Raw genomic sequence first — 72089 nt, 5'->3', positions numbered from 1 at the left:
AAAACAGGCAATATTCAAAACCATGAAATGATACAAAGAACAGTTGTAAGATGAATATCTTGCTAATCTAATCTCTAACTATAGTGCCCTGTGCATACCTCGTACACTTAAGTCACAGAACATAGAACAATACAGGAACAGGCCTTTCGGCCCATCATGTCTATGGCGGTCATGATACCAATCTAACTACTCCCTGCATCCTGTCTATGATATGTTCATGTTCCTGCCCTTTAAACAGTACTAATATATCTGCTCCTACCACCTCCCCTGGCACAATGTTCCAGGCACCCACCACTCTCTGTGGAAAAACTCTTTGTCTCACACAGCCCATCACATCCATGTCAATGTTTTTGCCCTTCTCCATTAACCCATCTGCCCGGATGAAACCTGTACGTTGTACAGAATGAGGAGACCAAAACAGTACTCGGTATTCCAGGTCTCATCCTGTATAACAAGCTCATCGGGAAGGCTGCCTATGTCCTGGGGGTGGAGTTGGATTCACTGGAGGTTGTCTTGGAGGGGAGGATGCTCCTCAAACTGCGGAGCATCCTGGACAATACAGCTCACCCCCTCTGTGACACACTTGTCAACCTGAGGACTAACTTCAGCAACCGACTGCTTCCACCAAGATGCAGCACAGAACCACACAGGAGATCCTTCTTCCCTGAGGCTATCAAACTGTACAACTCCCCCCTTCTGTCATGGGGTAGACTGACTCCCCCCCCCCCCCCCACCCCCCCCCCCCCCCCCCCCCCCCCCAAATCTTTGCACATCCCCAATCCTTTCCACTCATCACCTTAATTTAATGTATCTTGTGTTTTATGACTGTTGGCAGATCAATTTCCCTCCTGGGGTAAATTAATTTCTATCGTATCGTATTGAATCCTTCCTTGTGCCTTGCCAACTCAAATGCTTGTCTAAATGCCTCTTAAACTGAGTGATTGGATCTGATTCCATCTCCTCCAGCATTCGGCACCACGGATTAGTTAGTGAATCTGTGGAATTCTTTGCCACGGAAGGCTGTAGAGGCCATCAGTGGATTTTTTTTTTAAAGCAGAGATAGATAGACTCTTGAGAAGGCAGGAGAATGGGGTTAGGAGGGAGAGCTAGATCAGACATGATAGAATGGCAGAGTAGACTTGATGGCCCGAATGGCCTAATTCTCCTCCCATCACTTATGATCTTAGGCAGCAAGTTCCAGATATCTCAATGTAGGCACTCTCTGTATTAAGCAAAAAACTATCTCTAAGATTCCCATTCAATCTCATACTTCTTACCTTAAAACTATGTCTTCTTGTTTTTGAGACCATGGGGGAATAAAATGTGACTATCTTATCTTTGCCTTTCATAATCTTATATACGTCTATCAGGTCACCTCTCCTTCACACCACAGAAAACAAACTGAGCCTGTCCAATCTCTCCTCATAACTAAAGTCACCCAATCCAGGCAAAGTCTGCCTGAATTTACACAGATTCCCTTCTAAATAAATCTCCTTACTGAACTTCTGTGTGGAGTTAGACCCAAAATGCTGAAGCAACTCAGCGGGACAGGCAGCATCTCTACGGAGAAGGAATGGCTGATGCATCAGTCGAAGCAGAATCAGTCTGATGAAGGATCTCGACCCGAAACGTCACCCATTCCTTCTCCCTAGAGATGCTGCCTGTCCCGCTGAGTTTCTCCAGCATTTTGTTTCTATCTTTGGTTTTTGTTTTTGTTTTTTCAATTTATTTATTTTTAAACCAGCATCTGCAGTTCCTTCCCACACATTCTGTCTAGAGTTACATTAATTCCCTTTCTTGGCTTCAAACACACACGCTGATAATATGTATCATTTGTGTCGAACAAACTAAAATATTTTGTCAGTGTAAAATCAATATATGTGCAGTGGGTGGTTTGCATTACAATTCATGCCAGTGTCTCCCACTTACTTCAGATTGTGGTTTAGAACAGTAGCTCTCACTATTAATGCAATGAACAGTTGTCATATTTGTTCCTTGTATTGGAATTTTGTTTTAGTATTCCTGGCTGCCAATTTCACAGATATTGGAGTTTTCCATTTTAGGTTAGTTTAGCTTAGAGAAACAGCGCGGAAACAGGCCCTTCGGCCCACCGGGTCCGCGCGGACCAGCGATCCCCGCACATTAACGCTACCCTGGGGACGATTTGTACATTTATACCAAGCCAATCAAGCTATGAACCTGTACTTTTTTGGAATGTGGGAGGAAACCCACGCAGGTCACGGGGAAAACGTACAAACAAGCAGGCGTAGCCAGGATTGAACCCGGGTCTCTGGTGTTGTAAGCGCTGTAAGGCAGCAACTCTACCGCTGTGCCATCGGCGTGCTCTATTAAACAATGTAACGTACAGCCTTTTTTAATTTATTGCAGTCACTAAAATTCATTTTTAGTTGCTAAAAAGAACTTTGTATTTGAAAACAACTCGCGTTTTATGGAGTGACCGCCAGGTGGATGGAGCAAAGTCCTTACTCCGTTATAGCGGACATCTGGTAATAACAGACACCATCGCCTTCCCATGCCCATCCCCACCCCCCCATCCCCCCCCCCCCCCCCGGGTCAGTAATTGCTTTGGGGAGGGTAGGGTGTTTCTGGGCCATTATTCCAGACTTGCTCGAGTTACAGAATTTAAATTCACCATCTATCTACGTATAACATGATATGAAATCCTGTCCCTACATCATTAGATTAAACTTCCCCGCAATATTAGATTATGTTTCTGGATTACTAGTTCGATGTTTTAATCACCGCGGCAACAGGCCACTGGCAGGGAAACCATCCCGACGTTTTTTTTGCCGGGGTTCGTAATTCCTGTTAAAGAGATGTTTTGAAAGTTCACCCCAAGATTCTGCGCCCTTTCTCTTCCCGCTAGCTGGGGAGGCTCCTGTAGCAAGGGTCACGGACACTGCAAATAGACGGGAAGATCCCAGACGCACCTGGTCAGTCATCACCAACAAAGTAGTCAGTCACAAGAAACTGTATTGTATTGTATTGTAATTGTAATTGTAAATCTTTATTGTCATTTCCTGAGTATTCGCATACTCAGAGGAAACAAAAAAACGTTTCTCAACCAGTGTCCATTCAGTTTTCGTTACAAAATAAATAGCAATTAAAATTAAAATACATGTCATGAACAATTTAACCCTCTAATAACATTCAATAACATTCAACAGCCGTTCCGACCGGCAGCGGCACAACAGTGGCTCTGCTGCAGTGTGGGGGGTTTGTGCGCGATACTTGGCAGGGGGGAAAGTTCATTTAACAGTCTTATAGCCTGTGGGAAGAAGCTGAGGAGCATCCTGCTGGTTTTGCAGCTGATGCTCCTGTACCTCTTCCCAGATGGGAGGATGGTGAAAAAGTCATGCGATGGGTGGTAAGGGTCTTTGATGATGGAGATGGCTCTGTTGATGCATCTCTTCTTGTATATGTCCATTGTATAGTATTGTATATCTTTATTGTCATTTCCTGAGTATTCGCATACCCAGAGGAAACAAAAAAACGTTGCTCAACCAGTGTCCATTCAGTGTGCATGAAAAAAATAAATAGAAATAAAAAATACATGTCATGAACAAATTTAACACTCTACTAAACATTCAACAGCCGTTCCGACCAGCAGCGGCACAACAGTGGCTCTGCTGCAGTGTGGGGGTTTGTGCGCGATATTTGGCAGGGGGCAAAGTCCATTTAACAGTCTTATAGCCTGTGGGAAGAAGCTGAGGAGCATCCTGCTGGTTTTACAGCTAATGTCCCTGTACCTCTTCCCAGATGGGAGGATGGAGAAAATGTCATGCGATGGGTGGTAAGGGTCTTTGATGATGGAGATGGCTCTGTTGATACATCTCTTCCTGTATATGTCCAGCAGGAAGGGGAGTGGAGCACCAATAATCCTGCTTGCGGTCTTCACTATCCTGTCCAGTTGGTGCCGTTCGTACGCCTTGCAGCTCCCGAACCAGGAAGTGATGCCGTATGTCAGTGTGCTCTCGACAGTCCCCCTATAAAAAGTCCGTAGGTGTGTAGTGGGGAGGCCTGCTTTACGTAGTCTTCGGAGAGGGTGTAGTCGCTGCTGGGCTCTCTTGACCAGAGCTGTGGTGTTGGCCGTGGACGTCAGGTCATCAGACAGATGTAGTCCTAAGAACTTCATGCTGCTGACCCTTTCCACATCAGCTCCGTCGATGTGCAGAGGTGTATGGTGTTGTTTCCCCGCCCTCCTGAAGTCAACCACCATCTCCTTAGTTTTTCCCACGTTAAGAATGAGGTTGTGGGATTTACACCATCCTGTGAGCAGCTCCACCTCCATCCTGTACGCCGATTCATCATTGTCACTGATGAGACCCACCACTGTTGTGTCATCAGCGAACTTGTTGATGAAGTTGTTATTGAGTCTGGCAGTACAGTCGTGTGTCAGCAGACTAAACAGAAGGGGGCTTAGGACACAGCCTTGGGGTGAGCCAGTCCTCACGGCTATGGTTTTTGATGTCCTACTGCCCACCCTGACTGTCTGCTGCCGTTGTGATAGAAAGTTCAGGACCCAGTTGCATGTGCCAGCATCAACCCCCAATAGCTCCAACTTCTCCACCAGCTGCTGCGGAATGATTGTATTGAAAGCAGAGCTGAAGTCTATGAAGAGGATCCTGGCATAGGTATTTTTCCGATCGAGATGTGACAATACGAGGTTCAGTGTTGTTGAGACTGCGTCCTCTGTGGATCGGTTGGCTCTGTAGGCGAACTGTAGTGGGTCTAGGTCGGCAGGTAGACTGTTTTTGATGTGCTGCATAACTAGTCGCTCAAAACACTTCATTACAATGGGTGTTAGGGCCACTGGTCGAAAGTCATTATGGCAGGCTGGGTTTGGTTTCTTCAGGACAGGGACGATGGTGGCACTCTTAAGACAGTTGGGCACTACTGCCTGGCTGAGTGAGATGTTAAAACTGTCTGTGAAGACATCTTTCAGTTGCTCGGCACAGTCTCTTAGAACGCATCCAGGAATGTTGTCCGGCCCTGCAGCTTTGCGTGGATTGACGCTGGCAAAGGCCTTTTTAACTCTGGCTGCGGACAGCCTGAGCGACTGGTCACTGCTGAGATCGTGGTCATATTAAGTGAGAGGAGTCTAAAGAGAAGTTATTATAGAGTCAGAGAGAATCGCAGAGTGATACAGTGTGGGAACAGGCCCTTTGCCCAACTTGCCCACACCGGCCAACATGTTCCAGCTACACTAGCCCCACCTGCCCGTGTTTTGTCCTATTGAGGGTGAAGACAAGTTCCGCCAGGCAGAGAGAGTGTTAGTAGAGGGGTCTTGCTGCAGGGGACGAGCGTTGTCAATTGTTGCACACAGTATCCAATTGAGATAGTTATTGGTTGGAAATAGACACAAAATGCTGGAGTAACTTAGCGGGTCAGGAAGCAACTCTGGAAGGAAGGAATGGGCGACGTACAGTATATGGTATATGGTATAATGGTATATGGACACACCGATCTGTTTTGTAGTAAATGCCTACTACGTTCTGTGTGCTGAAGCAAAGCAAGAATTTCATTATCCTATCAGGGACACATGACAATAAACTCACTTGAACTTGAACTTTTCAGGTCGAGACGCTTCTTCGGACTGAGAGTCAGGGGAGAGGGAGACACAGAGATATGGAAGGATTGGGATTCGCTCTTATTACTCCAGACCCCACAATCTAACAATTTATAATCCAAACGTTTTCCTATGATTGACAATGATAGTGGCAGCCTGATGTACATATTCTTCCAAGCATCAATGTGTGGCTAGACTCATTAATTAAAAAGGTGATAAAAGTCACCTTCTATCAATATGTTTAGAAGACATAACACTATGTGTAGAAGACAAGTAAATTTAGGTTCAGGAGAAATTTACTTGGCAAAAGCCAGATTGAAGCCTGACAGTTGAATGGCATAATTCTGTGCTAAATCACGCCACAAACATACATACACGCCACATGATATAGTTACTCACTGAAGAAGGGTCCCGACCCGAAACGTCACCTATCCATGTTCTCCAGAGATGCTGCCTTACCCACGGAGTTATTCCAGCACATTGTGTTGTATTTATTTATGCCTACAATATTCTGTTGTGCTGAAGCAAAGCAAGACCCGGAGCGTGGCCTTGCATCGCCCGGCGCGGCGTTAATGGCCGCGGGACAATTACCATCACCCGCCGGGGGCTTTGACTTTGACTCTGACATCGGGAGGGGAATGGGAAGTGCAGGGGAGAGATAAGTCTTTGCCCTCCATCACAGCGAGGAGGAGATACGCTGTGATGGATGTTTGTGTAAATTGTGTTGTGTCTTGGTTCTTTTTTGTGTGTATGACTGCAGAAACAACATTTTGTTTGAACCTCAATGGGGTTCAAATGACAAATAAATTGTATTGTATTGTAAAAAAAGCAAGAATTTCATTGTCCGATCTGGGACACATGACAATAAGCTCTCTTGAATCTTGAATCTTGATTTCGTTACTCACAATTAGCTATTTGTCTCCATCTTGTGGCGACATCTTTATATCACACGCAGCCGTTAAAGAGACACTAAGAGAAGAATGCAGGAAATAACCAGGTGATCAAGCAGTGTTAGACACCTGATGCTGGAGTAAGTCAGCGGGACAGGCAGCATCTCTGGAGAGAAGGGATCGGTGACGTTTTGGGTCGAGACCCTTCTTCAGTTCCGGCAGTGTTCCCAGGCGGGGTGGGAGATTGCAACCTTCAAGTGGTCCGCCCTGTTTTGACTAATGCAATCAACCCAGCGTGAACAATCAAATCAGATCAAATAGAACAAGTTGTCCTGCAACTTTAGGCTGTGCATGCCATATGCAAGAAGAGGTTAAACAACACCACGTGGAGGGAGGATATTGGCTCCAACTTGGCTCCCATCAATCTCTAGCTTCTTCCCACATCCCAAGGTCATGTGGGTTTGTAGGTTAATTGGCTTCCGTAGATAGCCCCTAGTGTGTAGGGAGTGGATGTGGAAGTGGGATAACATAGAACAACGTTTAAGAAGCAACTTCATGGATAGGACAGGTTTGGAGGGATATGGGCCAAACGCAGGTACGTAGGACTAGTATGGATGGGACATGTTGGTCAGTGTGGGTAAGTGGAGACTAAGGGCCTGTTTCTTCACTGCATGACTATGCTTCTATAACTTGGTGCAACTTGGGATACAGGCAGCAGAATTAGACTGACTGTAATATTCACAAGGATCCCAAGCTCTTTATTCAGAACCAATGGGTTATCTTAAAATACACACAAGTACTATAGATGTCAATTATGATTTTCTTTTTTTAATACAATCCAACAAAGGCAGTATCCGAAGAAGGGTCCCGATCCAAACTGTTGCCTGTCCATTCCCTCCACTGATGCTACCTGACCCACAGAGTTCCTCCAGTACTGTGTGTTTTGCTCAAGATTCAGACATCTGCAGTTCCTTGTGCTTCCTTAGAAAGTTCACCATGGGACAGAGTAAGGCCGGTACTTCAAACCTGAGCCTCCAGAGGGCGCATAGGCTCCAGACACCAAACAGGGCTTGGCTGCTCTTAGTTTAGCTCTTCTGTTGCCACCTGCTGTTTAAAATCGATATTGTCCTGATTTGTGATGAGGAAGAGCTGATAATGTGGACAATTATTCCAGTCTTGTGTCCGGGACACTCCAGACACACTTGGGCATTGGAATTCACGTTCACAAGTTATAGGAGTAGAATGAGGCCATTCGGCCCATCGAGTCTACTCTGCCATTCAATCGTGGCTGATCTTTGCCACCTAATCCCATTTTCCTGCCTTTTCCCCATAACCCTTGACCACGGCTGGAATTACGTACAGGCTTCTTAGGCTTAAGCCAAGGGCCTCGAGATCTAGGGGGGCCTGCCTTGACAGCTGTTCTAATCAAGAAGGGATCGCTGGTAAGTGTGGACTCTTGGGGCCGAAGAGCCTAACTAAAGAGGAATTTTGGATGTTGCATTGAGGATATACAAGCTTTGTATCAATGAAGGCTAATTCCAGAATTCAACTGAGAACCAGAGGACATAGGGTTAAGGTGAGGGGCGAAAGATTTAATGGGAACCTGAGGAGTTTTTCACACAAAGGTGATGGGTGTATGGAACGAGCTGCCGGAGGAGGTAGTTGAGGCAGGTACTATCGCAACGTTTAAGAAACATGTAGACAGGTACATGGGTAGGACAGGTTTAGAGGGATCTGAGCCACACTCAGGCAGGTGGGACTAGTGTAGATGGGGCATGTTGGCTGGTGTGAGCAAGTTGGGCCGAAGGGCCTGTTTCCACGCTGTACGACTCTTAAGACATGCCACAAAAGGTGACATACCGTTGACTGCTGCTGAAATGCGTAGAGTTTACCCGTACCCTAAATATCAGTCAACTATAACCCTTCACTTCCTATCATGAGCCAAATTCTCTTAAATCTTCCCCTCTCCTAGGGTTTTGTCAAAGCAAAATCAGCTGATCAATCAATCAATATCAATCAGTCAATATTTATTACATGTCATTTGAACCTCAATGAGGCTCAAACGAAACTCCGTTTCCAAAGCCATACAAACAAAGACAATTTCCTACAGACATACACACAATTCAATTTACAAAAACATCCATCACAGTGAACCCACTGTGATGGAAGGCAAAGTCTTTTCTCTCCCCTGTTCTCCATTTCTCTCCCAATGTCGAAGCCCCAGGCGGGCGATGGTGAGTCCCACGGCCATTTTTAGGCCGCGCCAGACGATGTACGGCCCCGCTCCCGGTCTAAATGTCACAATGTTGGAGCCACCGGCAGGCGCTGGAATGTCCCACCTCTAACTTTCAAAGGGGATTTGGATCACTACCTCTGTTGGTGTGGAGCATTCTGATTAATTTTCATAACCACACTATTATGCTCAATCCTATCCAGTTGAACTTGACTCTAGAGCTTATAGAACTGGTCTGGGCTTGCAATAAATCAGCTTTGCATGCCATCCGATGAAAATATACATATTTTACCTCAGTATGTCAGTGTGACCATAACTGAGCTTTCCAAAATATGTCAAGGTGTTACTTTGAAGTGACAATGCCGAAAACATTCTTACAACTTGCTTGAGTTGTCTCAACTAGTTATCCATTAGAGTTGGCCTGTCTTCATAAGTAATTGGTACCTGTCAATTGAAATGTCCTGAATCTTTTCATTTGCCCTAATGTCTGCAAGACTGCTTCAGAATATGTTCTCAGTACAACTGTGCCGTTCTCTTCTTTGAAGCTCTCCTTTGAACCAAACGTTCAGCAACTGTATCGATTTACATGCAATGTTCAGTTTAGTTTAGAGATACAGCGCAGAAACAGGCCCCTCGGCCCACCGAGACCGCGCCAACCAGCGATCCCCGTACACGAGCACTCTCCTACACACTAGGGACAATTTACAATTTTTACCGAAGCCAATTAACCTACAAACCTGTACGTCTTTGCAGTGTGGAAGGAAACCGGAGCACCTGGAGAAAACCCACATGGTCATGGGGAGAACATACAAACTCCGTACAGACAGCACGACAACATCTCGAATGCAGGTTTCTGGCGCTGTAAGGCAGCAACTTGACCGCAACGCCAAGTTTGATGCTCAGATTTTTACTGAAAAGTCTATTTATTGCTGTTCTTTCCTGTGCCACAGATGAAATCCCAATTCCTCCCTTTAGATTGGAATTTCATTCTGAGAATGTCCTCATTTCTATTCTTCTGAATTGTCATTGACATTGAATATGTTGCTTAAAATGACATTGGATTTCTCGTTTGACAACTGAAAGATTTTGATTTCTAAACTGACAAGACTGAGGTGAACTGAGAAAGCCAGCGACCGAACGGCCTCATAAAACATAGAACAGTGCTGCACAGGAACAAGCCCTTCAGCCCACAATGTCCATGCCCTACATAAACTAATCTCCTCTGCTTGCATTTGATTCACATCCCTCAATTCTCTGCAAATCTAAGGTAGACAAAAATGCTTGAGAAACTCAGCGGGTGCAGCAGCATCTATGGAGCGAAGGAAATAGGCAACGTTTCGTCTTGAAATGTTGCCTATTTCCTACGCTCCATAGATGCTGCTGCACCCGCTGAGTTTCTCCGGCATTTTTGTCTACCTTCGATTTTCCAGCATCTGCAGTTCCTTCTTAAAGTCTCTGCAAATCTAGGTGCATATCTAAAAGCCTTTTAAGCGGCATTACCGTTCCTTCAGACTTGCTTTTGTTAAAGCCCTGTCCCACTGTACGAGTTCATTCCAAGAGCTCTCCTGAGTTTGAAAAAAAATCAAACTCGTGATAAGTACGGAGAATGAACGTAGCGGGTACGTCGGAGCTCGGGGAACGTTTCTCAGCGCTAACGGCAGGTACCCGGGAAGACTCTCTAACGGCAGGTAAGCACGGGAAGACTCGTGAAGATTTTTCAACATGTTGAAAAATTTCCACGAGAGCCCCGAGTACCGACGAGTGGCCATTACCGTAAATCTCCAAGTTCGAATCAGGGCAAACTCGGGAGAGCTCTTGGAATGAACTCGTACCGTGGGACAGGGCTTTAACCTTGTGTTTACTTTGTACTAAGTTACAGCTGGGTGAAGGTGAACTGTTGCATAATAGTTTCTTGTACTTCACAAAGTTTTCCACAGAATTCTTGGATGCCATTTGATGTGCGTGTTGGAGTGTTCATTCTGCTTGCTTCTCAGCTTCGACTAACCTTGTTCATCTATCCTTCTGTGTACAAACCCACAGTTGTCAGGTATGATCCAGAAGGGCCATAAATAAAATAATATCTTCATTAATTATTCATCCTGCTCTTCCCCCTTGACCCAAAAGCGATAGCATTCAGGGAAAAATGCAAAACACTGGAGTGACCTATGGGTCGGTGTCCTTCTTCAGATTATAGTTTTTCAGCTTTTTCCCCCAATCCAAACGATTTTCCCAATTCTTCACAAGATTTTAATCAAGATAGCTTTGGCGTTATATGGCTCAATAAGGTTTCTCAATATTTCACATACTTTTGCCATTATCTCCCATAACAGAACAATATTGAACTACTTAATATCTTACCTCTTTGGTGACCCTCGGACCAGCCTTGATCAGACTTTGCTGGCTTTACCTTGCACTCAGTGTTATTCTCTTATTATGTATCCATACACAATAAATGGGTCGAATGTAAACATGTATTGTCTGTCTGCCGACTGGTTAGCATTCCACAAAAGCTTTTCACCATACCTCGGTACACATGACAATAAACTGAACTGGTTTTCTTTTACATAGAAAATAGGTGCAGGAGTAGGCCATTCGGCCCTTCGAGCCTGCACCGCCATTCAATATGATCATCCAACTCAGTATCCCGTACCTGCCTTCTCTCCGTACCCCCTGATCCCTTTAGCCACAAGGGCCACATCTAACTACCTCTTAAATATAGTCAATGAACTGGCCTCAACTACCTTCTGTGGCAGAGAATTCCACAGATTCACCACTCTCTGTGTGAAAAACATAACACTACTAAGACTACAAATACAAAACAGAAACATGAATACAGAGTGAACCGTAGGCTCAACGAACCAAAGTATTGCAATTTGATCATTCCATTTGCGTGCACAATTTAGTTGTTGTGTTCTCTCTCACGGAGATTCCACTTTGAAAGCACTGGAAAGTGTTGAACTTATCTAAAAATATGAAAGGCACTGAAAATAGACACAATATGCTGGCGTAACTCTCCAGACTGAAGAAAGTCTGGAGAAGGGTCTCGACCCGAAACATCACCCATTCCTTCTCTCCAGAGTTACTCCAGCAATGTGCGTCTATCTTCGGTTTAAACCAGCATGTGTAGTTCCTTCCTACACATGTGAAGGGCACTGTTGGATGCAAGGCTTAGAAATTCTAGTGGAGCCATTCGTAAAGATGTGTTGCAAATGGATAAAGGATCTCAGGTAATTTCTATTTGCTTTGAACATCACATCATCTGGAATCTTAAATTTCTCTATTTCCATCAACCTCCTACGTTTATGAGTTGGATAAATGGTGGTTTCCAAAGGATATGGTTTCAGGCTCCTTTTATCTCGGTTGCTTAGTAATCATTTATGATTAGTAGTTTCACATCTCATGATCTTGCATTTGATGATAACATCCTGAGGGCGAGTGTACCAACAGTAATGACAAGCTGTAGATAGATCTAGGTAGGCATCAATTGTCTTGATGTAAAAGTCCATTAGGAACTGCCACAGAAAGCTGTAGAGGCCAAGTCAGCGGATATTTTTAAGACAGAGATGGATAGATTTTTGATTAGTACAGTTGTCAGAGGTTATGGGGAGAAGGCAGGAGAATGGGGTTAGGAGGGAGAAATACATCAGGCACGATTTGAATGGCAGAGTAGACTTGATGGGCCAAATGGCCTAATTCTACTCCTATCATTTATGACCTTTGGGGTGGAAGATTGCAACCTTCACGTGGTCCGCCCTGTTTTGAATAATGCAATCAACCCGGCGTGCACAATCAAATAGAACAAGTTGTCCTACAACTTTAGGCTGTGCACGCCATACACAAGAAGAAGAAGATTTATGACCTGATGAAGCAACAGTTTAAAGTAATGGAAAGCATGGTTGAGATGGTTGGCTGTGAAGACAAGGAATAGCTATTATTGGCCTGCTTATGCTACATAATGGAAGTAAATAATTTGGGTGATGTGCAGAGTGATGTTTGGAGAGAGTGTAGCCTTTGGCGTGCAGCCATAGTAACTGGAGGAATCACTTCTTCACATGTAGGGAGAGATTACAGCATTGTGGTTGAGGGTGATAAGAAATTGTGTGCGTATGGAGCAGAAAATAATGATCACTGGGTGTGTTTTTTTTTTAAATTGCCGTGCATTCCCTGGATATGGGTGTTGATGCCAAGCTTCTCCCTGGTGCTGCAAACCTGCTCCACTTCAGGATACATCAGAACAAAGCCATGGGTCTCCCAGCTGGCCAAGTCAGGCGAGAGTTGCCATGGTTTTGATTTCCATTCCAAACTTCGTTCCACTTTTCTGTGATAATTGCTCCTTCACACCGTTGCGTTTCAAGCAACAGTTTCATTAACAGTGTATAGGGAAAGTATGTGCGGAGCAGGTGGTACTGACGTCACTAAGGGCCGAGGGAACAATGTAGAGGGAGATGAGGAAGCTGGAGGGGGCACAGGGAATCCTGCAATAAATGCCCAGGGAGTGAAGATGGCAATCAAGAAGAAACAAAAGTGAGAGGTTTCAGCTAGATCAGGGGTGGGGAACCTTTTCATAGAAACATAGAAATTAGGTGCAGGAGTAGGCCATTCGGCCCTTCGAGCCTGCACCGCCATTCAATATGATCATGGCTGATCATCCAACTCAGTATCCCATACCTGCCTTCTCTCCATACCCCCTGATCCCCTTAGCCACAAGGGCCACATCTAACTCCCTCTTAAATATAGCTAATGAACTGGCCTCAACTACCCTCTGTGGCAGAGAGTTCCAGAGATTCACCACTCTCTGTGTGAAAAAAGTTCTTCTCATCTCGGTTTTAAAGGATTTCCCCCTTTATCCTTAAGCTGTGACCCCTTGTCCTGGACTTCCCTAACATCGGGAACAATCTTCCTGCATCTAGCCTGTCCAACCCCTTAAGAATTTTGTAAGTTTCTATAAGATCCCCTCTCAATCTCCTAAATTTTCATGTTGGAAGGCCGCATTAAGCTAGCTGTAATCTAATAAGGCCACATCCAAGAAACTTCAAATAGATATAGTTCAAAATGTTCATTATTTTGTTAAAAATAGCCCTAATGACTTACTAATGTTTTAATTGGGGCCGTCACTCAGGGAGGATTATTTATTTGAATCTTCTTTTACTCTTTGGTATTTTTAATATGTTCATTTTAAGATTAAAATAAAAATAATAAAAGACGAACAAAAACATATTAATAAAAATAAAATAATTTGTTCTACACAATTTGAATTCATTCAAAAGGCCGCACTCAATGGTCTAGAAGGCGGCACTTAATGGCCTTAAGGCTGCAGGTTCCCCACCCTGAGCTAGATGAAGAACTGCCTCGAATAACAGCAACAGTGGCTAATTATGCAAGACATTTTCATTTTGGGTGGAGACAATTTTTGAAAATATATTACAGTTCCTAAGGCCAAAGGTGTGAAGGAGTAATTATCACGGAAAAGTGGAACGAGGTTTTGAATGGAAATCCTGACTCTCGCCTGACTTGGCCATCTGGGAGATCCATGGCTTTGTTCAGATGTATCCTGAAGTGGAGCAGGTTTGCAGCACCAGGGAGAAGCTTGGCAGCAACACCCATATCCAGGGAATGCACGGCAATTAAAAAAACACATCCACAGTTACCATGGCTACACACCAAAGGTTGCACTCTCTCCAATCATCATTCTACACTTCACCCAAATTATTTACTTCCATCATCTAACACAAGCAGGACACTAATAGCTATTCCTTATCCTCACAGCCAACTGTCTCCCGAGGCAGATGCTTTCCATTACTATTTGGAAATATATTACAGTCCATCAGGCCAAATGTTAAGTAATTGCATTCATGTAACCTGACCTACAGTTTGTCATGTATCATCCAATACACAAGTTTGTTGCCCTACTAGAACTGGGCGGCACGATGGCGCAGTGGTAGAGTTGCTGCCTTACAGAGCCAGAGATCTGGGTTTGATCCTGGCCACTGTCTGTGTGGAGTTTGCATGTTCTCCCTGTGACTATGTGGGTTCCTCCGGGTGCTCCATTTCCTTCCATATTCCAAAGACGTGCAGGTTTGTAGGTCAATTGGCTTCAGCAAATACAGGGTCGGTGGGCTGGAGGACCCGTTTGCACACTGTGACTCTGAAGCTGAAACCAAAACTAACTAGTACAATGTCAGGCTAACATCAATGGCTGTATCCTTCCCTACCTGACCCTACATTTGCTTTAAATAATCAGTGTACACAGCATCCCATGCTATCAATTTAGGAAAGACCTGAATGAAAAGATCAATTACTAATACTTTGCTCATTAGGCAAGTAAGTAAGTTTATTGGCCAAGTATTCAAATACAAGGAATTTGCCTTGGTGCTCCGCCCACAAGTAACAACATGACATACAGTGACAGTTACGAATGACTCAGAAAACGCTAAACATTAATAATAATAAAATATTAATGATAAAACACCATTGATCAATCATGTGAACCAACAAAATACCAGATCAAAGGGAGGCTACAGATTTTTGGCTGTTGAATAGAGCAACTACTCGTGGATAAAAACTGTTTTTATGTCTGGCTGTGACAGCTTTGACAGTCCGGAGTCGCCTTTCAGAGGGAAGTGATTCAAAGAGTTTGTGGCCAGGGTCAGATGGGTCAGAGATGATCTTGCCCGCTCGCTTCCTGGCCCTTGCAGCGTACAGTTCATCAATGGAGGGAATAGAATGTAGCAAGCAGTGGGCTACTCCAGCAGTTACATTAATTTATGTAAAATATCCATTATGTTCCTGTGATCGTCACGAAACCGACCATCAAGAAAAAAAAAAAGACAGCTAAATGAGATATTGGGACCAAAAACTTGCCTCGGTTTTAAGGAACATCTTAAAAGGTGTAGAGGTGAGGTTCTAGAGATTCAATTCAATGATTCTTTGTTGACACATGTACCTATGTACAATGAAATTATTTGTTTTTCAATACAATCTGATAAAAATCATACAGCAGACCTCACCAAGGCAGTACACAAAGGGTTGCCATGTTTCTGGAGCCAACAAAGTTACAAAAAGTTAATCAGTCTTTTTGTCATCTTGCAGTGGTGAACCATGCCTCCCGCCACACATGGCCTTCCCCCGGGTCTCCCCTTTGTTCTCGGTGGCCTTCCCTGCTGGGTCCCCCGTTTCTGACCCAATGCCCCCACCGGCTGGCTCCTGACTTTAGTGCTTATAATAGATATTTGACTGCAGAATCATAATTACCAATGCAAAAGTGAGTGGATGCTGCACAAGAGACCAAAAAGGGTGGTGGAGATTACAAATTGGAGGGATTTGTACAAGAGGATGGGAATTCAAAACAGGAAGCAATGAGTCGCAAGTGGAGAGGCGATGAGGTGAGGGGCGTAGCTCTTTCTGCAGACACGGTCCCAAGAACGCTTGACTGCTCCCCGATTTCCCATAACAATTTTGCACATCCCATTGAAAACTGAGATAACATAGAAACATAGAAACTAGGTGCAGGAGTAGGCCATTCGGCCCTTCAAGCCAGGTTGATCAGTCAAGAGTACCCTTTTTATTGTTAGCCCTAAGACGGCTGGTGGACAGTCAATGTTGGGTAACACAGCAGGTCAGACAAATTGGAGCGATCTCAGAGATGAAGAACGAGACCCCATTTGCCTGCCTTCTCCCCATATCCCTTGACACCATCTGCAGCCTCTAGAGCTCTATCTACTTTTGTCCTTGCTCTCTTAAATCCAGTATCCAGTGACTTGGCCTACCACTGCACCTCACTGTGGCAGGGAATTCAATAAATTCACTAAACTGAAAATCTGGGTGATAAAAAGTTGGTGTTTCTCACATCAGTCTTAATGCTGGTGACCTCCCAATTGAATTCCTATTCTAAGGACTGTGGCCTTTCCCTGGTTCTGGGACTCGTATTGCCCAACATTGGGAACATCTTTTTCATGCATGAAAACTGAGTTCTATCGTTCTGCATCCAGCTTGTCCAGTCCTTTTATAACTTTATAGTCAAAATGTTTCAAGATGAACAGAATGCCCCCTTTCCATCCCTCGAACAAGCTCTATCTAACCACTTATATCCATCCATGACTTGGCCTGAACTCCCTCTGTGGGCTGAAGTCACTGGGTGAACGCCAATAATTATCTTATTCTAAGTGTGGTGTTTTTAGCATTCATTTTTTCAACTAGCTTGTAGGATCTGTCGCTATCTACCATATTTGACACACACACTCCACACACACACGCCAAACACTGATCATAACATTCACACACGCGCACGCGTTTGACACACACACACGCGCAGACACAAAAAAAATTGTTAGAACAAAGCATGCAAGATTGTAATCCAGTTTAAAAGACAGCTTTATTCATAAGCAATATTACAAAGACGTTAAATTAGAGAGCTTGTCACCAGCAGGTGAGATGTTAGGTCTTCTCTTCAACTGGTGCGTGTATTCCACACGAACTATGAAGAGAAAACTATGCTTTAGCTGCGAAGTTTGCTTTATAAAAGATTCACAAGTCCTCAGTCCTCTTGTGCCCGGCAAAGATCAAAGTCTGTGTTCAATCAAGGAGAGGTGGGCAGCTCACATAGCCTCTATCTGCAACAGATATTTATAAAAATTAAACTTCTCTATGGTACAGACGTTATAATGCTTACAACAGAGTATGACAATTTTCAATAGGATGCAAGTAACAATTTCATTGTTCTATCCGGGACACCTATTATTATATATATATTACTAAAACTCTCATCTTGTTTGTTTGTTTCTATATATATTTATTTGTACCTATATTTGTTCCCGAAACGCCACAAAAACGGTACACGATGGCGCGACAGTTTTAGGCCCACCTTAATCACCATTGTCCAGCGATGTAAACTAGCAAGTTTCGTTCAGATTGATGTTATATTTTACAAGTTATTCACATTTTAAGCTTTAAAAAATCACTTTTCCACTTGCCGTACCCGTCAGCCGCATTCAACGTCACAATGGGAACCCAACTCGTCACAACAGTAAGATGGCCGCTGGATCCGCACGTGCGCAGTTGGGGGGAGGATTGCCGGTCCTGCTACCCGCGCAATCGTAGTTGGGGGTTGCCGGGCCCGCTGCCATTTTGAGATGATCAGCCGTGCCTGCGCAGTTAGCCCGCCGCCATCTTGAGATCGCCATTTTGACTGGACCCAACATTGACTGTCCACCAGCCGTCTAGTATAACAATAAAACACTCTGACTTGCTTGGATGCGATTAATGTTAGAACTCAGTTTTCAGTGGCATGTGCAAAATTGTTATGCAGATTTCAACAGTACGATATCCACTTAACCTGTAACTTTTCCTTTAGGCAATAGAATAAAGTATATCTAAGATTTATTGCTCATGTCTTCATATTGTGGCGACACATGATGTGCAAATATTGTTCTCTGAAGTTAATACTTTATAAAAAAAAAAAAGCATGATTGCCATTTCCCCCCCTCCCCTCCAGTAGTTGATATTTTTTATGTTTGATTCAAAAGTAAACATATTTCACAATAATGCAATTTGAGTCATAGTCGTAGCAAGGAAACAGGTTCTTCAGCCCACCTCGTCCATGCAAATTAAGATGCACAATCTAAGCTATTCTCATTTGCTCGTGTTTGACCCATATCCTCTAAACCTTTCCTTTCCATATACCCATCCAAGTTTCTGTAGCCTCCTTTTGCTCTGGTATTTTATTTAATTCACATGTTTAATCGATCATATTTTATTATTAATGTTTAATGTTTTATGTGTCATTCCTAACTGTCACTCTATGTCATGTTGTCACTTGCGGCAGAGCACCAAGGCAAATTCCTTGTATGTGAATATACTTGTCTAATAAACATTCATATTCATAAACTTCATAAAATGCTGTTATAGTACCTGCCACTACTATGTCCTCTGGCAACTCGTCCCATATATCAACCACCATCTGTGTGAAAAAGCTGCTACTGAGTTTTGTATTAAATCTTGCCCTTCTCACCTATGTCCTCTGGTTTTTGATTCTTCTATCCTGGGTAAAAGACTATGCATTCACCCTGTCTATTCCCCTCATGATTTTATACACTACTATAATGATCACCCTCAGCCTCCTGTGCTCCAGGGAATATTGTTCTATCCTGCTCAACCTCTCCCTATAGCTCAGCCCTTCAAGTCCTGGCAACAATCTTATAAATCTTCACTGCATTCTTTCCAGCTTAAATTATATTACAATTATCCTTTTATTGTAATCACCAAATGTTTTTAAACTGAAGGCTATAAGAAGAAATCTTGAGATTACATTTGTTAAGGGCCTGTCCCATTTGGGCGACCTAATCCACGAGGTCTGGCGAGTTTGCCCTCGACTCATACTCGCAGCATGGTCGACACAAGGTCGTAGGAGGTCTTCGTAACTCTCCTTCATGCTTGAGAGTGGTCTCCGCGTACTCGAGGCCTCAGCTAGGTCGCGGCGTTTTTTTCAATATGTTAATAAATGCCTGCGAGTAAAAAAAAAAAGGTAGCCATGGAAAAAAAATAAAAATCGACATTTTTTTTACTCGTAGGTTCAGTCGTAGTAGGTCGGCACGTTAGTCGTAGGTAATCGAGGGTAGTCGAAGGTAGTCGTAGATAATCTTCATCATAGTCGAAGGGAGGTCGAAGGAGATCGAAGGAGGTCGTTTTCACTCTCCACTATACGGTGTCCAATTTTCCTGAAGTTAGTCGTAGCTAGTCGAAGCTAGTCGAAGCTGGTCTTCAACATAGTCGAACAAGGTCGAAGGAGGTTTTCTACATAGTCGAAGGAGGTCTTCAACATGTCATTTTTTTTAAACTCTTCTAAACTCGCCAATTAGGTCGCCCAAGTTAGACAGCCCCTTTATAATGTGATTCCATCAATGTAAACACGTGACAGTGAAATGTAAAATAGAGCAAGTTAGGAGGTTACAATGTAAAACCGGCCAAGCAGCTTCAAAATTCAATAGTACGTGTCTGAGGAGTTATGAAACCAAAACTCCCAAAAGACCAATTCATGAACTAAAAGATCTTTTTGTTTTTAAAGAAGTAAAATCATCCAATAACTCTGAAAAACATTTGTCTATTATTAACAGAAACAATCATTTTGCAGTATCTTCAGTAACTTTTGCAGTAAGTTCAGTTTCCCTATGGAGTTTAGTTCAGTACATTGCTACAAGTTCCAACGAATACAGGAATACAAATGGAAACATGCAGTTCGATCTGTTTTGTATCTGATTAATATTTTAAAATTTGAGTAGTAGCAACAACCAGTATACTCCATTAAAAATGTTGCCCTGTACAAACTATGGAATCCATGTGAAAATATCAGAAGGAACCAATTATCTTTTGCAAGAAACATTTCTGGATTTTGAATAATTGAAGGTAAAGCTGCTTCATTTAAAATAAAACATACTACGAAAAAAAACCTATTTATGGGAGCCGCACAAATTAAATTGTTAATTCATTTTAAACAAAGGCAATAGACAATAGGTGCTCAGTACGCCATTCGGCCCTTCAAGCCAGCACCACCATTCACTGTGATCATGGTTGATCATCCATAACCAGTACCCCGTTCCTGTCTTCTCCCCATATCCCCCCCCCCCCCCCCTGACTCCACTATTTTTTAAGAGCTCTATCTAACTCTCTCATCATTTTGCTTCAAGCACTGAACCCGTTTCAATACCCAAGATCCAGTAAATATTTTTCCTCCCTACTATTTTAATTCCTTTTAAATATTGAACATTAAATATTGAATATTAAATATTCCACCAAAATTACAACACAGATAATTTGTGGAGAGAATGGACAGGCAATGTTTCAGGTGAAGGCTCTTCTTCAAAGCCAAAATGTTGTCCATCCATTCTCACCAATGATTCTGCTTGATCTGCTGTGTTCCTCCAGCACTTTGTGGGGTTTTTTTGGGCTCAAGATTCAGGCATGTGCAGCCTCCAACCCAGATCATTTCCCAAATTCAAACTCATTCTTGAGGTTGCTAACACTGCATTCATGGTTTGACTTCCCTGTGCTTGTTTAACATTTAATTTGCCAAATACAAAACACAGGAAGCCTGCTGCTATACCAGTCATCTATATACATGCACTTTCTTTTAAGTAACACTGCTTCTGCAATCTCTTGCCTTGCCAATTCCCATCACTCTCATGTTTTCAAATAGAGGTCCCTTTTGTCAATGGCAAATTAAATTTACCTTTAAGCCCAATTAGAGTACTACAATTTAGTTATCCCACATCTCTGGTCCTTCCACAATAGATAATAAATATTGTCCATCATGCCAATCAGTTTATAGAGCAGCAAGCCAAAGGGGCTGTCCCACTGTACGAGCTAATTCTCCCGAGTTTCCCCCCCCGATTCAGACTCGGAGAATTACGGTAATAGCCGCTCGACGGTACTCGGGACTCTTGTGGACATTTTTCAACATGTTAAAAAATCTTCACGAATCTTCCCGAGCTTACCGCGTTTCCCGAGTACCTGCCGTTAAGTGTTACGAGCCGCTAAGAGACTTTCCGAGCTCCGACGTACCCGCTACCTACATTCTACGTGCTTACCACGAGTTTAATTTTTTTTTTTTAAACTCAGGAGAGCTCTTGAATTAGCTCATACAGTGGACGTGCCCTTAAATGTTAACTTCTTACAGCCCAATGCTCCAAGTGTGCTCTGACAATTTATTTAATTTAGAAATCATCAAAAAGAAATGCACCGCTGTTACTCAACTGGTCTCCCCGGGCAACCTTTTCAATATTCACGACCACAAAGAGCAGGGAGGACTACAGCACCAAGCACGAGGGTGCACAACCACCTGCAGTTTAATTCCAAGTCGTGGTCCTCCTGATAGTAAAATCTAGCACCGTCCCTTCAACGTCACTGGGCCAGAGTCTGGAACTCTGTGCTCAGAACTGTAGGAAGATTTGTACGAGGTAGATTTGTAGTTATTGCATCCAGTTTCTTAGGGCAATTAGAGATGGGCAAAAAAAATGCTAACAATTCCTTTAAAAGGAATGATACGGGTCACGTTTTCAGTTTATACTCTGATCCACTCTGAGCAACGTTGCTAAAGTATGGTGGACTCGCACTCACCACTACAAACACTTCTTTCCTCCACTCCTAACCCATTGTCTGAAGAACAACTACTACATTTAATTAGTAAGGGTATCTGGGGGTTATGGGGAGAAGGTAGGAGAATACGGTGGAGAGGGAAAGATAGACCAGCCATGATTGAATGGTGGGGTAGACTTGATGGGCCAAATGGCCTTATTCTGCTCCTAGAACTTATGAACATATTTCACAAACTTGCAGTTGAAATGGCTGAAAAAGAGGTCATTCAACAAGGCTTCCACTTACAACGATGGCCACAAAATTACAACTAGATTTCTTGCGCATTGACTTGCCCCACTCCTCCAAGGAGTCAAACAAAATTAAGACCTTCAAGCAGGATCGCTAGCAATAGTGAGAAATAGACGGCAGATATTTGTGTGCAGTGCCGGGTGAAGAATAAATATCAGAAGGATATCAGAAAGAATTAAAGGGTTACCGCCTCCACTGCCCAAACAAAAACTGAAACACACATCAATATCCATCCAAGAAATTCTGCTCCTGAAATTATAGGATAGATTTTCTGTCCATTGATACAAGTACGAGGAAAACAGGACAACTTCTATCCCAGAATTAAACATATCCATCTGAAAACTGAATTGATAACAATATGATTCCACAATATGATCATGAAAATACAAAATAGCCAAGCACGATCATTTATCAGATCGCAGACACTGAAAGGCCAAGCAGGGCTTAGCCCTAAAAACAGCTTAGCTCTCCATGAAAAATGCACAAAACGTTTCACACTATTTAAAATCGTTAATGATCTCAACCATCCATATTTTTAAATTTGATATTCAAATAGTCCTGCTGTATGAAATCATGCACAAGTACGCATAATTGGTATACAACAGGTAATTACTTTTTTTAAATCAAAATCTTTTAATTTAGTTTTCAAGACATAACAAGGTGCAAAGTTGTCCATTTGTTACAGAGTGTACGAAAAGAATAAATAAAAAACAACTTATGCCAACATATAACAAGAAAACGACAATAAAAGAAAAATAAGATACCAAAAATAATCCCTCCCCAGTCACTGCCAGTGAGCATTTGCAAATATCAGCCTGTCACAGCAATAATCCCCGATAAATGAATGGGTAGACTGTTAATGTTAAACTGTACTTGATGATCAAGCGTTTACAAAGTCTGGAATGCATTTAAAAAAGGTCCCCACGCTTTCTGAAACCTTCCATTTGAATGTTGAAGTGAGTACCTAATTTTCTCGAGCTTTAGGCAGGACATAATATCTGTCAGCCATTGTGTATGAGTGGGCGGGGTAGGTTCCGTCCACCTGAGCAGGATTGTTCGTCGAACCAGAAGAGAAGCAAAAGATATAGTGCGACGTTTCTCTGCAGTTAATCTAACCTCCTCACCAGTGACCCCAAAAAGAGCGATTAGAGGCTTTGGTTCCAATTTGATGTTTAACACCTGAGATAATGTATGAAAGACTTCTAGCCAGAACTTGTTAAGGCTGGGGCATGACCAATACATATGGATAAGAGAGGCTTCAGAAATTTTACATTTAACACAGAATGGACTAACCTCAGGGTAAAAAGTAGATAATTTGGCTTTTGAGATATGGGGATACAGGTAATTATTGAACGTCTGCATTTTTAACTCCCTTCCATCCTGTCTAAACTAGTGTAATAGCTGAAGCTACTATTTTTATATAACCTACCTGACGCTGTCTAAACAATGCAACCCTTGATCTATTTTGCTTCAGGCAACATGGCCTTTCTTGCACAATCACATTGTATCCAGCTGAGGAACTATTCAGGTAACTGCATGATTGAGAAACCTAAACAAGACTCCTTTGCCTGCCTTTCCCAGCCCTCCCAGTAAAGCCAGGAGGAGGATATAATTAAAGTATTAAAGCCTTGTAAACTTCCAAACAGGGAAAACACATATACCTTCCAAAGAGATACATCTTCCACTTCAAAGAAAGCCCTAAATCTAATAGATGGTCTATTTTATGATCTCGTTCCACCAGTTGTAGGATTAGCGTCAGATTGGGACACATGTCTTAAAGTTAAAATGGCAAATCTTTATTCCCAAACCATTACCTAGATAATTTCCCTAATGTTATTTTCCTTCCCCCGCCCCATCTTTGAAGAGTATACTCTGCTTCAAGTTATTCACTTTATTACATGGTCCTTTACAATCAAAATCCATGAAGTTTAGCGACCTCTGCCAAAGTAGAAAGATGCTGGCTCATTCGCTTACATCTGTAATACACTCATTCGCGTCCAGTCAAATCCTCTTTAGGCCAGTCTTTTTAACTTGTGATAACTTTCCACCTTAGCTAGCAAACTTTGTTAGACATCTTGGCTCAATAGTTTAGGCTTCATAAGATTCAGGTTCTTTTCCAGTTTAAAATCTCCTGACGGAAGGAAATTCACTCATTCGATAGTTAATGCTGCAGCACAACCAGGAAATGCGTTCGAGTTTGGAAATAGTAGTTTCGGCATTTAAGATTGGTCAGGAGCTGAAATGCAACATTTAAAATACGCCAGGTTCATTGACTGTCTGTGTGTAACTTACAGTTGGTAGTGGTTTCATTATCAACAGAACAGGGAGCTGTGGTTTAGCCAGATTGGGAGGAGGTGGAGCCAATTATTTCCTCCCTGTCTTCAGGCTTCTTTTCTAGAGTTGCTTTGGGTAAAGCAGTTCTGCATTCTACATTTTTAAGTACTGCAGGTACATGGAGTCCACAGTGCAGGGGTGTTAGGGGGAGCTATGGGGAGGAGGCAGGAGATTAGGGTTAAGAGGGAGAGATAGATCAGCCATGATTGAATGGCAGAGTAGACTTGATGGGCCGAATGGCCTAATTCTGCACCTATCACTTATGAGTTAATTCACTTGAATTGGGCCAATTCTTAAGACCCCAATCTATTAAGGCTTGGGAACCCCATAGACTGGTGCACACAACGCATAGATTGCTTACAATTGCATTCATCCTTTGCAGCTGTGTGGCTCCCAATGTCCTATTGGCCTCAGTTCTGCTGTTTGTTAAACTGAACAGTCTGAGAATTGGGATTAGATAGTGGATGACAAAGTAAAACCATGTCCACAGACCATCCTGTACCTTCTGGCATCAGGTGCCAATGGCTTTTATTTTACTTTTGTGCTTAAATTATTTTTATTTACCATTAGATTTAACCTATGTAAGTCAAGAAATCTCAAATAGAAAAAGCATCATACTAACTTAATGAGGGCGAGTGACGCTAGTCAAGTGAATGGAGCGCTGCCAGATGGGCCAGCAATGGTTGACAAAGCTACATACAAAATGTAAGATAGGCACAAAATGCTGGAGCAACTCAGCGGGACAGGCAGAACCTCTGGATAGAAGGAATGGGTGATGTTTCAGGTTGAGACACATCCTCAGACTGAAGAACGGTCTCGACTCGAAAAGTCACCCATTCCTTCTATCCAGAGATGCTGCCTGACCTGCTGAGTTACTCCAACATTTTGTGTCTATCTTCCCCGCCCCTCTGATGCATCGGCCCCCCCCCCCCCCCAGCCCCCCCTCCCCCCAACCCCCCCCCCCCCCCCCCCCCCCACAAACACCTACATTCCATTTGCCTTAATTATTCCCTGTGATAGTTATGTCATAGAAAATTCCTACTCTCCAGAAAATAAGTTCCTCCCAAATTCCCAACAAATTTTAGAGACACTCATTATTTTTTGTCTAGTTATAACCTCCCTAATTGAAGAGTGGATGTGATGTACTTCCTCATAATTTTCATCTTCAGAACGTCTTTAACCAGACTACACATTGCAACCTTTGGCAGTTCATTTCCAAATAAACAAATCACTGCCGTACGTCATTCCATGAGTACTTAAGACTAACTGATTCCCCAGTGGTCATTATAGATCAATAAAGCTTCACCTAATATGGGGTTTCCGTTCAGTGGTACATAAAAAAATAAACGAGCAGATTGTGTCTGGTTAATATATCAGCTAGACATCCTCCAATTGGGTCATTCAAATCCAAGAGCCCAATTGCATTTGATGCAACAATCAAGCTAATCTTTTACACTGTGTAAACATGTACCCATTTTTACATGAGTATATTTAGGTTGGATAAGTCAAATAACAATACAGTACTCGGTTAGTCATTTAATTCCTGGCTGATTTAGACTTTGCATTCGTTTCATTAACTCAAACCAAATTGCATTGTCAGGGCTTTGGGGCCAGAAAAGCACTTGCAAAATTACAATCCACTCTGCAATTCTCTGTGAGCTATGACACGTACCTTTGGCTCTACCATATATTCTAGTTACGCACTAATAGGTCCATTGAAAGGAAATCCTCAGTTATTTACCCGGAAAATTCAAAGGATTTTTTAGCTGATATGGTTAGTAAAAGAAACCGCTGATTAATGCTGTAAGTGAGGTATTCCACAGAATTTTACGTACTCAAAGAATTCCCTTTTGAATGCAATTAGTGAATCAGTCTTCAAAAGTACCCTGCCCTCCAATCATTTATTCGATACATTTTTGAAAGCTATTATTAAATCTGCTTTCATGGACACAAGGGAGAAAAGAAAATAAGCAGGTAGGGTTAGATTAAATTGGGTTCGGAAGGAGGCTCATGTGGAACACAAACACAAATTACAGTTTCTAGATTACAAATTCTACAAATCAGTGCATTTTGCTTTACTAGGCAATACATTTGTGCAAATTAGTTAAAAAAAACATTTCCATAAAATCATCACAAACCCACTCTCCAGAGCCTCTTTTTTAATAGGTGATATTTTCATAATTATAACCTCTTTTTTCCCCCCCACATGAGACCAAGGTCACCAATTCCCCTCAAGGTTCTCAGGCCCCCTTTAGATACTTGGAGCACTTTCTTTCACATATATGATCTTAGACATCTTGCCACTATATAGTCAGCTAAGTTCATACGTTCTGGGAGCAGAATTAGGACATTCGGTCCATCAAGTCCATTCCACCATTCAATCATGGCTGATCTACCTTTCCCTCTCAACCCCATTCTCATGCCATCTCCCCATAACCCGACACCCATAGTAATCAATAATCTGTCAATCTCCGCCTTTTAAATATCCATTGACTTGGCCTCCACATCCGGATACAGTAATGAATTCCACAGATTCACTTTTGACTAAAGAATTTCCTTCTCATCTCTTTTCTCAAAGTATGTCCTTTTATTCTGACTGGTCCTAGAATCTCCCACTAGTGGAAACATCCTCTCCACAGTCATTCTCCCCAGGCCTTTCACTATTCGGTATGTTTCAATGAGGTACCCCCTCATCCTTCTGTACTCCAGCAAGTACAGGCCCAGTGCCGTCATATGTTAACCCAATCATTCCTAGGATAATTCTCGTAAACCTCCTCTGGACCCTCTCCAAGCCAGCACATCCTTTCTCAGATATATAGCCCGAAACTGCTCACAATGCTCGAAAAAAAGTCTGACCAGTGCCTTATAAAGCCTGAGCTTTATATTCCTGTTTTTATATTCTAGTCCTCTCGGAATAAATGCTAGCATTGCATTTGCCTTCCTTACTACCAATTCGACTTGCAAATTCACTTTTTGGGAAATGTTAATTATGTTGTTTTAACTTTTTCTTCACAAGATCCCCTTTTCTAATCTTATAAACTACTTTCAGATATACGCTTCAACTTTTTTTCTTTCCAAATGTGAAGAATGCACTTAGCATTGTGTTTTGTTTTCACTTATTTCCAATGGCAGAGGTTGCAGAGTTTACTGGTAAATTTCTTTCTGCTTTGCTCAGTACTCTTCAGTTGAATTTATCATAAGCAGGACAAGACATTTGCTGGAAGATGCTGTTAGTATGCAAACTAGATTCATCTAGAAGGCTAACCAGTAACTTACCTCAAGTAAGGTCTGTTGTTTTTTTTCGCCCTTAAAATTTTTTTTAGTGCGTTTTGTAAGTTTGTGTAAATGTTCTCCGGTTTGTTTTATGTGGGGGAAGGGGGAGAGGTCGGGGGAAACTTTTATTTTCAGTTTCTTACCTTGACGGACGCGCGATGTTTCCGGGTCGGGTCTCCAGTTGCTTTGCGGCCGACCAATTGATGGAGCTGAAGGCCTCCTCGAACTGACCTTGGGCCACAGCGCGGGGACGCGGACTTAATATCGAAGCCAATCCCTTGCCTGGGATAGCTCCAACCGCGGCCTGCAGACTTTACATCAGGAGGGGGGTGGGGGAGGGGGGAGGAGGCGGAGCGGGAGGAGGGGGAGCGTGGGGGGGGGGAGCGGGGGGGGGGGGGGAGAGGGGGCGGAGGGGGGGGGGGGGGGGGAGGGGGAGGGGGGGGGGGGGGGATACGGGGGATGGGAGATGAGGGAGGGTGTGTGTGGGGGGGAGGGGTGGTTTTGGGTGGGGGGGGGGGGATGCGGGGGTCCAGGGCTTTGGGTCTTTCCAGTGTTTTAAATATAGCGAATTTGAATTCCCAACACTTTAAACCCATGAAGTTCACTGGAAAGATAATAAAACTAACATCTATGTCCTCTACTTGGCCAATTTACTCAGTATTCAAGCCATAGTTATGCTCAGTGGCGGCTATGTTACAAAACAGTAGAGCACGGGAACAGGCTTTTGGCCTGTGATGTCTGTGCCAATCATGATGCTTTTCTAAACAAGTATCTTCTGCCTGCACATGCTCCATATCCCTGAATTCACTGCATATTTATATGCGTTTATCTTAAAACCACACACACCCCCATCATCATTCACATCTGCTTCCACCACTGTGTTCAAAGCACCTACCACAATGGGGGGGGGGGGGGGGGGAAACGTGCCCTGTACATCATCTTTAAACATTCTTTGTTGGATTTATAGCTACGCTCTTTTTGACATTTTCACCATGGGAAACAAGTTACCCTAGTCATGACTCAAAATTTTATGAATTTCAATTAGGTCTCCACTTAGCCTCCGACACTCCAAAGAAAACAATTCAAGTTCGTCCTTATTGCTAAAATCCACTAATCCAGACAGCATCCTGGAAAACCTCTTCTGCACCCTCTCCAAAGCCTCCACATCCTTCCCGTAATGTGCAACCAGAAATGCACACAATACCCCAAATGCCACCTAACCAAAGTTCTTATACTCAATCCCCCAACCTATGATGGCAGATAGACTATATACCATCTTTTATCTACTTGTGTTGCTACTCTTAGAGAGCTATGGACTAGGACCATAAGATTTATTGGACAGACTATGAAATTTGTATGCCTGTCATCAATTCCTGAAACAAACACTCTGCACCTATGTCTGTCATAGGAAGAAACTACTAGGTGGATGGACGAAAATAATTCAAAGATCCACTGAAAGCCTCAAAAAAAGGCAATATCTACACCGACTCCTGGAAACCTTTGGCGCACAACAGCTCAAAGTGGCGCAGCAGATTCAGTATGATATTTAGGTGCATACGTGTTTTTATGGAGCAGACCCATCCACCCCATTAGGCACCTTCACCCAATTTGCCTAGGATCAATTGTTTCCTTTTGGCCTCAAACAAACAAGCTTCTAGAAAAATGACTCCCAATAAATGAACTGGCCAAAATTCTTAGTCAGCCAACTGTGCATTTTGATTAGGAAACCATTAATGCAGGATTATGTTTTCATAACTTTATTTGTACATATTACATTTAGAATAAATTACACAATCTTACAAATTTCACAGTAAACTTTATATAGTTTAATACACTTGTGTTTTCAGTAGAAAGGTAACCCACTTAAGATAGTGCCTTGAATGTTTTTAACTAGTCTAAAGTAATTCATTATATCATTATCATGGCCATCGTCCTTTGTAAGTAGCTTGCTTTGACCTATGGATTCCCAATGTACACTGCTCTTAATACAGCAACATGGCAATGACATTGAAGTGTTAATAGAATAGTCAGATGCTTCCAAATAAAACACCTTTAAATAATTCTACAATTTCATTTGAGGAGAAAATATCAGCATTACTCTTGTGTAAACTCTTCCCGTATCCTGTGTTATGTTAATCCATACAACTCACGTTTGACTTTGTCTCTCACGTGCAAGGATTACACACAAAAAATCAGACACCACCCAGAATCAACATGTGCGTACACGTTTTGTTGGTAAATATACCAATTACATCATTAGTTACAAAAATACAATGGGGGTAAAGTGTCATCATCTCATCTAAGCTAAGTCAGGATATAGATCAATGCACGTTTTCTTTAGTATGGTCAGTCATGCCAAAGACTTCCCAAGTAGAGATCACTTTAACATAGAAAATTGCACCAATGGCAACCAATCACTGAAAACCTGGCATCACTAACAAAAGGAACCTGTGATGGATTAGGTGGGTGTCAGTTTTCAAGAGTGTGGAAAAGAATGGGACAGAGGAAAAACCCCAAAAAATAATAAAAAATAAAGTTTATTTAAAATACTTTGGGATTTTAAAATGATTTTTGGCATAAAGTACCATTTTGGATTTGATTTAAGTCTGCTCAGTCAAGTGGTTTCTGTCAAGGTGGTATGGTGGAAAAGATAAATACACAAATAAGCCAAAGGGGAAAAGAAAGTGAACTTGTGAAAAATAATGATCTTGAGACATCTCAGATATTCTACAAAAATAAAAGTCTACTAAATTCCCCAAAGAACATCCCCCCCCCAAAATAAAGTATTGCATACATCACATTACACTCTTCAGCAATTACACATTCAATAAATGACTTGTAAGGTCAAGGGACAAAGACGGGTTGAAATAATTTGTCAAATGAGACCTGACAAAGTAACAGTAGTGCGGTTGCTTTCAAAATGTGGGTACCAAAAAACAGCAGCATTTTTAGAACTGCATAATAAAATCTCAGCTAACTATTTCAATGTACGCTTTCGGGCACGGGCTTGGCAAAAAAACAAAATTTACTGGCAATTTAAAAACATCTGGTAAAGTTCAATACAAGTTATTTTCACATGCACTCAGACTTACGCAGTCCGGCTGCACTCTCTGCATGTGATTTTACATATCCTCAGTTCTAGTTCAAAAGCATCAGGTCGATCTTGTGGATTTGTTGCTAGCATTTCCTTGATTAGCTGTCTCATTCCAGCGCTCATAGACTTTTTCTTCACAGGAATGTTGAGCTCCATCTTGGGATTTAACAACAGTGCTTCACCAAGGGGCACAATCACTGACCCCTGACGTACATAGCTTCCTAATAGTTCTTTCTTAGTCTCCGAATCTATAAAGGTAATCCTCTCCAACATGGCCCAAATGATGACGCCCAGTGCAAAGATGTCTGCTTTAGCTGTGTAATGACCTTCCCAAACTTCAGGTGCCATATAAAAATCTGACCCACAAGCTGTAGAAAGCCAGCACCTGTTAACATTAACCGGTTCCTTTTGATCTGTTCCCAAACCTGAGCACACTTTACTTAGACCAAAGTCTGCCACTTTTAGAATAGGACCTGCTCCTTCAGCTTCCGATTTGGTTTCAGTGATCAATATATTATCTGGCTTCAGGTCCCGGTGCACAATTTGATTTTTGTGCAAAAAAGCCAAGGCACTGCTGAGCTGCAGCATGAAACTAATGTTGGTCCGACGGTTTGGTTTTCGCGAAAGTAGATATTCATTCATATCTCCACCATCACAGAAATCCATTACAAGCCAGAGGTAGTATGAGCTCCTGGAATCAAAGCTTAGTTCCCCTTTCAGTGACGTCTCCACCAGCTTTAAAAGTAAACAAAAATAGTTTGTCTAAAATAATCTGCCCCTATCGCAAACAATATAAACTTACAAATAAGAATTACATTTTTGTCCACAGTGTAAATTAAAATGCTGCAATATTCATTTGTTAAAATGATACTCATCTATTACACGTATTCAAAACTAGTTTAAATAGTGATATTTTTCTGAAAATGTCACTTAATAATATCACAATTACTTTAAAATGTAAACTTTGGAATTACACCCAAACATAAAAAGCATCATCCTCAATACAAGCCAAATTATCAGGTAATTGATTTGTTTTTAAGATAAAGGGAATTGGGATATTATGGGGTTGATGATGAAAAAGTGGCATTGATGCAAAATACCTATAATGTAATAAAAAGAAACTGCAGATTCTGTATTATACGAAAGATTGATACAAAATATTGGAGTAACTCAGCAGGTCAGGCAGCATCTCCGGAGAAAATGGCAAAATATCCACCATGATTTTATAGAATTGTTTAATTAAAGAACTAAACATGAACAATCAGCATATATTTTGAATCAATTCCCATTTGGCACACCATTATTAAAAGACCAGTGCAATATTTTACCTTTAAATAGTGTGAAGAAGATGATCCATGAGTCATCTTTTGTAGCACCCCATCTTTTTGCAAAATGCACTCCTCTAGATGGATCACATTAGGATGAATTGTCTTGATGCTACTTAATGCCCAAAATTCTCGCAAGGCCAGCTCCACATTCTCGGGTGCATGGCACCGAATTTTCTTCACCGCTACCCGTGCTCCAGTCTTTGTCACCACTGCTTCATATACTACACCATAACTGCCACGTCCCAATTCACGCACCAAGTTGTATTTTGGCTCTCTACTCGCCATGAATAATTTTTTAATAACTGGAAAGAAAAACAAAATCAAGAAATTAAACAGAATGCAGTTGAAGTTCAATATGCCTCACCAAAAGAACTTGGAGATACAGCCAAGATTTCTGAAATAACTTTTGAAGAGATTACAATATTTTCATTAAAAGTTTTTTTTGAGTTTATTGTGTTCTTCAGGAAGCAAAATTAATTTGTGTCATTAGTATTACATAAACATTCAACATTGAATGAGTTACTGAGCCTGGGGATATTAGTAAATCTTGCATATCTGTGATATCTCTGGGATCCAATTATAAATTTAACACTTTTAATACTTCTACAGTATTTTAACTTACTGTAGATCGATGCCCAGCTAATTAGCGCTGACCAGCTATTTACAGCAGGACAATAAAAACACAATCAATAGCATACCACATGCATACAATAACAATCAACTTTTAATCTCATAAGGGATTTAAAAGCAAGATTTTTCGAAAATGTCAATTACCCATTAACATCACCAAATATTAATCATGGATTCCAAACCAATACACACTTGCCTTTTTGGCAGATCTGTGAACTAATTTCAAATTTTGTTTTATAAATCAAAACTTAAACAGTGTTTTATAGTAGCAGGATACTGCAGTATTTTTCTATCCTACACATGCACACATTATCTTTGTCCAAACAAAACTATAATTATACAAGGCAGAAGTAATTCAGACCTGAACAATCTGTCCCGTAGCTACCATTGATTCAAAATATGTGTTAGATATGCAATACAAGAAGTTAATCTATTTGCCAATTTAAAAAAAAGTTTTTTTCAATTAATTACTAAAAATATTACAGAGGATAATTTGAATCTTAAAATATTATGGGATTTTAGACATGGATCACTAAATGTTATAATTCACCTTTATAATTTTTTTTTAGCAGATTGGTATATTCTGTTGCTTTGCTTTCAGACTTCCAACATTATTTCCTTAAATGTTGTTCAAAATGAGCCACCAGTTGGATATTAAAAGTGTATTCATCAAAAAATCAAAACAAATGTAAAGTATGAAAATCAAAAAGACACTAACCCCAGTATTGGATATGAGATGAAGTCTGTAATATTTTCATGGAACTGCAATAAAGATTTTTGGTTTTGTAAACAAAACACCTAAACCTAAATAAGTGAATCGGTTGCAAACAATTAGGCAATCCAATGTCCAATTTTGTTGTGTAATTATTTCGCAAAGTCAAAGCTGTGCTGATCTGTAGATTTCCTGCAGCAAAACACTTCTTAATGATTCAGAAAAGCTCTTCTAACATTTAATTGCAACAATCTGTGAATTAGCACAAGCATGTGGTAATTATTGCAAGTGATGGTAATTCGCATATCACTGTACCTTAATTGGTACATGTGACAATAAAAGACCTTTGAACCTTTGAACAATAAAAGTATTTTATGCTTTGGAGCAATTTAGCCATAATGCACATGCAAATTTATACATTCTGTAGTCTTGGATGTTTGACTTCCTCACCCATAGAGCACAATCAGCGAGGATATGCGACAAAATATTCTCCCCAATAATTCTCAACACTGGTGCTCTGCAAGAATGTGTTCTAAGCCCCTTATTATACAACATACGCTCTCAACTATGCTGCCAAATTCTGCTCCAACTCTAGGTGCAAGTTTGCAGTGGGCATCGCTGCAATGGGCTGGCTTTCGCTCAATGATAGTTGCTTTCCGAAAATTATAACTACTCTTAATTCAAATTCACACATGCACTGACTTCACAGCCCAACACCCGGACTTCCATCTGTATATATGTATATAGCACCGCAGAATTGTGCACCTATCCCCCCCCCCCCCCCCCCCCCCCCCTTCTGTTTTCTGTTTCTTGTTTTTTTGTACTAAATTATATGTATGCACTGAGTACGAGCAGCTTTCAATTTCACTGTGCATGTATAGTGACAATAAATGGCATATCATATCATATCATATCAAAACGAGATAAAGAGCTTAGTAACATGGTGTCAAGGCAACAACCTCTCCCTCAATGTCAGTTAGATAAAGGAGACACTTAGTGACTTCAGTACACGCTCCAGTCTGCATCAATAGTGCCAAAATGGAGATGATCAAGAGCTTCAAGCTCCTGTGCGTAAACATCACCAACCATTTGTCGTCAACCAACCACATCGAAGCTACCTACTGTCAAGAAAGCACACTAATGCCTCTACTTCCTCAGAAGTCTAAGGAAGTTTGACATTCCTCCAACAATTCTTATTAACTTCTACAGATGCACCGTAGAAAGCATCCTATCACAGGTAGACAAAAATGATGGAAACTCAGCGGGTGAGGCAGCATCTATGGAGCGAAGGAGATAGGCAACGTTTTGGGTCGAGACCGTTCTTCAGATATCTATCACAGCTTGGCTTGTTAACAGCTCTCCCGAAGAATGCAAGAAATTACAGAGAATTGCAATTTCCAATTCAAATACTGAATATAACTCACATTTGAAACTAGTTTGGAGGCTGGTTCTTGCTTTTATCATTATCTCCTACATTAACCATATACCCTTTGAGTATGGCCTGCAACTTCCCAACTGTCACCATAAAAACCCGACTTTCTAGCTTACAATAGGCAAATCTGATTTTGTTGAACACATTTATAAGGAAAGTGATTGTTAGCTCTGCAATCTCATTACATCGCATCAGTCATGAATGGTGGTTTTAAAACTTTTAGGAGGCAATGGCTCCAAGGTCATCTCCATCCACAATGTTGGAAGGGCCCAAAATGCTGAAGGCTGAAACATTCATAACCATATTCAGCCAATACTATCAAAGAATCCATCTCAGCTTCCTCCTAACATCACCACCATCACAGATGCCAGTCTGTCAACTTACATTCCCGTCAATGTTTAAGAACATCAGATACACCAAAATTTAAGGGACCAGATAACATCTCAGTTTACTAAACACTGGCTCTCTAGAACTTACTAAACCCACTTCACTATGGATTTTATCACAATTATGTCTAAATATGGACCAGAGCCAAATACCACAGGTAAGGTAAGACTGAATGTTCTTGACACAAGGTTACATTTGATAGAGTGTGCCATCAAGCCACTTTGGCAAAATAGTCATTACTGGGCATCAAAAAAAAAACTGCTGTGGTTGGAAATGTACTTCATACAAAAGGAAAAAGTTGTTGTTGGCCTGATGTTACTGCCCTGAGGAACAAGAGGCCCCACCTCTCATCAGGTCAGAAATGTGGAAGTTTGTACAAAGTTCAATACCATTTGCAAATCTTTTAAAAACTAAGTAATCCTTGTCTGAATGCAACAACACTGATGTGACGAGAAACAATCACAGCATAAAAATGCCAGCAATTACCATTTCAAACAGAGTCTAACCACCTATGTTTGACATTTAATCATATTACCATTGTTCAATGAAAAACTCAACTGTACTAGCCACTGTGGCTACAAGAGCAGGTTGTACATAGACTGGGTGAGATCTAGCTTCTGACATTCCAAATCCTTTACACGATACAAATCAGGGATGTGACAGAATACACTCCACTTGCCTGAAAGAGTAAATCTCAAATAAATCTCAAGCTGTACCATATAGGACAGTCTGTCTAATTCATACCAACTCTGAACATCATTCCCTTCATCACTGATGCACACTCGCTGCAAGTCTACCATGCACAAAATGCATTGGAGTTACTCCAACAGCACCTCCTAACGCCACAATGTTTATCACTATAGAGCAGGGGTTCCCAATCTTTTTCATCCCGTTTACCCCTGGCAACTTTAATAGCACATAACAATGTTATTTTACTTATTGTGAACAACTAATGATGAACAGATGTTACCAGAATACCAGACATTATACCAGAACCAAACATAGTCAGTCAATGAGAAAAAATATGTACAAATCCAGAATCAACAAATTTATCCCCTGGGTAGGCGAAATGTACCACTGGGGGTAAATGTACCCCAGGATTGCAACCTTGCGATAGCGGCACATGGCAACAGCATCATTTGCAAGTTCCCTCCCAAAATACAGACCTTCCTGTCTTGGAAATATCACCTATCATGGATTTGACCCAAAGCTAATAAAATACCTCCACCGGAAGGATTGAAACAATTCAAAAGGCGATTCGCTACCACCTTCTCAAGAGCAGTTAAGGATGGTCAATAAATGCTAACCTTGCCAATGACATTCAGATCAAAAAAAGAATATTAATAAAACACCCCACCCAAACTACTGAAGTCCCACTGAAGACAATTAGGTTGTACAATAAATGCAAATGCTACAACTCCCACATACCACAAATAAATATAATAAATGATGATTTTTCCTTGAAGACAAAAAGCTAGAGTAACTCGGTGGGAAAGGCAGCATCTCTGGAGAGAAGGAATGGGCAACCTTTCGGGTCGAGACATTTCTTCAGTCTTAGCAGCATTACTGAGCTTCATTAATATATTTATTCTATTCTGGCATTTTCTCCACATCAATTTTATAAATTTTAACTGGGATTGTAATTTCTATAGTCAAATTACATTAAACAAGTAATCTATTATGAATAATATTATACATTAGAAAATGAACAGAATGACCACTAAATTATTTCAGATCTGGCCAATTGTTTTTAATTAATTCATGTGGTCGAGATTCCAATTTAATTCCAATGCAGATATCTAATTGTCTTTGTTTAATCTACAGTGAATACAGGGCATTGCCACAAGAGATTTATCTGGAGGATCCCAGCTATTTATTAAAAACCAGGATTGCAAAGCTGACAGTTGAACCATGGCTTGAGGAATGGGGGGAGGGGGGGGGGGGGGTAGATAGGTTGATACATTATTGATTTGAGTACTTGTTAAATATATAAAATTTTACTACCTACAACATATTGTCATTCATGTATTTCAATTAAATCAATGAAATAATTACAGAAACATTTAACATTATGTAAAAAGACTACCTTTCAACATCAACACAGGTAAAAGTAGCAAAGTGATGAATAACAGGTTTTAGTGCAAATATCAGCGCTGCTATAATCCTCCTGACATTGATATCTATCTTTCATCACTTAAGTGTGCACGTTAATGCATTGCTATGGCAAAACAGATTTTCAAAACCAAAAGCGGTGCTGTTTATTGTGATTTTCAACATAGTGTGACATCACATTATTGTGACCAATAAGCTCGCTCAAATTTAATGACTTACCTAGCAAATGGCCAGTTGATATATTTTAAACTAACATACCTATTGAAATATTTCATTAAAAATATTAAGATTCTATCTACTATTAGGTCAAAATGTCAAGACCTCCAACCAGATTATGACAAATGTTAAGGATTTGTGCAAGTTCTTATACTGCTTGTTATATGGGGTTGTTTTTTAGATTATCATTCTTTCATCAGCTCCCGTGACTGCTGATTACATATATTGCTGGCCAACTGAAAGATTAGATTTGAGAAAAAAGTAAGCCTTTAAAAATCATATTTCTGCTTTTTAAGCATTTATCTTCCTGAAACCACAAATGTGTACTGAAGGCATTTTTAGGATTTACTAAGTACAACTGACTTCCCCATCAGTCTCCAACCTCCATGACTATATGCAGAAAGCATATAAACTGCCAGGTTTGACCACTTGATAATGTGTTTTCTCTCTCCAATCATTTTTCTCCTCAGAAAATACAATAAAAAATATCTAGCATCCTATGCATCTGACCACATACATCCTTGATCTAATCTCAAAATACTACTACAAAATAACTTCAAGACTCTTGTGCAGTGCAAGCACCATAACATCCAAACCTTTAATTCTATGGAAAATAATAGAACATATTGCCAGCACCTACACAAAATTATCCATGGTGAACCCAAGAATATTCTACCATAATTTTACAAATCCACTGAAGAACAGCAGGCAGGCAAATAGCAGACAAAACTATAGTCTACAAAATACACGTTTTTATTCATTGGAGATCAGGAGTGGAGACCCGGAGGATTGTTGGAGATTTAAAACACCAGAAAACAATATATTGAATGTCCATTTTGGGTAGCAGATCATACAACAGGTGAAACCCAGGCTCATTTACAACCAAATGATTGTAAACCCAGACAGTGCCCAATCTGGATATCACTGCCAAGGCCAGCATATATTGCTCATAGGCAAATTCCCTCAAGATACTGACGGTGAATCGCTGCCATTGTTCTGTAAAGGCTCCTCCACAGAATATTTGGAATGGGAGCTCCAGGATTTAGATCCAGCCATCTCCCTCCACTGCCAATCAATCTCTCCTCACCTGAATCTGCTTATCACATGCCAGTTCTTGTCCCACCGCTTCCTCTCACTTCACCCTATCTCCCTCTACTCTGTCAGTCCGAAGGTCCCAATCCAAAAGATCATCTGTCCTTTTCCCCTCACAGATGCTGCCTGACCCGCTGAGTTTCTCCTGCATTTTTGTCTACCTACACTAGTACCTCTTTATTTTGGCTGAGGATACTCCTACAAAGTGGCCAGAAAGGTGCTGCAGCAGTGGAAGTTAGTTTACCATGTGGAGGAAGGGGAGGCACTGTGCTTTGATGTTGCAACTGTCTGCAGAGCACTAAAGAACCAACCTCTGTTTATTTATATTGGGTTATAGTCACACTAGTTACTGGTGCTATGGGAACAGGAGAACATTTAGCCCCTTCTCCCATGTAATGATAACATGTCTGTCCTGTAACTGAACTCTGGTTTAGTGAGGGGAAGGGGCAGACGAGTACCTAGATTTAAATGCAAGAACCTTTTTTTATTACAGCATTGATTGAAAAGTGTTTTTTTTATTATACTTCCTGGGGGTGTAATGTGATAACGATTCTGGCTAGTTTTAGATCACTCTAGAATATGTTTGGAACCTTTGAGACAGCTTGTGCCTTTTGATACGGCTTGTCCCATTGGGGAACACTCGAGCTCCCTTACCGTTAATTGGTTATTAATATGGTCCTAACAACTTTCCTCTCCATTCATAACTGATGGGAGCAAAATTAGGCCATTCAGCCCATCAAGTCTATTCCGCCATTCAATCATGGGTGATCTATTTTTCCCTCTCAACCCCATTCTCCTGCCTTCTCCCCGTAATTCCTGACATGCGTACCAATGAAGAATCTGTCAATCTCCGCCTTAAAAATATCCCTTGACTTGGCTTCCACTGCCGTGTGTGGCAATGAATTCCACAGATTCACCACCCACGGACTAAAGAAATTCCTCCTTATCTCCTTTCTAAAGGTACGTCCTTTTGTTCTGAGGCTATGGCCTCCGGTCCTAGATTCTTGAACTAGTGGAAAACTCCTCTCCGTGTCCACTCTATTCAACCACTCTACCCTTTCTATCCATATTCATGTCTCTGCTCTTTAAACAACTGACCAAAATATTGCCCAACATACTGTGTAACAGTAATTTCTCCACATGGACTAGCTGTTCCAGAAGGTGTTACTGCTACCCTTGTCAATGGGGGGAAAAATCCACCAGTTGTGCTAAACGTGCCAACATCTCAGGAATAAATAATAGTGTTGGATATTGTTCCTCCAGCACTTTGTTCAAGATTCCAGCAGCATCTGTGATTTCTTGCGCTCCATAAGCTTGTACACCTTTGCTAAATATCCCCAAAACTTCCTTTATTCCATGCAGATCAACCCTAAATTCACATTCATGCTTAGAAGTATTCTTGAAGCTTCCGCTGCATACTCTGTGACCTTCACATCCTAGTGGATGCCCAACAGTGTACACAACACCTTCGTTTTGACCCATTCAGAACTCTTAAAAGGTTAGGCATAACTCCCTTGCTTTTGCACTTAACATTTGTAGCATGCAAACAGGTTATCAACACTTCAAGCCTATACCAGCTCTGCAAGAGCAATACATCAAGTTCTATTTCACTGAAATTATTTCCTTTCAGGTACTCAGTTTTAAATGCTGCAGCTGAATTTGTCTCCACTACAAATCCCTGACAGCGCATTACATTTCCTGACATGGCAAAAAAATGTTTTTAAAACTTCAGGTTCTTTTATCAATCATTATTCTAACTCCTCTGGTGCTTGGCCCTTTTGACTCTTCCGTCAATAGGTCCATCCTATCTTACCTTTGACAACTTTGAATACCCATTACGTTCCCGCTCAATCTCCAGTCTATTCATGCATTGAAATCCCTCACTCCTGGAGTTATTCTGGTTAATCAATTCTGCGCTCTTTATATCCAGAACTACATAAAATGCTCACTAACTCTTCACAAAATTGGAGGGCTCATATTCTTTACTTTGTTCTCAATATGTGCAGGCACTTCCAAAGATTGTTGTTCCTATTCCACACAATTCAGAATTCCATCACAAAGGAAGCAACACCCCTTATCTGGGAAACTGCTAAATATGATAACCTATGACAAAAAATGAAAGGACACTTGGATTTGGGGATTACTAGATCAGGACAGTCAGCAATCATTTGATAAACAGTGCTTTGCTCATTTGATCGTTGATTGGCATAATAGTCAAAGTTGATTACAACAATGTGGAACACCTACATCAACAAAATTCACATCCATTAGACTAAAGAGCAATGGCCACATGGATCATTAGATGCAGGAAACGGTAATGATTATCAGGCATTTCTAAGACTGCAGCGAGTCATAGAGGGTACTCTCCACCATGCCAGAACCACTACCTTTGTGCTTAATATTGATGACAAGGAAGTAAAAAGGCAGTTACAAAGTTTAAAAATGACAAGCAGGTGGAGAAAACAGTGAGGAAAATAATGATAGACCTCAAGCACAAATAGCAAGACGTAGATCATGTGCCAGAGAAAAGTAAAATGAAACATTTTCACATAAAGGTCCAGTTCAGCATTTCAATTATTTACAGTGTTTTATTGTCTATGTCTCAAAATGGAACAATGACATTTAAAATAAATGATTTAAACTAAATGGTTATTTTCTAAAGAGTGTACGAAAATATTTTTGCACAAACCTTTGAAGATGGCAGGGCAAACTAGGAAACAAATCACATGAGAAAAAGTAGGTAGGATCCTGCAATTTGATAAGTATGGTTCAAAAGCAAAGATATTAAGTTGAATTTTTATGTAATATTTGCTCAGCCACAAATGCAACCTTACATCCAATTTTAAGCCTCACATTACGGGAAGGTTACAAATAATTTTGAGATATTGCAGAAAAGGGTTAAGGCACAGAGAAAGACTGGAGATTGTTCCCTTCACAGAAAAGGTTGAGTGAACAGTTTTGTTACAATTTAGATAAACAAGATAGTAAACGCCTTCAAATGAATTTTGCCCTATCGGTCGGAGCACTAAATACAGGAGTTGGGATGTTACAATTTTGAACAGACATTTGAACAGGTATTTAGGAATGGTATTTAGCAGGATATGGACCAAATGCAGGCAAATTGGACTAGCTCAGGTAGGCAACTTTGTTGGCACGGACGGTTTGGGCAGATGGGCCTGTTTCTACATAGAAACATAGAAATTAGGTGGAGGAGTAGGCCATTCGGCCCTTCGAGCCTGCACCGCCATTCAATATGATCATGGCTGATCATCCAACTCATTATCCCGTACCTGCCTTCTCTCCATACCCCCTGATCCCCTTAGCCACAAGGGCCACATCTAACTCCCTCTTAAATATAGCTGTATAACTATTTTTTCTTCAAAAACCACAAATGAGCCAGCAAAGTAAATCTGTTCCCACTAGTTGTCTCCCAAAACCCTCCCAAAGTTGCACGTCCTGCTTGGCTTATGGACGCCTTAAGTATGTACAGCCCGTAAATAGAGAAAAGCTTTTGGGAGACTTAGTGATATGGATTTGTCAGCTGCTGCAAGCATCTTCTGCCATATGGGGAATTATGTTTGCGGCCGCATTTGTGACTTGTGAACTGTTTGGGTTACGAACTGTTCCCAGGAACTGAACCCTGCCGTGGTGGCAGACTAGGAAAAGGGGCGATGCATGCGAGACCTGGGTGTCATGGTACACCAGTCATTGAAAGTAGGCATGCAGGTGCAGCAGGCAGTGAAGAAAGTGAATGGTATGTTAGCTTTCATAGTAAAAGGATTTGAGTATAGGAGCAGGGAGGTTCTACTGCAGTTGTACATGGTCTTGGTGAGACCACACCTGGAGTATTGCGTACAGTTTTGGTCTCCAAATCTGAGGAAGGGCATTATTGCCATAGAGGGAGTGCAGAGAAGGTTCACCAGACTGATTCCTGGGATGTCAGGACTGTCTTATGAAGAAAAGACTGGATAGACTTGGTTTATACTCTCTAGAATTTAGGAGATTGAGAGGGGATCTTATAGAAACTTACAAAATTCTTAGGGGGTTGGACAGGCTAGATGCAGGAAGATTGCTCCCGATGTTGGGGAAGTCCAGGACAAGGGGTCACAGCTTAAGGATAAGGGGGAAATCCTTTAAAACGAAGATGAGAAGAACTTTTTTTCACACAGAGAGTGGTGAATCTCTGGAACTCTCTGCCACAGAGGGTAGTCGAGGTCAGTTCATTGGCTATATTTAAGAGGGAGTTAGATGTGGCCCTTGTGGCTAAGGGGATCAGAGGGTGTGGAGAGAAGGCAGGTACGGGATACTGAGTTGGATAATCAGCCATGATCATATTGAATGGCGGTGCAGGCTCGAAGGGCCGAATGGCCTACTCCTGCACGTAATTTCTATGTTTATATGTTTCTATCTGGGCTAGCCTTCCAAGATTGAAGTTCAAATTATTTTTGGCAGCTGGAAAATTTAAATTCAAATAATTAAATAAATCTGGAATTAAAAGCTAGCCTTTTAATTCAAGATTTGTAATTCCAGCAGGCCCGTGTAAAATTTAACAGGTTCACCATAACTTCACCCCCACTAATTTGGGTAATTATTAACTACCACCACAGTTCGAAGACAATAAGGGTTGAACAATAAATTGCTATACCCCATTGAAGAATATTTAGCGTTTATGATATTTTTAATGTTCTGCCTGAAAGGTAATGGAAGATTCCATTAAAAATAGGACAGCAAGGAAAGACATTGTAATGGCATTGCCTTTACAAACAGCTGGTACAGTTTTAGTGTATTGCACAGCTTCCGTTTTGCTTAAAATTATATGACTTTATATTTTTGAGTAATGAACAAACCATGGGAGACATGACCTACACAAATACATTTAAACATCGCTTATATATGATGAGAATTTCATCGTAAAGCCAGGATTATTGTCTATATGGTGTTGGTACTGCGCTCTTATGAAGGAATGATACGAGTTAGATACGAAGTTCCAGGACTTTGAGCTTGTGACGAGACAATAAGGGGATGTCAGTTTATTTCCTAATCAAGGTGGCTTGTGATAAGAGGGGAACATTGAAATCATCTGCCCATGTACTTGTTCTTTCTCATTTTGATGTTTGAGATCCTAAATTGAGACAGTGCATTCAAAACAGCCTTGGTAAATTACTGTACAACTTCTTGTCGATGGTACACATTGGAGACACAATGCATGACAATGTAGAACTGCAGTAGTTCACTGAATTAGCAAACCAAAGGACTACACTATATGAGGAATTTAACCAGTTAATTAAGCATATTTGGATTTTAGGAATAATGACAATAACGTTATCGGTACCATTAAAACCAAAAGGGAACCTAGTTTACCGATGACTTTTAAGGGTGCAAACCACATACTTTTAATGCATCACACCTACATTACTCCATACCTACCAACAATGCATCTCTTAACTAAATACTGAAATGGCCTGGTAAATCACTCAAATGTACAAACCACTAGAAGGGATATAATACAAACATATGGGTTCCAATTAATACCCCTCCTCAATGTACCCTCATTGAAATAAAATATCAAAACCTAAGCATGGAGCATGGAGTTTAGCTGCCTAAGGACACACTATATTTCAGGGATCAGATGGTATTTGTAAAATATGAATTTTGTAAATGCTATTTTAGCTTTGAGATCCTCAGTGTAGATCAGGCTTTCATAAATATGTGTTTCTTCTTCATATGATTTTCCAGTGATTTCCCACAGTTGCACAAACACGACTCATTTATAATCAAAGCCCCATTTTAATAATGCATGATTTCTATAGTTCATGCTATACTTCAGCCCAGTTCAAGTCAACATAATTATGCATTATAATATAATTCACTTTAATGAATCAAATTATAACTGTCTTCATAATGCTCTGAAGGAATATCACAGATTCCACAAGAAGCTATTAAATACAGAACATTAACCAGCTTCATTTGCTTCTAAAAATACAATTCCAAATTTAGAATGTTAAAAGTCTACTTTACATAAAACCCGAGCAAACTCAAACTGACGCTTTCAAACTAAGGCTTCCAAACATCTCCAAAGTCTGGGACCTAGGAATCAAATCCCCCCTCTGGCACTGGATTTTCGATTTTCTGACCCACAGACTTTGGCGTTGGCTCAAATTTCTTCTGTTTCTATGTTTTTTTGGGTTTTTCCCCATCAAATCAGTGATTATAGATTACACCTCCACGGCAATACCTCTCAATTGTCCTGTAAGGATGCATTCTTGTTCCCTTATTATACCACCTTTACTCTTACGTCTGTATGGACAAATCTGGCTCAAAATTCCATCTACGTTTGCAGACGACACCACTGTGGTGGGCCAAATTACAAATAATAAGATAGCGTACAGCAGATTTTAAAAAATTGACGACAAGACAATACCCTCTCCCTCAATGTTATTGACATCAGGAAGCATGGTGGAGTGCATGCCTCAATCAGCATCAATGGTGCAGATATGGAAATGGTTGAGAGCTTCAAGTTTCTTGTGGTTATATTGCCAATAATCTCTTGTGGACCAACCACATTGATGCCACAGCCAAAAAGACACATCAACACCTCTACTTCCTGAGGTTTATTTAAGAAATTTACCATGTCTCCAGTGACTCTTCCAAACTTCGACAGAAGCACCATTGAAAGCACAGTTGGAATGCTTCACAGCTTAGGAACTCCTCTGCCCAAGACAGCGAAATATTGCGTAGATGTAGATGAAGGCCAGTTTATCACACTGACCAGACTTTAACCTACTCCACCTACCCTTCACACTGCCTCAGAAAAGCTGCCAACATAATCAAGGACTTGAGAGGACATAAAGTGATGGAGTAACTTAGCAGGTCAGGCAGCATCTCTGGAGAGCATTCATCTGTGATGTTTCGAGTCGACCCAACCCCAACCCAGGTGACCCACCTTAGTCATTCATTCTTCACCCTGATCCTGTCTGTCAGAAGGTACGAAAGCTTGAAATAACTTTATTACAGTTTTTGCATAATAGGTGTCAGGAACGCATTGCTGGTTGATGGGTGTAGGGTCTTGTTCGGGGATGTGGATTGGAGAAAGTCAAGCGAACCAACAGGGCTCCAGGGAAGGTCATGGCAGCCATTGGAGTTTGGGGATGGGTTCAGGGAGCATCAAACCAGCCAATAGGGTTCACAGGACAGATGCGTTGGGTCGTCAGGGTTGGAGCAGGAAGGAAACCAGTCAATGGGACTGAGGGGGGGGGGGGTAGGATGCCAGTCAATGAGATTGGTGGAGGCATGCCAGTCAATAGGACTGGGGGGAGGGCGATCAATTTGATTCAGTGGTTAGGGTATGTCAGTCAATGGGACTCTGGGGGTGGGGGTATACTGGTCAATGGGACTCAGGGGGTGAGGGTGTGCTGGTTCATTGGATTCATTGGTGAGAGTTGGTCAATGGGATTTGGTTGGTCTGTATGCCAGTCAATGGGATTTTGGGGATATGCCGATCAATAAGACTGGGTGTGGGGGGGGGAGAGAGTGAGAAGGGGAGTATACTGGTCAATAGGATTCGGGGGAGGGGCGAGGTGGGTATGTCAAGCCAGACAACGGGGCTGAGAGTGGGGGCAGTGTATGAATATTGATTTATCTCACCAGGTAGCCCCGGCATTCCCTCTCCCTCTCTCCCCCCCCCACCGCACCCAAGTCGCACTAATTTCTCATCTTCACCGCTGACAGCTTACAATGGCCTGTTTCCTTTATCATTACTTTTTTGTATATCTTTCATTCATTCTTCTTTATCTCTCTGCATCATCGTCCATATCTCTCGTTTCCCTTATCCCTAACCAGTCTGAAGAAAGGTCTCGACCCGAAACGTCACCCATTCCTTCTCTCCGGCGATGTCGCCCGTCCTGCTGAATTACTCCAGCTTTTTATGTCTATCTTGGGGGCAGTGACAACAAGCCTGTCAACGAGGTTCTGGCAGGATCAACAATTTGTTGTCGAAACCAGGAAACAAAAGGTAGGGAGATGCCACCTTCAGGCTCCCATGGAAGGAGTAGGGAAGGCCTGCCCTCCCACCACCGCCCCCTTTTCCCCCTCACGTTGTATCTCCTCTCCTTTAATGCAGCGTTCTAATAATCTGTCTGCAAGTGACGGGAGCTAAGTGGAGCCCACCTTGGGCCCAGCTGGGGAATGGGAATGAAGGCGATCAACAATGACAGAGAGGGCAGGGATGCGCAGGCCGCAGCATCGCCTCTGCCCCCCTCTCGCTCCGGGAGCGCGGCCTGACGGTGGCTAAATTATTCCCATCATCATCTTTATTTATCCGAATTGTGCATGTTGCATTGCTCTGTCTGTCTGTACCTCAGCTGGTTGCTGTTGGTGGGTGCTCGCTGCTGTCCCGCCGCCGCCGCCATTGCCTCCCAATCTCCAGCTCCGGCGTTCCCGCCAGCCGCCAGTGCGCGAGCGCTAGCTTCAAATAACTGCCGCTCACGCCGCTCACGCTCGTGCCCCCACCCCCCTGCCCCCGCCCCCCCCCGTGCTAGGCTCCACCCCCCCCCCCGTGCCCCCCCCCCCCCCCCCCCCCCCCCCCCCCCCCCCCCCCATCTCGCTTGCCAATCACAGTCCAGCCCACCCTCCACACAGGCTGCCGCATAAACCCCCCCCCCCCTGTGCTGGGTTCCACCCCCCACCCCCCCCCCTCTTGCTTGCCAATCACAGTCCAGCCTAGCCACATCCCCCTGTGCCGGGCTCCACGCCCCCCCCCCCGCTGCATGTAATCCCCGCCCCTTCACCCGCACGCCACGCCCCCCGTCCCTCCCACCTGCCTGCTAATCACGGTCGAGCTCCCGCCCCTCCCTTGGGTTTGCCGCATAAACCCGCCCCCAGGTGTATAGAAACCCCGCCCACCGCCGGTCCGGACGCTCCGCCCCGCCCCCTCCCTTCCCTGCGCGCGCGCACGCGCCCGGCCTCAGCTCGAGGCTGAGCGCGAATTTAAATCAGTCGCGAGGCGCCAACTGCCCATGGTCGACCGACGGGGCAGGGGGAGGGGGGGGGGGGATGGAAAATAGAAAGGCAGAGAATTCCCCCCTCACCTCCCCAGCGTTCACTGATCTGGCAAGTTAATGGAAATGTTTAGTCAATCTCCTTTTCCCCAGAGCTTTCATTAAATGAGTGTGTGATTCCCAACTTATTCGCAGCATAATCAGTAAAAAAACACAAAAAATGCTGGAGTAAATCAGCGGGTCGGGCAGAACCTCTGGAGGAGAGATTTCATGTCAAAACACATACAGCTGTCATCCCTAAACTCAAGTGTTTTAAAGGGGAAAAGTTGCCATTCCTAAAGCCAGATGATGTATCACCCACCGACACAAGGCAAATGCAGATGCTGGTTCACAAAACAAAGGCACAAAGTGCTGGAGTAACTCATCGGGGACAGGCAGCATCACTGGAGGACATGGATAAATGGTGTTTCTGTTCATCATCCTTCTTCAGTCTTCCGGAAGCTATAACCAGAAGAGTTATCACTCTATGATCTTTGGTTATCACCAGGAGTATCCACCCTTTGGAAGAAGGATTTGGTGCGGAAAGAGATGAGCTTTGGGTCTTTGGGCTGGTCCACCATCAAGGGCTCAGTGACCCAAATAAATTAGTATGCCAGAGCTCATTGTGGAGAGGACTGTGCTAAATAAATCAATCCAAATGTTTCCTAATCAGAACCATGCCTGAACCATGAGGTCTTCTCACATGAGATGACCATGTCAGAGATATTCAAGTGGGGGTGATCCCAGCCTGCACAGGAAATCAGGGTACAATTTTCGCTAAGCCATCATGGATGGCAAGAGCCAATTCCAGACAAAACTATTTAGGACTAATCAAAGACACCCATCCAGGTGGCAACACTTGCATGCCATAAATGGGCTACAAAGTAAAATCAGACAGAATCATTGACAATAAAGCATCCCTCCCTGGAAAACTCAACACATTCTATGCTCGTTTTGAACAGGTGGTAACCTGCCCAGGCAACATCGATGCAGCTGTACCCATGGTCACCGTTGCAGACTTCATATTGGCCTTCCTGAGAGTTAACCTGTGAAAATGACCAGCTTGGATAGAGTACCCAGTGGTATTCTCTGAACCTGCATGGCCCAGTTAGCAGGAGTATTTTTGGATATCGATACCTTTCACCACTCCAATCTGACACTCTCACATGCTTTAAGGCAACCACTATTAACCTGATGCCAAAGTTAAACAGGGTTTTGTGCCTTATTGATCACTGTCCGTTTGGCTCTGATATCCACCATCATGAAGTTCTATGCGATGCTGATCAAAAGCACATCAACTTTAAACTCCCAAACAGCCTTCATCCACTGTAGTTTACCTATCGCCATAACAGGTCCATGCCAGACGCCATCTTTCTCGCCTTACACTCATCCCTGCAACATCTGGTCAACAAGGATACTTATGAAAGGCTCCTATTAATTTAACATAGCTCTGCATAGAACACCATAATTCCATCCAAACTCATCTCCAATCTCCTGGACCAAGAACTCAGCAACTGTATCCTTGATTTCTTGACCCTTAGACCGCAAGGCCGCTGTCTCAAGGCCCCTTACTTTGCTCCCTAGATACTACAACCGTGCAGCCAAATTCTGCTCCTACTCCGTTTACAAGTTTGCAGAGGACACTACCTTAATGGATTAGATCTCAAACAATTTACAATTGTCAAGACAACAACGCGAGCTGATCATCCACTTCAGGAAGCAGGTGGAGTACACACTGCTGAAATTAAGTAAGGATAGTCAAGAACTTAAAATTTCTTGGTATAATGTCAGCAACAATTTGTCCTGGTCCAACCATATTGACAGTGCAGTCAAGAAAACACACCAACACCTTCAGAAGGCTAAAATACATTCTGCACTGATTCTTGCCAAATTCTATAGATGCACCCATAGAAAGCATTCTATTGAGTTGCATAACAGCTTGGTATGGCAACTGTTCTGCATAAGACTGCAAGCAATTGCATATAGCTGTGAACACAGCCCATTTCCTCTCATAAACCAGCTTCCCCTGCTCCCTCCTCCAACTATATCCATACTTCTTGTCAAACTGGCTATTGTTATCCTTTCAGATGCATGCAAAATATTCCATGTGACTATCTTGAAGAAATGCCTGAATATTAGCCATATATTTTTAAAATAATATTTACCTTTCAAATTTAGATGCAGTTTATTTTATCATCTTTCACACTAGGGTGCAATGCAATTCCATGTTTGCATGACGCTCATAGAATACACATTTTAGTATACATGATAATGATAGACACAACATTATTACAAATGAATGCACAATGAAAAATTGTGCAAAGATTGTAGTGCAAAAAAAATTAAAGTGCAAAAATCACATCCATCAAAAAAATTTCAAAATAGAGCTTGACCACGGCCAATGTTCAGCAGTAGAAACAAGGAATTTCAGGTGTTGGCTTGCAAAAGAAGATAGAGTGCTGGAGTATCTCGGCGGGTCAGGCAGCATCTCAAGAGAACATGAATAGGTGACGTTTCTGGTCAGACTTGGTCCCCAGCACTCCATATCTTGCAATGATTAGCAATGTTGATAATCATCGAGTTTTACAACTTAGAAACAGATTTTTTGATTCACCTGCTGACCTTTTTGCCTATCCACGTTAATCCCATTTGCCCACATTAGGATTTGAACCTTCTATGATTTGTTTATTCAAGTGTATGTCCTAATGCCTCTTAAATATGGTAATTGAATCTGATTACACCATCTCCTTTGGCAGCAAGCTCCAGACATCTACCTCCCTCTCAAAAATAGAACCTCATCCCCCCAAGATCCCCTTTAAATCGACTTATCTTAAAACTGAGCTCCTGATTTTGACATCCCTACCAGACGAAAAATATTTTACTATCTACCCTATCTGTACCTCCTATTGTCGCATGTACTTTGAACTGATCACCCTTCAGCTTCCTTCGCTACAGTGAAAGCAAGCCTGAGAAAACAAGGCTTCTGAGAAAAGTGACAACACTCAAAAACACTTTTGCGTAAAGCGGTTTGGCATGTCCTGAAAGGTGCTACGTAATGCAAGTTATTTATCATCAACAATTAACTTCATATGCATGTTAAAATTGTGAAGAATGTTAAGATGCGTTTGAGTGCTGGAAAATACAATGAGTGATGTATTGGTGAGATTTGGGGTAAGTTAGTGTTGTGACAGTTTGGTGACTTAGTTGCAAAACTAGTAGCAGGAGTTCTTCATCATCGATCCAGAGATGAAAGTTTGAAACACAACCCCAACTCGAGACCTTTTTTCAGACTGATTGGCTGTTCTTATCCAGTTTACCCACATGTAACACCAATGTATCTGAAGAATGTGTGTATGAGTCTGAAGAAGGGTCTCAACCCGAAACATCACCCATTCCTTCGCTCCATAGACGCTGCCTCACCCGCTGAGTTACTCCAGCATTTTGTGACTATCTAAACCTTCTCGATTGATCCTTGTGTTGGTGCTTCCCTATGTAGAAAGACTGATTTTATAAGATAGAGAGGAGAAACTTACCGTCTGGCAGCGTTTGAAGTTACAAGCCAATAGTGTTGTGTAGAAAATCTGAACAATTAAGATTACCTGCACCCTTGACGTTGTTTGTATGAGCAAGACGCTAGTGAAATTAAAATCATTCCTTCACAACTATGACAGCATAGTGACAATGTAACATCACAAAGCAGCCTCAACTGATCTTTTAGAATGTTCGAAATTACAAAATTAACATTCAGTTTTTAACTATTCCCATTTCCAGAATGTCACAGGTGGGGTGGGAGATTGCAACCTTCACGTGGTCCACCCTATTTCGACTAATGCAATCAACCTGACGTGCACAATCAAATAAGATCAAATAGAACAAGTTGTCCTACAACTTTAGGCTGTGCACGCCATACACAAGAAGAATATCACAGGTAAAATGCCAATGTGTTCATTAACACTGGATAGTGAAAGTGTCGGAAAGTGCAAGGTCACTGTGCTCTCTTTCTTCTTAATGATGTTCCAAACAGTTGATTTTGATAAGCCTAAGGTTTGGCTGATGTAACAGTTTTATTCTTGTTTCTCAGTCACATAACGGCTTCTTTGACTTTCATTGGTACAACTTTGGTCCTCATGTTGATAAACAGCAATAAAAGTTTCCAAAGGCGATGGAAAGATGGAGGACAGACTAGGTGCTGAGAGCTCTCTTATACCTTCATTAAGGAGGCAATTAAACACACCCGAGCCTGTGAAGCCATGTGTCCCAAACATTATGGTGGCCTGAGAAGGGGGGAGGACTATGTATAAACACAGCTGTAATTTCTACATGGTGAAACCAAAATGTATAATAATGTCCTTTAATAAAATCTGACAATGTGCACTTTAACCACATGTGATTCTTTTCTATTACAAATCTCAAATTGTGGAGTAGAGAGCCAAATAAATGAATGATGGGTCTTTGTAACCAAACATTATGGAGGGCACTGTATAATGATGCCATGGGAATATTACTTAAGAGACATAGATGGTGTAGTGCAAGTGAAATGTTTGTGGCTGCAGGAGTCAATACTTTACAAACTGTCTTAAGAAATAGTATGTATACATGTATTTGCCGGATTAATGACTGAAAATGAAATCATCTTGGCCTTATCAAACATAAGGTTTAGCACTACATGCTACCAATCCCAGCTGTGGAGACATTGTTATTGTTGTCTCGAAGGGCCGAATGGCCTACTCCTGCACCTATTTTCTATATTTTTCTATGTTGTAGGACACGGATTTCTTTAATTCTTGATCTTAAACCAGGTTTTGTGCTTTTGTATGTTATTTATTGTGCTTTTGTGAATAATTTACTGTGCTTTTGTATGTAATTTATTGTGCCTTTGTATGCAATGTCTTGTCTTTTATCTGGATCTTGAGTCTGTAATAAAAGTAAAGTAAGTAAGTAATGTCTTGGTTCAAACGCACCAATCACACACTCCTCCTCGGGTGCTGGAACTCCTGATAGGGCAAAATTCCACATACACCACCCAATAATCATGTTCTCACGCCTCAGCCAAAGCACTGAACACCAACAAGCAGTTTAATCAAAAATCATGTCTGATCTTGCCTGCACCCAGTGTGCAAACAAAGATGATCAATAGCAGGAGTTCTGTTCCCTTCATGCAAGTTGCTAAAGGCAAGTGTTTCACCAGTACTTCAGATCAGGTAACCAAAGACAGGGCAGGAACAAATTTGGAATCATCCCATCCCTGCAGGGCTTGGTCACAAGCAGCTAGCTGTAAACACGCACATCATAAATATAATGTATTTTCAATGATTTAATCACATTATTGCATTTCAGTATCCTATACGCAATGTATTGCATCGAAATACACCATCCAGTAAATGTACACAAATAAAACAAACATTTTACTTGTAGCAACATCCCACAAATAGCATCAAAAATGAATAACAAGTCATTGTGTTCCACTGTGCTTATTATAGTCGAAGAGGAAGATTGACACTTTGAAAATACTTACCACCTCTTCTTTGAAATGTTCTGCATGATCTTCTGTATCTATGTGGATGTGATTGAATGCTTCAAAATCGAAAGAAGTACTTCACCGACAATGTTGCAGTCAGAGTGTCAGTCTGAATTATATTGCCAAGTCCTGGAATGATTCTTCTCATTCAGGGCTGAACATGAGCCAAAATATGACAATATATCAAGAGTGTACTTCATTGGACAGGTTTATACAGCAGAAAGTGCAGAGGTGAACAGTAAATGCCGAAATGTCGGGACAGTTTATTGTAGTATTATGTGATTTTAACTCCAGTACTAAATATATTATTCAATTCAATGCCCCTTTACTTTCACTGTGAAAGTGTAGCAGTCACAACTAAATGTTCATTCAATCTGCTGGATCAGTGCGTCGTTTGGGAATACAACTGTAAAAAAAACAGAAGATACAACACCCAAATGGAATAAAGTGGCACCAACTCCTCACGACATTCACATTGCTCTCCGCAGCTTTGATCGCAAGAGTACATCAACAGTAGGGTTGCCAGCTCTGCAGGATTATCCAATGTCTCCAGGAAATGAAGATTAATGCCCTGGATATTCTGTGAGCAAGAATTGGGGCAAAATGTAAGGGGAAGAGCATTAAATAAGTTTTTAAAAAATGGTTCCCCAATTCAATAGGTAAACAACTGTGTTTTTGAAAGATAACGTTGCTCTGGGTTGAGCAGGTGGTACACAAAACTTGGTTTAGTAGCACCCATTGGACGGTCTATCTCACCTCTTGGTGGGTTTTCTATAGATTTTTGTGTTTAATTAGGCCTGTTTCTCCCGTAACGATGACATTTACAAGATTCAACTGCATATTTTATACTGATTAAGATCTGTGACCTAAAACCTAGCATGCAACCTTGTCTGCCTTGATTGTTTCGCCCATCAAGGAGAGGATTGTGGTTATTCGCAGCTTCCATATCTCAGGATGACTCCCGCCCATTGCAGTTGAACTCTGTCACATCTGGCAAATTGCTTCTAACTTCTCTCTTCACAAGCTTACCCCAAATTCCCCAAAGAATAGGCATTTAAAGAATGCGCTCACAATTTTATGTACGTCCCTAGCAACCATGTGCGGAGTGCCTGGCTGTATCCCTGGAGACATTCGTGGCTCCCTTACACTGTGGGTGGTGAGGCCCCATCCATTTCCCGCTGACACTTTAAGAGGTGGCTGCAAAGATCGTAGCACCTGAGCTACATGCTAAACAAGTTATAACACATTAAAAAATGAATGCTGCACTGAAACAGAACTGGCCTAACAATTAAGGTGTATAAGAAGGAACTGCAGATGCTAGAAAATCGAAGGTACCCAAAAAAGCTGGAGAAACTCAGCGGGTGCTGCAGCATCTATGGAGCGAAGGAAAAAGGCAACGTTTCGGGCCGAAACCCTTCTTCATGTGTTCTTAAACATAATTATGTGATCTGCTGTACTGTTTTACTTTTACTCTTAGTGATACAACACGGCAACAAGCCCTTTGGCCCATCGAGTCTGTGCAGACCAGCGATCACCCTGTACACTAACCTGGACACATTAGGGACAATTTTACAATTTACCGAAGCTAATTAACCCACTGTAGCGGCACCTGCTGGTGTTCGCATGTAATCGAACCCTGAGGTTGGGTTCCTCGAACACGTGACTCTGGGAGGGTTCGGGTTTTGTGCGTTTTCTGGGCTGTGCCCAGTCAGTCCATCGAGACCACCGTGTGGCTAGACCTGTGTTCAAAGCGTTTGTTAGACTCGTTGTCGTTGAACAGTTTGTGAATAAAACTTCCGACTTTTGTCTGCATTGCCAAACTACAAACGTATGTCTTTGGTGTGTGGGAGGAAACCGGAAAACCAGGTGAAAACCCATGTGGTCACAGGGAGAACGTACAAACTCCGTACAGACAGCACCCGTGGTCAGGATCGAACCCGGGTCTCTGGCGCTGTAAGGCAGCAACTCCACCGTTGCACCACTGTGCCGCGCTTTGATTTCAAAAATGGGGGAAAACAGCAATTTCTAGTCCATTTTGTTTTCCATGAACATGTTTGTTTAAGACCAAACACTCATATTTAAGAAATGGGGAGATCTGTTTGGCCGAGTCCAGGATAATACTGCAGACTCCATTCTTCTTTTATTTAGACAAGGGAAACCAAAGCAAGTGCAAATTGCCACTAGCCCACCCAAAATAATCAGCACTCAGGAAATTAAAAACATGACCACTGTCAAATGCAGCATATTGAGGGTTACCATTGACCTAAAACACAATTGGGCCTGCCATATAACAGGTCAAATATTCAACAGCAAGTGATTCAACTGCAAGTTGCAAATTTGGACTGTAATCATGTCATAAATGATAGGAGCAGAATTAGGCCATTCGGCCCATCAAGTCTACTCCGCCATTCAATCACCTCTCCCTCCTAACCCCATTCTGCCTTCTCTCCATAACCCCTGACACCCGTACAAATCAAGAATCTATTTATCTCTGCCTTAAAAATATCCATTGACTAGGCCTGTGGGAAAGAATTCCACCCTCTGGCTAAAGAAATTCCTCCTCATCTACTTCCTAAATGAACGTCCTTTAATTCTGAGGCTATGACCTCTAGTCCTAGACTCTCCCACGAGTGGAAACTCTCCACATAGAATACCCACCACTCGCCTGGAATAAAGCAACACTCAGTTCAACATCAATCTGTAAATACATACAGTATTCACTCCAGCCAGTTTAATAACCCTGAAATGCCCCCTCTGGGTGAAAAAGCTGCCCCTCAGGTTCCTATTAAATCTTTCCCCTCTCAACTTTAACCTTTACCCTCTAGTTCTTGATTCCCCTACCCTGGGGAAAAAATCACTGCATTAATTCACCCCATCCATTCTCATAATTTTCATATACCTCCCTAAGATCACCCTTTAGCACTCCTGGCCTGCCCAACCTCAAGTCAGTAACATCCTCATAAAATCCTCTCTGCACTCCCTCCAGCGTAATGGCATCTTTCCTGTCCAAGGGTGGCCAAAAATGAACACAATACTCTAAGTGCAACCCTCCTCCTCAGCAATGTCTTGCACAACTGACAGTTCTCCTAATTTAAACAACAGTCCTCTGAGGTTATGAGCAGGGCTTTGCAAAATCCAAATCCGTTGCCCAGGTCAATTCCAGACATTTCAACTTAGTTGACATTTCAGGGAGCACACCACATTGGTGGATCTGAGGTCACATATAGACCTGGCTTCACATCTTAGCCCAAGCTTCATAGATTACAAGTAACGTAACCATCACTGATCTGAAGAAACTGCAGTAGTTCCTTTATCGTTACAAGGCCAGAATCTTAGATCTCCACCCTTCATAGGGTCATAGAAAAACCACTGCTGCAGTTCAAGAGGAAGATTTGCAATGATCCACTAAATAGTTAATTAAATAGGCAAAACAGGACAGCAGACTATTATCTAAATGGTGGCCGATTGGGGAAAGGGGGAGATGCAGCGAGACCTGGGTGTCATGGTACACCAGTCATTGAAGGTAGGCATGCAGGTGCAGCAGGCAGTAAAGAAAGCGAATGGTATGTTGGCTTTCATAGCAAGAGGATTTGAGTATAGGAGCAGCGAGGTTCTACTGCAGTTGTACAGGGTCTTGGTGAGACCACACCTGGAGTATTGCGTACAGTTTTGGTCTCCAAATCTGAGGAAGGCATCTTTATTGCCATAGAGGGAGTTTAAAGAGACGGTTCACCAGACTGATTCCTGGGATGTCAGTACTGTCCTATGAAGAAAGACTGGATAGACTTGGTTTATCCTCTCTGGCATTTAGGAGATTGTGCGGGGATCTTATAGAAACTTACAAAATTCTTAAGGGGTTGGACAGGCTAGATGCAGGAAGATTGTTCCCGATGTTAGTCAAGTCCAGGACAGGGGTCACAGCTTAAGGATAAAGGGGAAATCCTTTAAAAACCGAGATTACAAGAACTTTTTTCACACCGAGAGTGGTGAATCTCTGGAACTCTCTGCCACAGAGGGTAGTTGAGGCCAGTTCATTGGCTATATTTAAGAGGGAGTTAGATGTGGCCCTTGTGGCTAAGGGGATCAGGGGTATGGAGAGAAGGCAGGTACGGGATACTGAGTTGGATGATCAGCCATGATCATATTGAATGGCGGTGCAGGTTCGAAGGGCCGATTTGCCTACTCCTCCACCTAATTTCTAGTTTCTATGTTTCTATGTTCCTTCAGACACGTATCAATTCAGGCCTTGGAGGGCAACTCAAAAGCACTCTTGCATCCTGTGTGCCCATAGCCCTGGTTCTATTGATGGTGGATGGTGTAGCAGTTGATAAACCCTTAGAACAATTTTGTTACCTGATATCTTTATCACGGAACTGAATCTTCATCATCCAAGTGCTTGTCTGGGATTGGTGGAGGCTCATCATTGTCTCCTTTATCTTGAACTCCAGTTTTCACCTGAACCTGCTTGTTTTTCTGTTTTCTTACTTTTGCATAAATCGGTATTTGTGGTTGTTCATTGGTAGACTCCCTGACTTCAGTGTTATATTCATCCTTCTGACCTGGTTCTGCGGAGGGTACTTCTGCTGAGGGTACCTCCTCACATTGGGTCATACAATCCATCTTCTGTTCCCTTTGACTTCCCTCATTTGAATTCCAACCACTCACTTGGATGTCTCTCACAACTTCGTACAAACTGTCGTCATCGCCCTTGTCGCTCTCCACAAGACTGGTCAACTGAATTCCGGGGGTATTTTGGACAACTTGTGATTCATCGATCACTGTTACCTTCTGCTGGCCTGTGGGAAGAACAAAAGTCATTCGGCATTTAAGTGATCAAGGCAAAAATATATAGCAGTCACATGGATAATTACAAGATGTATTGTGTCTTTCAAGGTGGAACGAGCTGACAGATAGAGTTGTTGAGGTAGGTACTATTACAACATTTTAAAAGACATTTGGACAATACACAAAAGGGGAACGTTTTGGAGGGATATGGGCCAAAGGGAGGAAAATGGGATTAGCTTAAATGCTGCATTTTGGTCAGGATGTACAAGTTGGGCCGAAGGGCCTGACTCTATGAGCTGACGTTTAATTCATGATTTTTGTTTTCATCACTTGCACAGCCACTTGGTTGTTCATGATAATTTTTTATACATTATGCCATAACTGGATATGTATTTTAATGTGCAATGTCCAAGGGGAACATTTACAACCAACACACAAATATGTCAGGAATTGCATACAAGAACATTTTAAGTAGAAGCAAAGACACAGTGCTGGAATAACTCCGCGGGTCAGGCAGGATCTCTGGAGAACATGGATAGGTGATGTTTTGGGTTGGGACCTTTCTTCATCAGCTGTCTGATCCACTGAGTTACTCCAGCATTTGTCTCTTTTTTTCTACAGAAAATTCCAAGTTTGAATAAGTTGTCATAACTACTGCCAGCAGGGGGAGCTCCAACTGATGTTTTGAGCAAAAACACTTGGGATTCTCCAAACAGATTGTCAGAAAAAGTCTGATATGCACTTTCCTTATTTTGTCCACTGCAGTCCAATACTTCTATATTTATCTAGCTACATATATCAATGGTTCTTATTTAACATTCTTATTTTACATTAGTTGGAGCTCTCATCTTTTTGGGGATAGAGTGACCATTACATACAAACTATCTTTGGAATCTTTCCATTTTCATTTGTCGTGTCAAGATCAGGCTTGGGCTGGACAGAATCAATGTGGTTCTTCTGCAAAGCAAAAAGAATAGAGAAGTTTGAAAATTATTTTGATTTTTCTCATTAATCATTAACAGTGAAGCTTCCCAAGGATTATTTTAATTTGTTCTTTACAACCAGGTCTAAACTATAAATCTCACCATTCAATGTCTTGTTGCATCTTAACAAAAGTGCAACAACTTTTTGAAAGTTTCAGTCACTATTTCCTGATTGATCTTTAATGAAAATCAATCTTAAATGGTTATCTGTGCCATCACTTCAATCCTCTCACCTGCATTATTCAAAACCAGTCTAACATGGATGTTAATCAAACTGCATGAAATTGCTTTTGCCATTAGGTATATTCAGTTATATCGGTACATTAAATTGTAGTTTTAGCTCAGTGTGTAGCACTCTGACCCTAGAATAAAGTTCTGAGTTTAAGTTACACCATACAGACAATATCCAGGTTGTACTATGGCAGCAAGGAGTTATTTAAGCACAAAGCATTGACAATCTCTTTATTAAAGAGTAATAGACAGATACTGCATGGAAACAGACATTTTGGCCCACTGCATCCACACTGTCCAGTAAGTATTTTTACACCAATTACATATTAAATACACATTGTCCCCCCATTCCCATTAACTGCCTTCATAGTCTCTCATTCATCCACACAATAGGGGCAAGTTACAGTGGACAATTATCTGACTCAACCCTCAGAGCATGAAGATACTGGAACACAATACCCAAGGTCAGGATTGAACATAGAGCCCCTTAGTGGTGTGATATAGTAGCTGCACTACTGTGCTGCCAAAATCAGTGGCCAGTGAGAACCTACTGGCCTTCTTCAAATATTGTTGAGCAGGATCAGTTTTTCAGTCTCTGTTAAACTGAGGTTCTCTCTCCCTCCTCAGATAACAGGATAAGCAGCATTATTTGAAGAAGGAAAGAGGATTCTTCCATGATGTCCAGTCTACTGATACCCAAATATGTGTTTCATGGTCAAATATCTCCATTGTGTTGTGTAATAAATTCACAAGTGACTGGTTTTCAAAAAGTATTTCATTGGTTGTTAAGCATGTTGAGTTATCTTAAGATACCAAAGATGCTACATAAAGGCAAGTCCTTCCCAAACTTGAAGCTATCTATTGACAAGCTGAATGGTCCATGTGACTTTAAAGATACACCATGGAAACTGACACTTTGGCCCACCAAGTTCGCACCAACCAACAATCACCCGTACAATAGCACTATCCTACACAATAGGGACAATTTACAATTTACAGAAGCCAATTAACCCACAAACTTGCACGTTTTTGTTGCATGGGAGGAGACCGGAACACCCGGAGAAAACCCACATGGTCACAGGGAGAATGTATAAACTCCTTACAGACAGAACACATAATCAGGATTGAACCCGATTCTCTGGCGCTATATAAAAAGCATCAAATTTACTACTGTGTCACTGTGCTGCCCTTGTGTGGCATAGAATCAGGTTCATACAGAAACAAGCCCTGTGGCCAATCTCGAGGGGTGCATCAATCCTGCATCAAGCACTCATTTACGCTATTATCTCCACCTATGAAGTGATTCTTACTTACTATAAACAGCACTTTGAGTTGTCCATCACGGCCTCTCACTCTTTCAGATAATCTGGTATGCAGGAAATAATGAGGATTTAGAGGTAAAACAAAACAATACAACATCAACAATATTGTATCTATATTAGTTCACTAGTTAACACCAATTTTTGTAGAAAGTTACAACCCCCCCCCAACAAATTCCTGATGGAGAAGTCTAACTTAGGCCACTTACTTTAAAAGTGCAGAACAGTGGTGAACGTGCTTTTGAGTTTTGCACTGGTTGTAAAGATATGAGAAAGAACTGCATAAATGCAAGACAAAACTCACACATTCCTACGTCAATAAAAGTTAACACCCATGGATTGCCCAGTTGGACAGGATACCAAATTCACACAACGAGGCTCTGAGCAATATTCACCCTCAGTTAACTTCCCAAAAAGTAAAACATCATCAGGTCATTGTCACATCGTGGGTTGCCTTAGTTTGCCATTCCCAAATTGCTGCCATATTTTCCATGTCACATTAGTGACTAAACTTCAGAAAAAATATGACATTGGCTGTAACTTGCTTTGTAGAGACCCGTGCAATTAAAGAGGCGATTTCAAAAGGTGCTGTTGGGATGTGGTACAACAACATCTAATCTTGAAATCCCCTTCTTTAAAAAGTGCACATGCACAGAGACGGATTGCAAGGTGTAGTTTCCCAAAAAAATTCCAAGGTTGTACCTCCTCCAGAAAGCACAGACGATCATGGCCTGGATGAGAAGCAGTAAGGAAACAATTGATAACGCCAGGAACAACTGAGGAAATTGCCACACTCCAGCCACAAACATCCCACTCGTTGGATCAGGAGCCATGAAGAGCACGGGCCCCAGTGCTATCCAATTACGTAGAGACCTGAGAAAATAAAAAATACCAGTTCCATTAAATCATTCCTAGTGAGAACATGCAATGGTTTCACCGTCACTGGCTCCCTCACAACAACATTCCGAGGATTACCATTGACCAGACTCTAAATTGGACTCGCACGGAACGGCAATGTTGGAATCTTGAGCAAAGCACAAAGTACTGGAGGAATTCAGCGGGTCAGGCAGCATCTTTGGAGGGAATGGACGGGCGATGTTTCAGTTTGGAGAAGCTTGCAAAAGTGTCCCGAGCCAAAACTTTGCCTGTCTGTTCCTTCCAAAGAGGCCACCTGACCTGTTGATTTATTTCAGCACCTTACATTTTGCTCCAAACTACCATGAAAGGGGCAGCCTATTTTGTGACAAGTACCTTTCCTTTTGACTCCTCATATCTTTTCCAATATCTAAAAGGCATACATCTGGAATTCTATGTAACACCATTCACTTATCTGAATAGAGACAGATCGGATAATATTTAAGAGGTTCAACATTCTTTAGGAATGCAAGATTGCTGGAGAAAGTCAGCGGGTGCGGCAGCATCTATGGAGCAAAGGAAATGGGCAACGTTTCGCCCCGAAACATTGCCTTTTTCCTTCGCTCCATAGATGCTGCCGCACCTGCTGAGTTTCTCCAGCAATCTTGTCTACCTTCGATTCTCCAGCATCTGCAGTTCCTTCTTGAACATTCTTTAGGAATGTGCAGCTCTCTTGATTCACAGCTTACCCACCTTAAGCATTCACTGCTTGTGAGCAAATTGACTGATAATTAACCAAACTGCTTTTAAATACAACAGTGTTTTTATTTTGCCATGTTTATATTAGCTGTGAAGCAATTTAAACCATCTAATTTTTTTGAAAATTAACATAAATGCACGTACTTTATAAAAAAAAGGTCTCCAGGTGTCCTTCAAACATCCCATTTTCAAATCTTTTGGACATGCATAGATACATAGAAAATAGGTGCAGGAGTAGGCCATTCGGCCCTTCGAGCCTGCACCGCCATTCAATATGATCATGGCTGATCATCCGACTCAGTATCCCGTACCTGCCTTCTCTCCATACCCCTGATCCCTTTAGCCACAAGGGCCCCATCTAACTCCCTCTTAAATATAGCCAATGAACTGGCCTCAACTACCCTCTGTGGCAGAGAGTTCCAGAGATTCACCACTCTCTGTGTGAAAAATGTTTTTCTCATCTCGGTCTTAAAGGATTTCCCCCTTATTCTTAAGCTGTGCCCCCTTGTCCTGGACTTCCCCAACATCGGGAACAATCTTCCTGCATCTAGCCTGTCCAACCCCTTAAGAATTTTGTACGTTTCTATAAGATCCCCCCTCAGTCTCCTAAATTCTAGCGAGTACAAGCCGATGCACACCAAGTCTTATGAAATTATTTAACTAATGGGGCATCACACTAAAGTTTGTAGGTTTTCTAGCAGTGATAAACAGATAATAATGAGAAACCAGATCATTTAGGATGCACGAGCTTTGTTATCTGCAATATCTTATGCAAACCATGGCAACCAACTAAGTCAATGTAAACTGAACTTCAGTTTAATAAACAGCCAAAACATGATGGCCATTTTGGACTAAGTGAATAAAATTAAGTCCATTTATTTTCCCCCACTTCCTCCTTAAAATTCCAAGTTTGAATCAGTTGTATTGCACAGTAAACAAAAGAAATACGAGGGGAATTGCCAACGTCAATAATATTCAACAAAGTCCATGTATTTTCTCAGCTCAAAGTCCATATCATTCAACCGAGTCCCTTCATGGGCAGGCAGGATATAATGCTTTTGCACAAATTTCAGCAAGAAATTCAGCATTCATCTCTTTCCTGAAACAACAGGTCACAGTTTTCCAAAGGGATAGAACTTATTCCCCCCCCCCCACCATCCCCAAAATAAAGGTTCAATTTCCCCCATCCCCCTCCACTAACTTCATCACTTATTTCAGAGTCTGAAATATGAACAGGTGATTTCAAAAAATCAGAATACACATAATGATCCCAGTAATATTAAGAAAACAATTGCTCATCAGTTTACCTTTAAACTGGTGTACAGGAAACTATATTGACACAGGATTGAAGGTTAAACAAGAACTGGTTTTGCTGAGACAGTTTCACTAACAAGCTTCTGTCCACTCCTTTTTTTCCACTAAAATGTTTAGTTCATATTCTTCTTTTTTCTGTCGTTTAAAGTCTCAATGGATTGATTTTTAAAGGAGATCACCAAAATAATGAGGGGAGAAGAAATGAGTTTTTGTAGTCAAACAGGCACGATCAATGCTGTCAAATAGAGATAAAATCAGTCAATTATTCAAGTTGCATGCTGATATGGAAACTTGTGTTAGTGGAGGAAGATATAGTGTTTAAAAATAAATAATAGTTTGTGAATTCTGGTTCATGTTTCCTTTGCTCCAGGAGGAACAAACATTGAATTGTACCAGTTATTCTCCTTGTGTAAACTCAAAATTTAAAGGGCATTACTTATTGGAATGGAAGATCAATAGGCCCTTCTGGCTGATTATGCAAATAGCATCCAGTTCTACCTCACGGAAAATGTTGTCTCCTCTGTCCACCATTGCCTGAACCAATATCCACAACTGAAGTCTCCATGTGTAGGAAGGAATTGCAGATGCTGGTTTAAACTGAAGATAGACACAAAATGCTGGAGTAAGTCAGCGGGACAGGCAGCATCTCTGGAGAGAAGGAATGGGAGACGTTTCAGGCCTGAAGAAGATTCTCGACCCGAAACGTCACCCGTTCCTTCTCTCCAGAGATGCTGCCTGTCCCGCTGAGTTACTCCAGCATTTTGTGTCCATCTTCAGCAGAAATCCCCTCTCGTTATATATTGGAAAATACCAAACCATTACGTTTGGTCAGTCATAAAAGGTGCTCCCTCACCAACAGCACCATCCTTATTCAAGGTAAATGTCTAGTAGTGATCCGGATGCTTCACAACCTTGGAGTCAACATAAGCAGCCACCATAAACAGCGGCGTGTGAGAATCCCTAGGCACACACAGCAAAAGCGGAGACCAACAGCCATCAGTCCAATGTCTGGGCAACACACCGTGATGTGCCACGGGAGTGTCTTGGAGTCTAGTGCGAGTGCGGACGGCTTTCTGACTGTTCGGGCGGACAGGGACTGCAGAGAGAGCGGCAAGCGGTCGATGCGACTCTAGTCACATCACGGTGGATCGTGTGTGTGGCCTGGACATTGCACTGATGGCTGTAGGTCTCCGCTTCTGCTGTGAGCCTGGGGATTCTCACACTGGTGGCTGTTAATATTTATTTTTAATGTAATTTTGAATCTTGTTGCTTTCTTTTTGATATGACTATGGTAAAATCAAATTTCACTGTATCTCAGGGTACACATGACAATAAAGGACTATTGAAGTATTTCTAACTACAATTCGTGTCATTCCATCTTTTCCCACCTCATTTTCCGCTGAAATGATCATCCCTGCCTTTGCTACCTTTAGGGATGACTGTTCCAATTTATCTCTGGCAGCTTTCCCTGAATATACCCTCGTGTACCCAGGGAGAGTGTGCAAATGCCACACAGATATCACTCAAGATCAAAGTTGAACTTGGGGTTTTTGGCGCTGTGACACAGCAGCTCTACCAGCTCTATGCCACTATTCTGTCCCATTAAGATATTATACGGTCACGATCGCTGGGGAAATGATTTGATCAATGTTTCCAAAATGGCATAAAATCTTCAAATGGTCTGAAAAAGGGTTTCAACTCAAAACATCACCCATTCCTTCTCTCCGGAGATGCTACCTGTCCCGCTGAGTTACACCAGCATTTTGTGTCTATCTTTAACTGTTCTCATCTTGCCATTCTGTTCTTGAAGGCACTGATTTATATTGGGATACAATCTCACATGGGTGCTGTGTATTCCACTGGTTCCAGATTCCTTTCAGGGTCTCACTAGGCATTGATTTAGCCACACAATAGACAATAGGTGCAGGAGTAGGCCATTCGGCCCTTCGAGCCATCACCGCCATTCACTGTGATCATCCACAATCAGTACCCAGTTCCTGCCTTCTCTCCATATCCCCTGACTCCGCTATCTAACTCTCTCTTGAAAGCATCCAGAGAATTGGCCTCCACTGCCTTCTGAGGCTGAGAATTCCACAGATTCACAACTCTCTGAGTGAAAAAGTTTTTCCTCGTCTCCGTTCTAAATGGCCTACCCCTTATTCTTAAACTGTGGCCCCTGGATCTGCACTGCCCCAACATCGGGAACATGTTTCCTGCCTCTAGCGTGTCCAATCCCTTAATAATCTTATATGTTTCAATATGTTTCAATGACCATTGACCAATGACCATAAGGACAAAGCTATGAGGATAACAAACTTTGAGCCAGCCCTCTCATTCAATTAATGACCAATTTATACCTTTTAAAAAATATATATATTTATTAGAAGTAAGTACAATGCATTGGTACAAAAATTATGTTAACATATTACATTCTCTGTGCAACTTCCTTTTTTTTTAAAGAGAGAAGTGAGAAAAGAGAGAAGAAAAAGAGGTTGTGAAAAGTGAAGAAAGACTAGTGAGCTTGACTGAAAAACAGATAAAGAAAAAGTGAAAAAAAAGGAATGTGAAGAAGAAAAGCAGGAGGGAGATTATTCAGTCGCCACAAGGAGATGATTATTTTATGTTCTAAATCATCTTTCACCCAACCAATTTATACCTTTGTGCCATTTAATTTTCTTTGTTTAATTCCCTTTAATGTGCCTGCCACACACAAGCCTATTGCTCACATTCTTGAACATGGTCACAATGCCATTCCCCTACATTGCTCACAGGTGAAGACATTTTAAAAATACTTCATTGATGAGAACGTCCTGAGCATCATTAAAGATGATAAGAAAAATCTATATTGTTTATTCCCATTAGTTTAGATAGATAGTCATTTGAACCCGCCTCAGTTGATGGGAAGCAGGTATGATTGGATCAGGCCAAAGTTTCTCATCCTTATTTGTTCCTGTTTGAACTATGTGTGCTTGAATGTTTAATTTTAATACTTCATCAACAGACAAATTATGATTCATGATTGATGGAGAATGAAGGAATCATAGAATTACACTAGTGTGAAATTTCATCTTCCATTAAATATTTTAGGCAGGTGATTTAAGAGAGAGTTAGATAGAGCTCTAGAGGTTCGTGGAGTCAAGGGATATGGGGAAAAGGCAGGCACGGGTTATTAATAGGGGACGATCAGCCATGATCACAATGAATGGCGGTGCTGGCTCGAAGGGCCGAATGGCCTCCTCCTGCACCTATTTTCTATGTTTCTATGTGATTTAATAAACCACATGCATTGAACTACTTTCAATATCTTAAGCTAACTAAATCTGTTCTGTGTTAAACAAAGGAAACTTTACATCATAGCACCGAGCCTCCACCTTTGCAGTGTGCCTTTCACATTGCCCTTCTGACACTGCAGTATTTCCTCAGTTTTCTATTACTGACACTTGGACAGTGTGATGCTCCATATTCACTGTCAGCGTTGATAAAGTATCCTCTTGGAAATGCCCCTCTAACTATATAGCACTGTCTTAGTATTGACCTGTTGACAATGCTGCTTACCTTCAGTAATAACAACTTAACACTCAATCAATTTTGAACCACTCAACGTGGCAGTCCCAATGAAACGTTCCCCTTCATTTCTGCCCCTCCACCTGTGCAGGATCCCTTCTTCAAAGAAAGGGAGTCCTGACCCAAAACGTCGCCTGTCCATTTCCTCCACTGATGCTGCCTGACCCGCTGAGTTCCACCAGCACTTTGTGTTTTGCTCAAGATTCCAGCATCTGCAGTCTCTTGTGTCTCCAATTATCTGTAGTTGTACGTTTTGAATATTGACTATGGTAGACTGTCCACGTAATATCGAAAAATCAACACAGTCTGAAGGCTGTGATTTCAGGCACTTGGTTCAGGGCTGACACTCCAGTGCAGTACCACAGGAGCATGGCATTGTCTGAAATGCTAGGCTGTCCTTTGGACAAGCCTCAGAGTTTAGAGTCCACATCTCCCCTCAGGTAGACTGAGAGATTTATGGGCACAATTTTAAAAGGCAGCCGCTCATTTCCAGCTCCTGGGCCAAAATTTATCAATCAAATAAATCCATTCTATGGCCATTTTCTTATTGTCGTTTCTGGGAGATTGTTTTGCCCAAATTGCCTTTCATACATTACTACAGTTCAATCAAGTACTCTGCTGGCTCTACCAAAACTGTGTGAATACAAGCCTTTCTTTCATTCTTTCACAGTGACCACAATTAGTCTTTCATTCCACGTACAGTAATGATTTGGATTTTTTTTTTAAACTCACCTTAACTTCTGGGTCCAACTGTAACTTCACTCTGCACGACAAACCTGTCTGTCTTGTCTCTCACTGTTTCAAATCACAACCAAGTAATGATCTAAATGTGGAACCAGCTGGTTATATATTGGAAGGGCGGGGAATCTCAGATGCGTCGCCAGTTCATGCACCCCTTTAAAGAATTCGAAGCAAGAGGCTGACACGACAAGAATTAAGTTGTACTCCTCTTTTTAGACTCTCGAGAGATCCAATAAAAAAACACCTCTCCGGGAGTCAACAAGGAACAAGGAACGAGGAACCTTTTGCTGCTATTTATAGTAAGTGACCGTACTGAAAGATTACCTTCGGTATCAGAGTACATTAATCTGCAAATGTAGTTGTGTTTCACAAAGCCGTACGCAAGGGTGGGGCACTTAGCTACACACAGTTACATCAAACATTGGCTTCAGGTGTTAGCGAAAATAAATTTATACCAGGCAGCTCATTTTGTAGCCACTGAATTAAATCAAGAGTTTAGCAAGAATTGTCGATAACTATTTAAACCCAATGAGTTTCATTTAAAATGTACCTTCACTGCCAATACATTGAACAGTATGATCAATTGAATTACAGAGTGCAAATTTAATACAAACATCAACTCAAACACAGCACATGAGCCATTTAAAAATAAATTTTTAAAAAACCATTAAAAAAAGAAAATTAAAAAAAAGATTAAAAAGAGAAAATTAACAGAATTATAATTTATTGACATATTAAATTGGATAGTTATATGGACGGGAAAGGAATGGAGGGTTATGGTCTGAACGCAGGTATATGGGACTAGGGGAGAATACGTGTTCGGCACGGACTAGAAGGGTCGAGATGTCTGTTTCCGTGCTGTAATTGTTATATGGTTATTATATGGTTATAAGTCCTGATGGGAATGTGTCTGCAGTTTTTTTAAACTTTTATTTCCTTATATTTTTTATCAATTATTAATGGCCGTTGTCTCAGGGACAGGAGGTGAACTCTCATACATTCAAAACGCATTCCTGTCGCTTGGTGTGAAAGTGACATAGCCTAATCCCACTTACGCGATTTTTTCAGCGACTGCCAGCACCCGCATCGTCACAGCAGGTCGCCGAATATTTGTTGAAAATCCAGCAACGACCAGAAAAAGGTACGACTCTTTGGGCGACTGCTCACAACATGTCACGGGGTGACGCCTGGACGGTCATGAGTAGTCGGCCAAAGAGTCGTACCCTGTTCTGGCCACCGCTGGATTTTCAACATTTTGATCAAATTTCCGCGGCATGCTGCAACGATGACGGGTGCCGGCAAGTCGCCGAAAAAAATGGCGTAAGTGGGACAGACCCTTCACACCATCAACAAGGGCAGCTCAAAGGAGCAACGGTAGAGTTGCTGCCTTACAACTCCGGGGACCTGACCAAGGGTGCTGTCTGTACGGAGTTTGCACATCCTCCCTGCGACCGCGTGGGTTTCCTTCGGATGCTCCGGTTCTGTAATTGGCCTCTGTAAATTGTCCCTAGTTAAGTGTGCAGGATAGAACTAGTGTACGTGATTGTAGGTCAGCATGGACTCGGTGAGCCGAAGGGCCTCTTTCCACCCTGTATTTCTATACTAAATTTATAACTTATCTTGGTTCTGCAAAAATTTATACTTTCTCCCTCACCCAGCCTCGATTGGTGTGGGGAAGTGATTTCTGAACTTCCACTATTCTTTGTGAGCATGTAATGAGAGGCCTAGATAGAGTGGATGTGGAGAGGATGGTGCCAGTAGTAAGAGAGACTAAAACCAGAGGGCACAGCCTCACAATAAAAGGACGCACCTTCAGAATGTAGATGAGGAGGAATTTCTTTAGTCAAAGGGTGATGAATCTGTAGAATTCATTGCCATAGATGGCTGTGGAGGCCAAGGAATTCGTTTTTTGGCCTAATTCTGCTCCTGTCACTGATGACCTTATGACCTTATTTTTTTTAAAGCAATTTAAGACTAACCTGCCCAACCTCTCCCTAGAGCTCAAGCCCGCAAGTCCTGGCATCATTTTTGTAAATCTTCTCTGCACTCTTTCCAGCATTGGTGAGATTATATCTGTAGGACTTTGTATAGTAACAGTCTTCTTATTTCCATGAATGGCATTGATGCATTCTAAGCAGTTCAGAGTCACATTAGGTTAACACCAGGAATGGACAAGTTGTCTGCTGAGGAAAGGTTGGAGTTGCTGCAGTTTGGAAGAGTGAGACGCCGAGAGATCTTGGCAGGATGTATGTGGAGAGGATGTACTCTTGTGAGAATTGCTGTTTTAAATTAAGGAATTTCCCATTAAAGACATACATGAGGATTTAAGGGTCTGTCCCACTTAGGCTATTTGTAAAAGGGCGATCTCACGGTGCGACCTGAAGCAAGACCTAACAAGAGTGTAACATCGTGGGAACCTTCTGCGATAGCTGTACGGCATTCGTGGACCACCGAGGACCTCCGTGGCGCTGACGGCAGGCAGTCGTGTGACTTGGTAAGGTCGGGAGAAAATTCAAACATTTTTGAATTTCTCCAAGAGTGTCTTGAGCAGCGTTGCAACATTGTATGAGTGCAGATGCCAGTGCGATATCCTTGCGATATCCGTGCGATATCCGTAATGACTCTTACGAGTACCGTGGGAACTCCTGCAAACTTGAATCATAATCTGTGTTTGTTTTACATGGACTAACACATAACTCTGTGATTCTAAAGTACACAGACAGGCCCTATGGATTGCCACGTGCAATGGGGGGACATCCAGCATTCCGTGCTGAACAGGTAAACTATTGTGTTCAGTGCGATATAAATTTAAAAAAAATCATTAGCATCCACATATGGACAACAACTTATTCATGAGTTGTGTTAATGAGCTTCAAGAGTAGAACTCTGATATGAATGAGATTCTAGAGAAGAACTCTGATATTAAAAGGGAACTTTAATGGAAGTTCCCGCAATTGTAAGGTCCGTGGGAAATGTTTCACATGTGCTTCTTACTTTCATTCTAGAGACACTCACCATCACCTCTGATGTTTGCAGACCTGCAGCCTGCTCGAGATCCACCTTTGCCTGTTGCTTACGGAGAGGTCCGTGGGAATAGTCCTTTTCAAGACAGTGCACAAGGTTGCGCTGACGTCAACTACCCCAATTAACCCTTGGAAGCTGATAATATTTTTTGTGCTTTTTCAAATAACAGTTTGAGTTTTCGTTTATTTTATTTGTTGGCCACTCACCATTTGGTGTGACATCTATACTCCTTTTACAATGTCTGTATGTTAATTGATGTGTCCTTTTGTACTCTTGTGCATATCTTTTTTCTGTAGGTGGCCCCACATTTTATTATATCCTGAAGTGTGATAAAGCTTTTACCTCAGCATTTTGATTGTTATTGCTTGTTTATCTCCCTGCTGAATAAATATATTTTTGACTATTAGCTTGATGTCTGCAAATCGTCATTAATACATCACTGCAAGATGAATGTCTCTAATGTTATAATCCCTATCATGCTGAAACACAAAATACCTTGAAGGAGGTGATATAATCACATTTTAACTCATTAACATCTTTGAGTGTGCAGGACCCTGAAATGTCCAGCTATTTAAACGTGTTCTTCACCTCTTGGTAGAAAATGAAATAAGACAATCAGCACGGTAAATGTGATACAAAGTCTTTATTCCTATTTGACAATATAAGAAGACGAATTCTGTCACATATTGAGAGGAGATGCATCACACAAAACATTTGTCTGTAAAAGGGCCTCGCAAACACGAAATACAACAATTGAGGCACATAAGATTATTTAACACACATTATATCCATCAACCTCCGCTACACGCGTGAACTCAGGCATTTAAAGGGACAATGCAATGTTCTAAACGGCAGGTTTTGCTGACGAACAAATTATAGGAAGTACTTTTCAGAGAACCACACTAGGAAGTCAGCTTATAACATGCAGTAGTGTTCCTGTGGTCGGCTACCCATCAATATAGCTGTCCTGCCACGGCACACTCCCCAATTGTGAATTGTAGTAAGCGCAGAGATGGTCTTTTTGCTCTTTCACACTGGCTGTGCCCCAGTTACCTCTGAAACGCTGCAGTGAGACCATTTTCAACTTGTTCGCACCACTTCTCCAAGCACCTAGTGTTATTTCCCCTGTGTCACTGTCCACTATGTCACCGCCCTGGATGAATGTTGCTGATCCAGCAGGTGCACCTCTCATTCGGATCAGGTTGTGCAGAACACATGCTACGTATACTATACTCTCCACATTCTTGGGCCCCTGCTCCATTGT

The 72089-nt window shown here is 41.9% G+C and overlaps 2 protein-coding genes and 1 long non-coding RNA gene across 5 annotated transcripts; 1 reads left to right on the top strand and 2 right to left on the bottom strand.

Moving 5' to 3' along the window:
• Positions 1 to 17059: 17059 nt before the first annotated feature.
• pdik1l (PDLIM1 interacting kinase 1 like) lies at positions 17060 to 47184 on the bottom strand. Of its 2 annotated transcripts, XM_055656465.1 has the most exons (4): positions 37364 to 37464; positions 32117 to 32418; positions 30787 to 31523; positions 17060 to 17322 (listed from the first exon to the last, which is right to left on the bottom strand). In XM_055656465.1, the coding sequence occupies exons 1-4, from the start codon at positions 37371 to 37373 to the stop codon at positions 17319 to 17321; spliced, it is 1053 nt and encodes a 350-aa protein (XP_055512440.1). In that variant the 5' UTR covers positions 37374 to 37464; the 3' UTR covers positions 17060 to 17318. The 2 variants fall into 2 exon arrangements, with proteins under 2 accessions (XP_055512440.1, XP_055512442.1); XM_055656467.1 differs by lacking the exons at positions 17060 to 17322; positions 37364 to 37464 and adding an exon at positions 47053 to 47184 and having other exon boundaries at positions 29436 to 31523.
• A 5844-nt stretch (positions 47185 to 53028) lies between these two features.
• Positions 53029 to 67930, bottom strand: LOC129709847 (uncharacterized). 2 transcript variants are annotated; one of them, XM_055656462.1, is made up of 7 exons: positions 67793 to 67867; positions 63490 to 63731; positions 61271 to 61441; positions 60564 to 60615; positions 58914 to 58992; positions 57604 to 58046; positions 53029 to 53830 (listed from the first exon to the last, which is right to left on the bottom strand). In XM_055656462.1, the coding sequence occupies exons 3-6, from the start codon at positions 61399 to 61401 to the stop codon at positions 57616 to 57618; spliced, it is 693 nt and encodes a 230-aa protein (XP_055512437.1). In that variant the 5' UTR covers positions 61402 to 61441; positions 63490 to 63731; positions 67793 to 67867; the 3' UTR covers positions 53029 to 53830; positions 57604 to 57615. The 2 variants fall into 2 exon arrangements, with proteins under 2 accessions (XP_055512437.1, XP_055512436.1); XM_055656461.1 differs by lacking the exon at positions 63490 to 63731 and having other exon boundaries at positions 67793 to 67930.
• Positions 67931 to 67964: 34 nt separating this feature from the next.
• On the top strand, positions 67965 to 71231 carry LOC129709848 (uncharacterized). Its single transcript, XR_008725584.1, has 3 exons — positions 67965 to 68100; positions 70514 to 70579; positions 70807 to 71231. It is a non-coding gene; the product is annotated as an uncharacterized LOC129709848 (long non-coding RNA).
• Positions 71232 to 72089: the final 858 nt, after the last annotated feature.

This window comes from Leucoraja erinacea, chromosome 26 (assembly GCF_028641065.1).
Source record: "Leucoraja erinacea ecotype New England chromosome 26, Leri_hhj_1, whole genome shotgun sequence".
Taxonomy (NCBI): Eukaryota; Metazoa; Chordata; class Chondrichthyes; order Rajiformes; family Rajidae; genus Leucoraja; species Leucoraja erinaceus.
Note: the sequence above shows the minus strand (reverse complement) of the source record. Positions and strands in the feature narration are given on the sequence as shown.

Bases quoted from the DNA above. Each gene is read 5' to 3' on its own strand.
- pdik1l (XM_055656465.1), bottom strand. The intron at 31,524-32,116 runs GTAAAATATTGC...TTACTTTTAAAG, and splicing joins CTTCTTCACACTATTTAAAG to CTGGTGGAGACGTCACTGAA.
- LOC129709847 (XM_055656461.1), bottom strand. From the start codon at position 61,401: ATGGCTCCTGATCCAACGAGTGGGATGTTTGTGGCTGGAGTGTGGCAA. The intron at 60,616-61,270 runs GTACAACCTTGG...CCTGCATACCAG, and splicing joins GTCTGTGCTTTCTGGAGGAG to ATTATCTGAAAGAGTGAGAG. The intron at 58,993-60,563 runs GTAAGTAAGAAT...TTTGCTTTGCAG, and splicing joins AACTCAAAGTGCTGTTTATA to AAGAACCACATTGATTCTGT.